General features: G+C 43.2%; 4 protein-coding genes across 7 annotated transcripts; 3 read left to right on the forward strand and 1 right to left on the reverse strand.

Annotated features, from left to right (window-relative positions):
* Window positions 1-13,388: 13,388 nt before the first annotated feature.
* On the forward strand, window positions 13,389-27,728 carry gpr157 (G protein-coupled receptor 157). 2 transcript variants are annotated; one of them, XM_080015030.1, is made up of 5 exons: window positions 13,389-13,921; window positions 19,903-20,116; window positions 21,575-21,769; window positions 23,337-23,603; window positions 27,005-27,728. In XM_080015030.1, exons 1-4 carry the CDS (start codon window positions 13,533-13,535, stop codon window positions 23,556-23,558), a joined length of 1,020 nt encoding a protein of 339 aa, XP_079871156.1. In that variant the 5' UTR covers window positions 13,389-13,532; the 3' UTR covers window positions 23,559-23,603; window positions 27,005-27,728. The 2 variants fall into 2 exon arrangements, with proteins under 2 accessions (XP_079871156.1, XP_079871157.1); XM_080015031.1 differs by lacking the exon at window positions 27,005-27,728 and having other exon boundaries at window positions 23,337-24,711.
* slc2a5 (solute carrier family 2 member 5) lies at window positions 25,683-37,180 on the forward strand. Of its 2 annotated transcripts, none has more exons than XM_080015028.1 (13): window positions 25,683-27,085; window positions 32,547-32,745; window positions 32,884-32,982; window positions 33,110-33,270; window positions 33,357-33,481; window positions 33,566-33,718; window positions 33,845-33,970; window positions 34,073-34,260; window positions 34,500-34,610; window positions 34,704-34,805; window positions 35,277-35,352; window positions 35,559-35,686; window positions 36,774-37,180. In XM_080015028.1, the coding sequence occupies exons 2-13, from the start codon at window positions 32,701-32,703 to the stop codon at window positions 36,999-37,001; spliced, it is 1,542 nt and encodes a 513-aa protein (XP_079871154.1). In that variant the 5' UTR covers window positions 25,683-27,085; window positions 32,547-32,700; the 3' UTR covers window positions 37,002-37,180. The 2 variants fall into 2 exon arrangements, with proteins under 2 accessions (XP_079871154.1, XP_079871155.1); XM_080015029.1 differs by having other exon boundaries at window positions 32,550-32,745.
* A 123-nt stretch (window positions 37,181-37,303) lies between these two features.
* On the reverse strand, window positions 37,304-46,304 carry ca6 (carbonic anhydrase VI). The gene is made up of 10 exons (XM_080015027.1): window positions 46,149-46,304; window positions 43,185-43,364; window positions 42,755-42,903; window positions 42,271-42,366; window positions 41,405-41,471; window positions 41,145-41,302; window positions 40,770-40,896; window positions 39,690-39,773; window positions 38,303-38,335; window positions 37,304-38,177 (listed from the first exon to the last, which is right to left on the reverse strand). The coding sequence occupies exons 1-10, from the start codon at window positions 46,246-46,248 to the stop codon at window positions 37,558-37,560; spliced, it is 1,614 nt and encodes a 537-aa protein (XP_079871153.1). The 5' UTR covers window positions 46,249-46,304; the 3' UTR covers window positions 37,304-37,557.
* Window positions 46,305-51,130: 4,826 nt separating this feature from the next.
* eno1a (enolase 1a, (alpha)) lies at window positions 51,131-68,634 on the forward strand. Of its 2 annotated transcripts, none has more exons than XM_080016043.1 (12): window positions 51,131-51,181; window positions 54,124-54,218; window positions 60,549-60,644; window positions 60,830-60,888; window positions 61,710-61,779; window positions 63,381-63,514; window positions 63,654-63,876; window positions 65,861-66,058; window positions 67,397-67,598; window positions 67,697-67,805; window positions 67,926-67,984; window positions 68,130-68,634. In XM_080016043.1, exons 2-12 carry the CDS (start codon window positions 54,134-54,136, stop codon window positions 68,191-68,193), a joined length of 1,299 nt encoding a protein of 432 aa, XP_079872169.1. In that variant the 5' UTR covers window positions 51,131-51,181; window positions 54,124-54,133; the 3' UTR covers window positions 68,194-68,634. The 2 variants fall into 2 exon arrangements, with proteins under 2 accessions (XP_079872169.1, XP_079872170.1); XM_080016044.1 differs by lacking the exon at window positions 60,830-60,888 and adding an exon at window positions 61,206-61,264.
* Window positions 68,635-71,179: the final 2,545 nt, after the last annotated feature.

Here is a 71,179-nt window from a genome sequence, read left to right on the forward strand (position 1 = left end):
AGTTGAGTCTACAACCTGCTGTCAAAAACAATGCAATACCTCTGCCGGTAGGACCTGCCAACCGATAGATATAATAACTTCAAAGGTATAACAGAGTAGTGGGAATGGCGTGATATTCATACGCGGTTCTCCACTTTAAAATAACATCGTCACTCACCTCAACAGAGAAGGTCTGATGTATCTGGACCAACGGTTAAACAAACTGCACCTGGGCCGGCCTCATTTGCATGTCCGTGGTGTATCTGGACCGGCGGTTAAACCAATCATGCACTGGGACTGTCCATCCTCATTTGTATACTGGATAAGCAGTTCCCATGGACTTATCCACGTAAAGCAGTCCGTAAAATAAGTCTGACACAGGGCATGGTGACGCCCATGACGCTGCCATGCAAGTGTGAAGACATTTGCATGGCACCTCCAAACCGGGCAGTGGATGCCGCCACTCCGCAAGTCAAATGAGCCTCTATGCCCGGTGGCAAGACTTGACCCGTTTCCGTGTAGGCTTGTGGGAAGCCGTCGCATTACCAATAAGAAAGCTGCTGTTTTGACAGTTTTCCTATAGCAACTCCGCTGTGGGAAATAAACATCTGAGTGGTGCTCTTAATTGCCTCTGTGCGCCGGACATATGTATCCAGAGCACGAGTAGGGCATAAGCAATGGCGACGTTCGACCTCATCGTTAGCATGCAGTGGCAGGTAGAAAGAGTTCAGCATGATCTCTCGAACGATAGGAGCTCCAGATGTTCTTTGGTATGAAAGCTGTATTAGGTTCAATGTAGTATTCAGATCGGCATTCATAAAAAAGGCACCTGGGATGCATAGACAGGGGGGCCAGCTCCCCCGCGCATTTAGCAGATGTCACCGCAAGCAGAAGCTCCGTTTTGACAGGCAGCAGTTTCAAGGGGATGGTGTAAATCGGTTCAAAGCGCTCACATGTGAGAATGTACCAATACCATGTCCCACTTCAGGGTGAAAAAGCAAGATGGAGGTCGGATACGTCTTGCTCCCTGTAGGAAGTGTTTAGAGGATGGCTACACGCAGGTTTTTCACCAAAACTCTCATGGCAGGCAGAAATAGCCGATGCATACACCTTAACAGTAGAAGGGGATAAATCAAGGCCCAGTGGAGATGGGAAAGTATGTATTCAACAGGACATGAGGTAGAAGCTGCCCTGGCACTCTGTAATTATCACCGCAGCCAGATGAGCCCTCTCCTCCTCCGAGCGTTAGAGCTGCTCGGTCATCCTGGTGAAGGAGTCCGAAGGGTCCGTCAGCAATGAGCTGCTCATTGATCAGGCTGTTTTTTATGGCTCCGGGAGGGCCGCCAGGTCCATCCACTGCGCACGCTGGGACTGAGTGACCCAAGTCGTGACCCTGCCCGCCGATATCGTCAGGGCCTGGGTCAGATGGAGGATGGCCCGGAGGTCCTTGCCACCTCAGCCACCTCCTCCGGCGACAGCGTCTCTCTGCCCGCCGTCAAGGCGCCCAGGGAAGCATTGAGGAGGGTGATATTATTGGCCGATGCCGCCGATTGTTCCACACACTTGAAACTCTTCTCCACAAACCCAGAGAGGAGCTGGTGGGACTTATTTGGCAGGATGGGCTTCTTGTCCGTCTGACATGCGGCATGAGGGAACAAATTCGCTGCCGACCCGGCCTCCAGACGAGGGACAGACTTCGTCTGGGCATTGACCCTCCCCTCTATGGCCATAAAAGAGAGGTAGGTGGAGACTAGCGCCCGGAAAGCTCCAGGTGTAGTCCAGGCACCGTTGATGTATCGATCAATGGTGGGGAACTGCGGACAGAGGATGTCTCTCCTGGCAGCAGACATAGTTTTACAGACCTCCGCCACCATTTTGTTGACAAAGGGGGATAGGGGATGTCCCTCCTTGTCGCCGCTGAGCGAACGAGTTCCAGGAAATCGTAGCAGAGCCGACGAACCGCGGGCACGCTAACCTCAGGCGCAGACGATGGACCCAAACCTGAACCCACCTCGTACTCATCCACGGGGTAACCCATCTGTCCTACGGTGGATGAGATGGTGGGGGTTTCGCCTGGTGCAGGGAGCACAGAGGGACAGGGCAGGTCCCGCTCCGGTTCCTCCCCCCCTGCTCCTAGCAGGATGAAGGCGTCGTCCAGCGAAACACCTTCATTAAAGAGGAAGTGAGCGAAACGGTGGTCTCGCTCACTCTTTGGCGGGGCCGCTCATGCCGCACATTGGCGTGGAGGGAGCCTGGGCACTTGAAGCAGCAGTCGGGCTGGTGCACCGGCAACAAATATGCAAGGCATCCCTCGCACGCGCAGGGCCGTTGTGGTGGGACGATAGCGTCGCTCTTCTTCGGATCTTTAGGTACTTCTTACCTTCGCTATTCAGTGAATAGTCACTGAAGAAAATGGGGAGCAGATCAGCTGGTGCGGGGCCCTTTTATAGCAGCAGGCCACAGCTGATAGGCTGATGGGTACATTCAAATTTTCAATAAGGCCCACACACGTGCTGGGAAGCCAATAAGGACAAAGCTAGAGGGCAGAGCCTATGTGAAATAGGCTCATGCTCATGTTGCCGTGTGTAGCCGTGTCCCCCCATGACTGAAACAGTAACTTGCTCAGAGTGTAGGATCAAGCTGAGTCACGCTGGTATTTAACATTAAATCCATTGGACCAACGAGTGACTTTTTAAGTACTTACTAAAGTAGTTACTAGTATTGATATATTAGCTACTAGTTGCTTGTCCAACACTTACTAGTAAGTATTTTAGTTTTACTAGTCAAAATGTATTAGGTACTTGTACTTATTTATTTGATAATAGTAATTATTCCAGTTGTTACTGGTAACTATTAGTAACAGCTTTCTAGTAACAATTTGGACAATTTTGTCATTGAATCCTATGGGGCTCCATGTTTTAGATATCTCCTCCGACTAGTATCTATTCCCATTGTTACTAGTATCTATTACAGTTGTACTAGTCACTATTAATTGAGTTCTAGTGTTATTGTTAATGTTCCTAGTAACATTTTTTGTTTTACCAGTAACAATGTGTTTTTCACCCACCATGACATACCTAGTCAAAACAGCCTGTTGATATTATATTTTAAAATGTTACTAGTAAAAAAAAAAAATGCTACTACTAAATGAATACTGTAAGTACTAGTACTATAGTGACTAGCAAAATTTAAATGCATACTGGTTACAATGGGAATAGATACGAGGCGGAGGCAAATATTTGATATCTGAAATACAGAGTACCCTACGATTCAATGATACAATTGTACAAATTGTTACTAGAAACATCGCAATAGTTACTAGTCACAATCAGAATAGTTACTAGTATCGAATAAATACATGCTTGTACCTATACTAGTACTTGTGTAAGTACCAATATGATACATTTTGACTAGTAAAACTAAAATAGTAACTAGCAGTAAAATATAAGTACTAATTTCAAAAGTAACCATTTGGTCCTGTGGATTAAAGGTTAAAACGGCTTGCCATACCCTGGACCACTTCTGGGTTTCCCCCTTTCCTTTTCCTGATCCTCTGCTCCTCCCCCGCCCTCCCTCACTCTCCCTCCCCCTGTGTTGATCCAGGGACAAGCTCCTACAACCGCCCCGCTGCTGGTGGCGTGTTGGAACATGCCTTGACTTGTACAGTGCCTTGGAGACGGAGGGGAACAGGGAGATCAGGGTAAGGACTGTGATCAGCAGGACACATTCTTACATTACACTTCTTACACTAGTTCCACTGGAGCCGCGGTGAACCAGAACCACTGAGGAACCAGAGGAACCAGACCAGACCAGACCAGACCAGACCGGGGGAGGCCAGATCAGATGGAGAGACCTGGATCAAGAGGACTCCAGTCCCAGCCGGTAAGCATCAAAATGAAGGGGTCGAAAAGTATGGATTTGAATTAGATTAATATATTCAAGCACGTAAAGGATTAAAAAAAAAGTCCTCCGTAATTTATGAAAGAAAAATGTCATTCGTAATGAAACTCTTACTTCTCTTTTTTGGGGTTACTGATGCTGGATTATACCCTTAAACTTTGTGGATAGTTGTCCATTTAATATGAAAATAGTATAGAAATAGGTCTTTCAGAGGACACACGCATTTTACTGTTTTCAAGAAGTGAAGTTTAGGACATTTCTACTTTGATTTCAACTTCAGTAACATTGCACTACGGTAAAAATATCCAACATTGAGCTTGATAAACGGTCTGTGGACTACTATGAATTGGACAATACATGGACTTAAATCGATTAACCAATTAATCAATAGATTTAACAAAATACAAGTTAATATGTTGGTTTGTTAAAAGATCATTTTAGTAAAACCATACAATCGACAGTCTGGTCAAAGGGATGCCACCACGATGCCATGGCAACAACCATACTACAGGTCACTGTGTAATCTAAAGCAACCACGCACACACCCACACATACCCACACACACACACACACACACACACACACACACACACACACACACACACACACACACACACACAGACATTCAGTTGTGCATTTCCGTTGTTTCTTTCTTCATATCAGACAGAATTGAAACGTACCTGGCGAGCCTTAAGCAAACAAACAAGGTCAGGGGTCAGAGGTCAGAGGCCGGAGTTCTGTTACAAAACAAAAGGCGCCGATTATTTCAGTCTTGAATCAGCAACAAAAACAACAGTCATTCGTGATTCACATAAAAGGTGGGGGGGGGTTCAAACAGAGGGCAGAGCACGATATTAAAGAGCGTTTAATATCAGAGAATATCATCAATAAGAAATTGTGATTCAAAAAGGCTGCATTAAAGTGAGAGCTATACAAGCATATTATATGTTAAAGAAGTCTTCATTCGGGTCAGTGTGTTAGGAATAGGAAATAGGAAAGATATATGATAGCTCAAAGTCAGATTACTTTATTCTGCAAAGTACATTTACATATGAGTAATTTATCGTGGTGAGGATTGGCGGGTTTCTTTACAGACAATTTGCTTAGAAAAAAGCTTAACACTAAGTCTAAAATGATAAAAAGTCAAAATTTTCCTCCCTACCATTACAAATGTTTAACACTACGGAATATTGTGAATGAATTATATGTCTATTGATTGATCTCAAACTTAAAATATATATATATAACTTCAATTTATCAAAAAAAAGTATATATATATATATACATATACACTGTATATATATATATATATATATATATATATACATATATATATATATATATATAGTCAAAGTACTGCAATGAGTCAGAGCCTGTCAGAGCAAAGGGACAACTAACTCAGCATTGTACGTTCCACACACACACACACACACACACACACACACTATGATCAATGTATTTTCTTTATTTATTTATTTTTGTGTTGGTTGTCATAACATTTTGGAAACAAATCTCCAGATAGTCACTATGACAACTTTGTTTTCTGGTAACCAGGGGTGGTGAACTGAACAGTTCTATTGACAGTTCTATATTATTATAAAAGTACATTATCATTTATTAAATTATATATAATATCATATATAATAATATATTATATTATTAATAATATATAATAATAACAATAATAATAATAATTATTATTAGTAGTAGTAGTACTAGTAGTAGTAGTAGTAGTAGTAATAGTAGTAGTAGCAGTAGTAGTAGTAGTAGTATTTGAAAATATAATGTAAAAATAAAAATAATAACAACCGTATATATACCTTCTTTACACCACTCTTAATAGTTTACAGTATTACACACATAATACACCAGGGATCTGCTGACACTGATATGAGAAAACAGTCAGATCAAAGACTAACAGATTACAATTGGAGACCCCAAAAAAATCTCAAAAATAGTGAGAGCCTTATCAAACAAGTTAGATATTCAAGAAAAGTCATTCGATTTTCTTCCTTTTTTGACACATTAAAAGTCAGGTCAGATTCCCAAATTCGAAAAATGGATGAGATCATTGTGTTCTAATGAGCCCAAACCTCTGGTCTAACGGTTCTATACAATATTTCAAGTTTAGGATTCAGAACCTTTGAGTGGCTTCACTGCATCCCACCAACACACATTTGTTAATATTTGAGGGGCTTTGCAAAGCCAACTGTGATGTCAGAGGCTGACACTAAGAACTGCTTTCTAAACAGCTCATTAATAAAAACATTTTTAATGATTAAATAACTTGGATAATAAAAAAACACTTTAATTAACAACTAAGCATTGTGTGTGTGTGTGTGTGTGTGTGTGTGTGTGTGTGTGTGTGTGTGTGTGTGAGTGTGTGTCTCTGTCTCTAGGCGGTTTAGCCCAGAATAAATATCTTTAACGCGAAATCTCTCATAAAATATACTGTATATATTAATTTTTCCCCATTTTATATTAATAGCTATAGATTTTCTCCAGGAATCCATAGAAAAAGGCCTTTAAAATATTTGAATCTTAATGTGACTAAACATTACAAACAATTTGAAATGATCAGTTCTCTTGTCCATTTTCCTGCCTTCCACTATGTTTTCTAATGTTGTACAAGCAAGCGCCCCACCACTCACAATATGTTGTTTTGGGTTGTTAAAATCTAGATTTATAAGCATTTAAACACATTGTCAATGTTATGATACGTTATGACATTCATGTCTGTACTCCAAACAATGGTAAAGATTCTTAATCAAAATTGCTTGAAAACATACTTAAACTTGCAGCAACAGCCACGCAATGCCTACTTATTCATAAAAATATTCTCAAAAAATATCTATTTTCAAAGTATTTGTTGAAAGAATTAATTAGAAATTTGAATTCATTTTTCTTGTTCAGCAATGCTATCGAGTGAACATAACACTCGCATTACTTTTTGTATACAGTAAGCGTTCTCAGCAGCCTGTCCTGTTTTAGGGCTGGAAATATGAAATATTCCATTATTAATAAAGAGATAAGTCAATAATAATAATAATAATAATAATAATAATAATAATAATAATAATAATAATGACATTAATACTAAACAATATTTATTTTCCTATAAAATATGTATTATTATATTTATTGCCTTAAGTTTAATCAAATGTAAAATCAATAAAATGCCAAACACATCCCCTACGTCCACCTGCACTGCCAGACATAGAATAACAACACAGAAAAATATATATATATATATTTTTTTTCCCCCTCCATGTTGTGTGTTATTGCACTGGGTGTTGTTTTCTCTCGCGTTCTGCGATCCAGTATTAGGGATTACATCAAGCTCTGAGCAGGAAGGAATTCCTGTCATCATGTGCTCACTGCAGCCGGCTTGCGGCTTGTGGCTCCTTCCCCAAGAACACACGTCACGGGTCTGCGTGTGCGTGCGTGTGTGTGTGTGTGTGTGTGTGTGTGTGTGTGTGTGTGTGTGTGTGTGTGTGTGTGTGTGTGGGTGTGTGTTTGTGATTTGGAAATGATATGTATGTGTCTGTGTGTGTGTGTGTATCTGCACGTAGTAGAAGAACACGAGGAGAAGTGGAGGGATACTGCGTGTTTTACGATGGGGACTGATCCACACGAGTGAGGCAGAGGCAACATTTTCCGCTTAAATTCCACTTTTCGACAGTTCCACTTAAAAATTTATGGAAATTAACTTTTGGGTTGCAAGATCAAAATCGCAAGGCTGCACTTATTCATCGAATTCATTGGTCCCAGATAGAATAGCAACTCCAGCAGCGCAAGTTAACACTGGAATTCAGAACCATTGGTATTGATGAAAGGTTTGACTCCTTTTTTGGTGATCCGGTTCTTGAGGAGCAACTCGGTAAAAACGAGTCATTGCAATTTTCAGACTCTTTGTTAATTTGATTCAGTTGGTTTTATGCACGGTGATCGATGGAGGGCTTCCAGAAGACGATGAACGAGGGGTAATTATTTTCAGTTTGCGAATTGAAGATTCACTCCCTCGCCCACTCTTTCCCGACTCCTGAGTCATTTAAAAGAGTTGTTCGCAATGAACGAATCGTTAGCGAGCCTTTCATCACTCACTCTTAGTAGGCCATAGTGATAAGCACAGTTCCACATCTTTCGGACGTTTTAAGTGGTTAACAGGGCGGTGGTTTGGCGCCGTGGGGCTATTTTGTTTTTGAAAAGTGTTTCTGTGGCAGAGAAAAGGCTGGGAAACACTGGTCGAAGAATCTGAACTGGACCGCAAACAGGCTGATGTGTTCCGCAGGCCCCCACCCCCCCCCCTCTCCCTCTCCCTCGCCCCCTCTCTCTCTCTCTCTCCCTCTCCCTCTCTCTTATTACCTCCACTCCTCCCTCTGTTGCGGGTGACTGCTGTAGAGGTGCCGTATCTGTGTTGTCCTGTCAGCACGGCATGTTCCACCAGGGGAGCAGCAGTATGGAATGGTCAGACGGCCCGAAATAGCACTGCAGGGAGACGGTGCAACTGATAGCACCGGGATGCAGCTTCTGTCCTTTACCTATGCACGCACGGAGGCACGCACACGCACACGCACGCGCACGCGCACACAAATATAAATAAACAAAGAAATAAATCTTTCGCCTTTCGCTGCAAAAATCGTGAGTCATGGTAAGTCTATTCTTAGTTTGAGGAGGGAGTGTATGTGTGTTTTTCTTTTCCAGGCTTAAAGTGACTATGTAGGAATAGCGGGCCGACGCTGCTCTCCTCCAAAAGACAATATGGACTCATCACAGTTATATAAATATGGGTAGGCAGCAGAGGGTGCCATTCTTAGTCACATTCTTAATTGAAGGTGTCTCTATCATATCTATATTATTATATTATACTGTTTAGGGCGGTTTTCCCACCAAAACGTTATATTACGCGGCACTTTATTTTTTTGTAGACCCTGAATGAGTTACGTACCATGAGTATAGTGAGGGGTCGAAGGCCAGATTTATCTAAAAAAATAAATAAAAAGGTTAGAGTCCTTGCATACACGTACAAGGAGCTCTGAAGGCTCTAAAACTGAATCTGGGTTTAAATTGAGAGACTTATTAGAGAATTAATTGGGAATTAGGTGAATTCAACACTAGTGTGGCCGTGTCGTGAGAGCTCGTCAGGTGTGAAGTTAAAATGTTTTTCACTTCCAATTATTAGCTTTTGTGTTAGTCTGCGCTAATTCATATAATCCATCACTTCCAGACAGAAAAGTAGCTCCGGCAGAACAAGTTTCACCCTGGAAGTGTCGACAATCAGTCGAGGTGAAAATTTCAACCCTTTTTTGAGGTTTGGTATGGACGAGTCACTCGTTTAAATGAGTCGTTCCATTTAATCCAATATATTTTTTTGTTCGACTTCTTCAGTTGGTTTAATGCGCAGTGGGCGAGGGAGGACTTCCTTACCGATAAACTAAAATGAATTATTTTCAGCTTGTGAATTGAAGATTCCCTCCGCCACCTTTCCTGACTCCCGAGCTCATTTAAAGGAGCTGTTCGCTTCGAACGAATCATTTGCGGGTCATGCAACGCTATTATTAGGCTATAATAAGCAGTTCATTTCATCAGTTCATTTTCCTGTCGTTTTTCATGCTGAGCGGTAGAGTGGTGTGTCGTGGGGTCATTTCACTGTAAAAAGTGCACAGTGTGAGAGAAAAGAGGTTGGGAAACACTGATGTAAAGCACTTTGAGTTGGACATCGTGTATGAAAGGTGCTATTATTATTATTATAATTATTATAATTATTATTATTGTTATTATTATTATAATTCCGGAACTAATTCATGTTTACTCCATCAGACAAACAGCGGTAAGGGTCTGCTATGAAATGATTGTTCCATTATTGTGTTTCAGAGCAGGCTGCCCTTGGCACCGGGCCGTGCGTCCCCTCGGCCTGCCAACCCGCAACCACGCGGCCGGGGCGTGAAGCAGCTCCTCTGCCAGACCCTCGTGTGGACGTGGAGCCGCGCTTCGCGGGGATCTCGCCGGACCAGCCTGCTGTGAGTGTTTCTCTGGCAGTGTCTTAGCTGGTTGTTGTGAGGAGTGAGAACGAAGCAATCAGCAAGTATACTGCCGCAGAAACTCTTTGCGTTAAGAGGCCACGAGGGGGAGAAGGGGGAAGGAGAAACTGAGAGGGCTACGGGGCCCCGAGAAGAAATGAATCGTCTTGCAGAGCTGATGTACTATCAGTAAATTGTGTACTTCATTGGAATGGTGTTTGGAAGACATGAGGAGTTCAGCTGACAGCGTGGCCTCATGTTTACAGCCTCTGAATGGCGAAACGTGTGGTCTGACTGTGACCTGCCATTTTCACGACTCTCTACTGCCACCCAGCAGCTGAAACATATATAACAGAAAATGCATCATTTGCGCAAGCAAGCAAGATAAATACTTAATTAAAACAGAGTAATTGCTGGGATCGTTTTGGCAATTGTGTATGTGTACGCAATGTTGTGGGCAACACTTTCTATTCAGGATCAATGTAGGTGTTGTTTGTGACATTGCATCTCGTTCATCTTTCTAGCTTCCTGTATGCATAACTGTGGTACTTTTTATTTAATTCAATTTTTTTTTAAATCATTATTTATTACTCAAATAAATTGCAAATTCTCTAGACTATAATGTTGTGTCATGAATAATGTGTTAAAATCATTTGGGCTCATTTGGGCCTTGTGTGGATAGCTTTGTTTTAATATGAGAAATATATTATGGATTATACAGGGCCTGCTTCAAACTCCCCGTATATCATCACAGAGCGCATATTCGGGAACCTCGCATTATGGAACCTCGGAAACCTGTAATATGCACCTAACATGACTATACTGGACCCCCGTGTATTGCTGCCTGCTGCTATCTTTATTATTGTTACTATTATTATTACTGGGGGTCCCGCTCCTTCGGGGCAGGAGCCCAATTGCTTTTGTCAAAGAAAAACTGACATCAGTGGTGTGTGGATATCATGAAGATAAATAAAATGTGTATTCAGGGCAGTTACATCATGCCGTTGTCGAACTTTGATCCAGATCGGTCCATTACTGTTGAATAATTGAGTAAAAAAACGGTATTTTTCGTCATCGTCGCAACGCTTGCGCAAGCGCAAATGGCAGTATCCCAGTCTAGTGGTCAACAATCGGGACCCCACCAAGATGGTGACGATGTAACTGACGTGACCACTTTATTGACGTCACGGATCCGACGAACCCGCAGGCATTCTGAACAAGACGTGTATTTGGGGCAGTTCCGGCATGGCGTCGTTCAAGTTTGATCCAGGTCGGTTCGGAGTGGCGGAGGAGGTTTGTCGTCAAAAAGTCGCAACTTCACCAAGATGGCGCCACCAGGCACAGAAGCGTAAATCCTTGCACGCATGCGCAAGGTGACGGCGTACACAGATCGCCCTGCGCGGGTAAAGTCGCGATTGGACTTTCACCATAGGAATACAAGATACAAACTCTTAACCACACAAAGTTACAGGTATTATTTTATTTCCATTAACCTCTATTGTGTTTTGAAAAAATTCAGTTCATTATTATGAGGAGACAATTGGATTAAACAAAGCGCAGCGTATTAAATGTCATCAATATATATATGCCTCTGAGGACAAATGACACGCACTAGAATAAGTTCTACAAAATAAAAACCCGACAACATCACTGTCAGAATTCATGGACATTCCAGAGATCGCAACGAAAACAAACTTCCTGATTTATAATTACTGGTAACAATAACCATAAGAAATTACATAATACAAGGAACATGTATTTATTGTGTATGTGTTTTGAAATATCTTCCCATCTTCCTAGAATTCATTTCATGATATATCCTCAACAATTTAAGTCAGGTAAACCACTTACCTCGGTGTATTTATTCATAGGTTCATTAAATACATTCTTGTGACGGCAGTTTCCTGTTGATTTGCAAAGTACCACAAAAGAATCAGCTTCCCCAAAATGGATGAATAATCGCGATCACAATATTGACGAAAATAATCGTGATCATCATTTTAGCCATAATCACGTAACCTTACGCCGGGGTGATAACGGCTGTCTGTTGCGGGGCGGGAAGGTGGTTCGACGCGCTCAATCCTCTCTTTCCAAAAGACAAGAACCTCTTGGTTTCCATGATGCATTACGCACCCAATGTGACCGAGGGGAAGGTCATTCACAGTCTCAAAGGAAACTCGTCGATGCGGATGAAAATGAAATCGCAGGCATTCCGTCACACGAACACACGCAGCACATACAGTATTTGCATTTGAAGTGGAGTACGTTTAATTCTCAAAAATGTGAAGAAATATATGGTCATCGCCGGGAAATGACGAGCGGGGACTTTGAAATGCCACTCCGATGTACATACATGTTTCCCATGTCAATAAAAAAAAAAACTTCTATTGTGTTGAACTCAGTTGAACGCAGCTGTTTCGCGCGAGCGGGCAACGACCCCCAAAAAACCGTCCTCCCAGGGGCCGCCGCCGTTCGTTAGACGCGTTCGCCGCTACCCGGGGGTCACGGGGCTCCACTTTCGGGGCACTGTCTGTCTTTTAAGAGTCGAACGACCCGTCTTTGAAATCCGGTCCCAACCGCGGGGAGTCGAACCGCGGGGCTTCGACAGGCCGATCATTGCGCAAACAGGTGCTTACAACCGTGACCGTCGGCTGGTCACCAGCCTCCTGTGTGACCGCGTCAAGCGCGCTGACAGCGGGCCGGGGAAGCACCGCGCACACCGGCGGACTCCGGCCGTTGCTCGGGGGCAGTTTTGGGGGGGCGGGGTCAAAGCCAAAAACACCGAGCGGCGATGAAAGGCTCGACTCCTTTACTGGGAGTCGGTTCCCGACGAGTCACTCGGTAATGAGTCGTTCGATCTTCCGACCCGTCGTTCAGTCTGCTCAGTTTGGTGTAACGTGCGCTGGACGAGTTGCGAACGGAATTCTCACAATATATACCCCCCCCCCCCCCCCCCAACTGTTGCGATGAATTTAGAGCAATTGGAACTGAACTGCTTAAAACGACGCAAATAAGAATATAAAAAAGTATATCAAATGACGGAGGTAGTAACATTATCGTTGGGTGTCACCGTATTTACTATCAAAAAATCTTTTCTTATGTGAACTCATTGTGGGGTTGTTGTTGTTGTTGTTGTTGTTGTTGTTGTTTTATTATCTGAGCGCACGTTTCCAAACACGAAATGAAAACACTCAAGTTTTAAATTCTCGCTGGTGGAATTTTTTATTTTATTCATTTCTTATTTTTTTGTAATATTCAGCCCAGAAGAGTGCTCCTGCAACACGCTGCGATGCAAAGCGACTGCGCTGCAGCGCATGTGCTGAGGTTTTAAATCGCGGGGTTGCAACAGTCGGATCCGTCTTTGGATTCGGTTTTGGAAGCGGCTTCGGACTCAGCGCCCCCCGGTGACTCGTTCGCCGCCGACGATCCGTCCGCGCGTCTCGCGTCACGAGTACTACAACAACAGTTCAAAGTAAGCGAAACCGGAGGAGAGAAAAAACCGAATCATGTCGCCGTTTCTCCCGTTTGTAAGAGAGCCCACGGCGCGAGAAACCTCATAACAAGCGGACGATGCCCCTGTCGTCGTTATCACCATCGGCGTCAAACTGAGCGAAACTTTTCCAGCGCCCCGGCATGGCTGGTGCCAACCAGACCGCGGTGTCCGTCACCGTGCCCGTGTGGGAGCAGGCGGTGGTGCTGCTCTCCTGCGCCCTGTCCTTCGTCGGCTCCTCTCTCACCATCTGCTGCTACGTGCTGTGGCCGGACCTGAGGACCACCCCGCGGAGGCTGCTGGTCTTCCTGTCCGTGGCCGACCTGCTCTCCGCCGCCTCCTACGCCTACGGGGTGTGGAGGGAGTTCCAGGCGGACTCCGCGGACTGCGTGGTCCAGGGAGCCGTGTCCACCTTCTCCAACACCAGCTCCTTCTTCTGGACCGTGTCCATCGCGCTGTACCTCTACATCTTCATCGTCAAGTCCAACCAGGGCCTGGCCGACAGGCTGGTGCTGTTCTTCCACGTTGCCAGGTGAGTGCGCTTTGATTGTTTTTTTTGTTTTTGTTTATTACTATGTATATATTATAATTTAATTTGATTGGATTTATTATTTTATTATAAATAACTTGTTCTTATTATTAAAAAACATAATAATAATAACAATAACAATAGTAATAATAATAATCCGCCGCACTCACAGACAAGTAGAATAAAACGTGTATTCGGGGCAGTTCCGACACACCGTCGTCCAAATTTGATCCAGATCAGTCCATTATTGTCGAATAATTTTGTAAAAGACTGTATTTTTCATCATTGCAGCATGAGCAAATGATGGGGAGCGCAGGTCACACGACAGCACTGCAGTCCAGTGATGAATAAGATGTGTATTCGGGTCGGTTCCAACAAGGCATCTTTTGGGTTTCACCCAGATCCGTTCAATATTGTGGAAGAAGTCACGATTGGACTTTAATAAAAGGACTCAGAATTTATAGACATTCCAGAGTTATCAATGTATACAAACCTCCTGAATTATAATTATTGGAAACAATAACCATAAGCAATTATATAATACAAGGAATATGTATTTATTGTGTATGTGTTTTGACATATTTTCATTCTTTTTGTGTTTTTGGGTTCCCCTCCAGATGCCTCTGAGATTTACAAAGAGTAACAGTTACAACAAAGATGTGTAGCACACTACATATTATAGGTTTAGAAAATGCAATGTTATTGTGGAGGCAGTTTTCTGTTGATTTACAAAGTGCAATAAAATAATTCTGTTCCCCAAAATGGATAACCGTGATAAATAAAATCATGATCACAATGGTGACTAAAATAATCGCGATTATCATTTTAGCCACAATACTACACCTACCTCAGAATGATGACTGATGGTTGTGGTGTAGGAAACTCCCCCACAGCCGCATACACCCCCCCAATCATAGAATTACACTGTAACAAGGCCGGAACGAATGAACCTCTGCAGTCAAAAAACACACGGAGAGCAACAGAGAGCCAGAGCATACTTGTCCATTGAACTTTAACGAAGGGCCGACTACCCTGGACCCCGCATATTGCTGCCTGTAGCTATATTTATTGCTGTTTTTCTTGTCGTACTTATTCTATGCAGGCCAAGTATTGTCTCCTTATGATTGTTATGGATAATAACAACTTATAGAAAAGTAAATTACGTTACAATACGTTATTTATCAGTTAGTCGCATTTGTCCAAAGCGACTAACAATAAGTACATTTTGTCGGTAGTATCAAACCAACTGGATATCACATATTGTATTGTAATTATCATAGTTGCTTTTTTTTTTTTTTTTTTTTTGCTTTCCTACGGTTCAGTGATTTAGAACCAAAAAAACAAAACCTGAACTGGTTGTTTTCATTCCTTTTTGGGTGAGTTTCGATGCAGATAGGCTACAGACAGTATATGTAATAATGAATAAGGTAAGTCGTATTGGTCTGGTTATTTTCCAGTGTTTTTTGCCTGTTTGGATTCAAATTACCCCCTGAGATAGCATTCTGTGATAACATTCTGAATTTATTTTTAGAGGATGGATAATTAAGTTCATTCAAATGAACAGCTATATTTATTGGGGCTTGTATAGACTTTACAGAAACAATAACAACAACTAATAATAATAATAATAAGATAAAATGATATGTATTGCTCAGTGTATGCTAGGGTAGATAAGTATGTTTGCATTTTGCATTTTTTTTAAAATAATAAATCCATGTTAATCTGCCATAAAGAGGCCTATTTAAAAACTTAAAGGTGAAGTGTATAGAATTTAGTGGCATCTAGTGGCGAGGTTGCAGATCGCAACCAACTGAATTGGCGGCGCAACATGGCGGCCACCGGTGGTGGAAGAGATGGTGGCCCCGAAACTCATGAAAACAGCAAAAACACCTTTCTAGAGCCAGTGTTTGGTTTGTCCCGTCTGGGCTACTGTAGAGGAAACACAACAGTGCAACATGCCAGGCTCCGTGAAGAGTACCCTATGTAGATCAAGACGGCTCATTTTTTAAAACTTTTTTTTTCACTCAGACTCTGAGGGACATTCAGCAGTCTCACACGATAACACACTCGACAGCTTCCAGTGGGGCCCACCGTGAATGGTTTTGCTGGGAGCAGCAATGCGCGTGGTGCCCCTTCGGTTGCCCGGCCCATTCTGGTGAATGACTTGATCACCTTCCAGGGTCCATCATCAACAAGCTCCTCCAGCCAAGTGCCTCGCCCTTCCTTTAGCCAGGTGCAGGTTGCCGCTGGTGAGCTCCCAACACTCATGCGGCCAGTGGTCGGCCTCATTGGTGATTGTTGCCAACCTCCGGTACAGTACTTTACAGCTCAGCCTCTCCATCAGTGGTGCCATTATTCCTGGTACCCTTGGTTGCTCAGCACCCTAGAGTCAGGGTACAGACTTCAATTCAAATCCAAGCCCCCTCGGTTTCGGGGCATCATTCCCGCCTTACTGAGAGACAGGCTCTGATGGTCTTTCAATAGAGGTCAGGTGTCTTTTGCAAAAGGGAGGAATAACAACCCTGCCCTTGGTGGCAGCCTGACAGGGTTTTTATTCAATCTATTTCCTCGTGCCGAAGAAGGACGGCAGCTTCTGTCCTATCCTAAATCGTCTGCTTCCATAATGGACGCCGACTGGTTCACCACGGTGGACTTAAAGGATGCGTATTTTCACATCTCCATTCACCAGATCCATAGGAAATACCTCCAGCTTTTCTATCAATGCAGAGCATACGTGCTTTGTTCGGCTTGGCGCCGCCCTTTGTGGTCACCTGCGTGAATGCTCTGGGGGCAGTGATCTCCGACCGCGATGCACTCGTGGATTTAAAAAGTTCCCTGGAAGAACAACTTCAGGACATTTTATCCGCAGATTTAAAGTGGCTGGCGGAGATTCTACGCGCCAACACGATCAACAAGGACAATAACTTCAATGCAGTTGCTGTACCTCTACCAAGCATCCTTCTTGCCAATGTCCAGTCCCTGGAGAACAAGATGGATGACCTTCAGGCGAAGGACATTCCTGGGCCTGGACTTCCTCACAGCCAGCCAGGCCCCAGGTGGTTAGGGTGGGGAGGCACACGTCCAGCGCCCTCACACTGAACACAGGATCCCCCCAGAGCTGTGTCCTCAGCCCACTACTGTACTCCCCGTACAGAAATGACTAAGTGGCCAGGTCCAGCTCCAACACCATCATCAAGTTTTCTGACAACACTGTCGTGGTGAGCCTGATCACCAACAACGACAAGAAGGCCTACTGCGAGGAGGTGGCTGATCTGTCACTCTGGTGCCAGGACAACAGCCTCCTCTTGAACGTCAGCAAAACTAAGGAGCTGATTGTGGACTTTAGGAGTGGATCACAACCAAGGACACACGCGCTGCTGGTGATTAATGGGACTTCTGTCGACAGGGTGAGCTGCTTCAAGTACCTGGGAGTCTACATCATGGAGGACTTAACATGGACTTAACACACAGACACTCTTATCTTTGGGTAGTGGGTACACTCGGGAGCAGTGGGCAGCATCCTGGCAGTCAACATCACTGCCTGGTTTGGGAACTGTACTTCTCCGGACAGGCGGGCTCTGCAGAGGGTGGTGCGTTCAGCCCAACGTACCACTGGAACTACCTTCCCCTCCCTGCAGGACTTACACTCCAGGAGGTGTAGTAGCAGAGCCCGCAGGATCATGAAGCATCCTCACCACCCTAACAATGGACTGTTCCAGCTGCTGCGGTCAGGAAAGTAAGAACACAGTCATGCGTTCTTACTGTGTTCTGCAGTCATGCAGTAAGAACAGAGAGACTGAGTGGGAGTTTCTTCCCGCAAGCCATAGGAGCTGTCAATGCTGAACTCACCAGGGTCTCTCACTGAGACACATACATAGGCCCCCACTGCATTACTATAATGTATGTTGCACATTGTACTGCATACTGTACTGTTGCTGTATTGCTGTGTCATACTGTAGTATAATAAATAATGGTGTACACAGGCCATTTTACTGTACATATCTGTATATATACAAAAAGTCTATTTATCTTATTTCAATTTTGCATCCCCGTAAAGTACATTAGAAGAATAACCGTACCCCTTCGAGAACAGCGACTTTTTTCGGATTGGTATTAAATTCAGTCCTGATGCGAGCCTCTCTGACGCCAGAGAGGATCTATGTTTTGAGAGAGAGTTTATCCCATTTCACTGTTGAGAAACAGGTAGCCGTATAGTGCAGCAAAAAAATAGGCTGCTCAGTCTGATGGCTGCAGCTGCCGAGGTGGTGCCATTGCCGTTGCTTCACATGTGGCCTCTGAAGAAGTGGTCCGCAAAACAGAAGGTGAGCCCACAAGAGAATGGGCTGCTTGTTCCATCTTGCCCACTCTCTTCAATAAACTGGAACGTTTCTACACAGTCACCTTTGTCCCTGTGTGGGAGGGCACTGAAAAAGCCACTCGATTGGCATGTGGCATGTGGAACTACCACAGTCATGTGTCGTCACGGTGGTGCTTTCTTCAGCCCCTCTTCGAGACGGGGCTCGCTGAGTCAACATTGAGGAGCTATTTGGCAGTCATATCTTACTGCCATGATCATATTGGTGACTGGACAATTGGCTCACACCCTCTTGCTAGCTGATTCCTCAGAGGGGTAAGGAGGCTTCGCCAATCGCCTGCATGCTTCCCTCTTTGGGCTTGCACCTTGTCCTGAACGCTGTTGAGGGATCTCCGTTTGAGCCGGTCTGAGTCTGAATCTCCTCTCACTCAAGACTGCCTTTTTGCTTGACATTGCCTCTGCAAGGCGTGTGAGTGAATTACGTGCACTGTCTATACACCCGTCATGTTTGTGGCTCGGGGAAGAAGGCTCTGTGGTTTCTCTCCTTCCAAATCCTGCTTTTCAACCCAAACTCCTACCTCGGTCCTTTGATTCTCGCCAGTTAGTTTTGGAGGCTTTTCATCCTCCACCTCATGTTTCTCCTGAATCACTGTGCCCTGTTCAGGCCCTGAGAAGCTATGTGGCCCACACCAGCTCAATTAGGCTTTTTGTTTGCTCTGGAGATTCAGTGTGAGGCCAAGCCTTGTCCAAGCAGCGTCTGGCCCAGTGATTGACGCAATAGCTAGGGCCTACAGCATTCCAGGTGTGCCCCCTCCCATCAGTGTGGTGGCCCACTCAACCATGGGTATGGCTGCCTCATGGGCTTAATTTCGGGCTGCTTCGCTGGATGATATTTGTACAGCAGCTGGCTGGGCTTCATCCCTATAATTGTTTTCACTATTTTGCCGGAGTTACTCCAGACTCCAGATTCACTTGAAAGAGTCGTTCGCTCCGAACAAATCCTTTGTGAATCTTGCATCACTAAATATTAGTAGGCCATAATAATAAGCATAATTATCCAAATGTTTGTGACATTTTTAGTGATTAGCAGGATAGTAGTGTGCTGGCGTGGGGTTATTTCATTTCTGAAAAGTGTTACCCTGGGAGAATGAAGGTTTTGAAAACACTGCTGTATATAGGATAAGATAAGATAGTACTTTATTGATCCCTTGTCGGCGAAATTCAGGCGTTGCAGCAGCTCAATGGGGAAGCATAAAGTACAGAGTAACAATAGGAGAATGTACACTAAATTCACAATGTATACATACTTATAAGCAGTCCACCTGTTAAAAATAAATTAAGTAGTAATTAAATAATAATAAATGGCTCAAGAATGTACAGCATAATTATTTCAATGAAATGCAGGAAATGCGCATGGTTACTCGTAGTTATGAATCCCTGCATTATGGATATTGCAGCTCTAAAACCTGAGTATCTCCCTGCCCCGGCCATTACATTTCCTCCAAATTGCCAATCAAACCAGCGTTGAGTGTTTTTTGTTTTGACATTAGCAACACCTTCCAAGGAGCCACTGCCTACATCATGTTGGGATGTTCAGATGCAAGAAACGAGAAATAGTGATGAGAGACAGTTTGATTGTGACTTAATTCCTCTGACCCTGTTTCCCCAGCTGGGGTGTTCCTTTCGCCATCACAGTAGCGGCCGTGTGCCTCCACAAGATCGGCTTTGATGCCTCTGAGGTGTCGGTGGGCTGGTGCTGGGTCAGCATCCAGGCTCCGGACCACGTGCTGTGGATGCTGCTCACTGGGAAGATCTGGGAGGTCCTGGCCTACCTCACCTTACCCGTCCTCTACATCCTGATCAAAAGACACATCCACAGAGCGGTACGGAAAAGATGAGATAGGATAAGAGTAGATGAGATGAGAGAAGAGGAGGTTAGATGAGATAAGCTGACACTCTATTAATCCCCATGGGGAAAAATTCTGTTGTCACAGTTACTAATAATTATAAAATGATGGTTAAGAATATACTAAATTAAAGCAAAGTATATACTATTTATAATGATTTTTAATGTAGGTTGATATTATAATGACCAAAGTATAATAACTAGTAGTATAGCACAGTGTTTTTCATACCCCTAGGGGTACTGTGGGGTACTGCAGGGGGTACTCAGAAATGTTCTAAAAATGTGTTACTTTTAGGAATATTGGTTATAAATAATCTATAAAAAATTCCCGGTTCGGAAAATCTGCATACCAACACAAGTTTGATGGCCTACCTCCTTGCTCTACCACAGCAACCTTTTTTTTAATGAGCATATCTTCAATTTAAAGTCTCTGCACCACTCTTTTAATGTTTATGTTCACACTGCCACATACCACTTACATACAGTACATCCATTTATGTTCTTTTTTTTTTCCTCCCAAAAATTTTTTGTGCCAGTGAATGGCGTACTCCCTCAAAAATATCATAGAGGGAGTACACGACTAAAAAAAACAAATTATAGCCTAGTAAAATAGCATATTATAATGATATGATATAGTAAAACATAGTATCGTAAAAAACATAAAATAGCATATAAGTATATAAAACAAACATAGTATAGCCCAGTAAAATAACATAGTGTGATGATATTGTAATAATATAGTATACTAGTATAGTACAATATACTATTATACGGGTTATTGTCCCATAGGTATTATAAATGTCCATTGGCAAGAAATAACCCGGTGTAAAGTGAGTTTAAATATCTAGTATAGGATTGTAGAATAGTGAAAGTATAATCCTGGTGAAATCTTCATTAAAACATATGCATATTTCTTTTACTAAAACCAATATATCATGCAGCACATTTGTTTTTTTAATTTTAGGTCTGTTATGTAAATCCATATTCTAACTACTACATAAAAAGTGTATTACGTGCAATAACATTGGTATCACTGTACCACACTGTACAACCGTAACAAGTTAGTTAGTACATAGCAAAAATTTATATTTATAATTTATACATTATAAATCCATATCAATAACTTATCATGTGCATATCACATTTTGTATATTCTATATATTATTATTTATTTGACTATTTCTGGTTTGTATTTTTGGCCATTTGTATTTGTTTTTCTTTTTTTGTCTGTTTCTATTTGATTTTATTGTATTATCATTATTTTATTTTCCATTTTTTCAGACTGTTACGGTTAAAAAAAAATCGTCTATAGAGAAACGCACCAAACCTCACCACGAAAAATAAATTGGAACCACGGAAATGAACTGATTCTGATTCTGATTAATATTTTCATTCATGATAAAAGTTTCCTAACTGTGTTATGTGTCCGGTGTAGCACGCAGCCTTGTCGGAGTATCGCCCCATCTTGGCCAGCAGCCGCCTTTCCCACTCCTTCTCCGTCATGGCCGACAGGAAGCTCACCCTCATCCCCGTCATCTTCATCGCGCTGCGCGTGTGGAGCACCGTGCGTTTCGTGCTGATGCTCGCCGGCTCCCCGGCCAGGCACAACCCCGTCCTGGTCACCCTGCACGTGAGTCCGGGAGATTTGAACCTCAATGTGGATGTAACATGTAAAAAAAAACCCTTTTATTTTTCCGTCTTGAAAGTATATAAAGTGTCCTATACCCATTTGTACTGTTTGTGAGTATAGTTGAAGTGTATTTTTTTGTACTTCTTATTTGTTTTCTGACCTACAATGTTGTTGTATTTTTTATTTTTTATTTTTTATTTATTTGAATTATTTTATTACTATTATTATCAATTATTTTGAATTAATTTATATTATTTTTCAGGCTTATCCATTTTTAGGATTTTTTTTTTTTTTTTGCTGTGTAACGTCATCTATCTAGGTCAAGAATTGTCACCTTATGATTATTGTGGACAGTAATATGTCCCAATATTTTCCATCGTGAAAGTACATTTTTTGGATATAAAGCGTCCAATTTGTACTGTTTTGTGGGTATACTTGTAGTGGATTTTCTTTGTTGCTCCTTATTTACTTCATGTACCATGATGTGTCTTTTTAATTATTTATTTATTTATTAGAATTATTGTATTTTTATTACTCAATCGTGGAGTAAGTTAAAGCGCCTGGTGCAGGGCACACGACCGGGCCCTTCAACGAGACGTTACATAGCTTAACAACAAACGCATGAACATGCCCGCCTGCTTAACTGCCGTTTACAAGCCTTGTTACATTTTTCTCACACAAATTCAAAGCATTTGAGACATCACCACAAAACACACAGATGGCCACTGCACAGCAGTGGGGCTTACAGGACTAAATGGTCTGAACTAAATCTAGACCATTTTGGTTTGTCTATTTTTCTGTCTGTTTGTTGGTCTTATTTAATGTTGTTTGATTAGTTAAAATGGACTTATAAGGGAAACAAAATAGCACTACAATACGTGCCCGCCTGCACAGCACAAATCCTGTGTGTGCACGACAGTGTGCACACACAACCTAAGAGTTCAGCACTACTGACAGGCTGCGATCGCTGTGACAGCGATTGTGTGAGTAGTTAGTGATAGTTTTTAATTATTTTTAGTTTGGAGAATGAGAGCTCAGCAGTCACAAGGTTGACAGGAAGTGTGGTTGGTGGTGACGCATTTCTCTGGCATTTGTTGATGACACAGCATGTATTACCCGGCATACGTTTGGAGGCGATTCGCTCGTGTGTTGTAATGTCAAATGTGAGTGTGCAAATTAAACAGCTACTCATGCAACACAACATTTTGAATTATTCTATTAATTTAATGGTTTTATTTGAGCCATGCTGCACAGTCCAAACAAAAATTCAAAATGTCACGTCACCCAGTCCCTCCCAGAGCTCCCGCTCCACTGTTGTTGATCTTGAACAAATTACATTATTCATAGTGATGAAATCTTCGACTTTTTTTTGAGATTCGACTCTTGACCTTTGAGTTCTAAGTCACTCAGTAAAAAGAGTCGTTCAGCATTCCGGCCTTTTTTCGCCTTGGACTTCAGACCTCAGTATTCATTCGGAGTGTTTCTACATGTTTCTGATGTTTAGCGCATTATGCAGCACCGAGCGCTATTTTCCTTTCTTTTCTTTCTGTTCTTTCCGGGCCAGCAGGGCATCGGCAACACCTTCCAAGGAGCCGCCAACTGCATCATGTTCGTGCTGTTCACCCGTCCCATTCGCGGCCGGCTCCATGCAGCACTGTGCTGCTGCTCCAAAGACCCAGACGCCACCGGGGCCGCCGGGGCCGCCTCCCATTCCCACCCCAACCCTCCCTCCGGCAAAGCGCCGTCGGGGGCAGAGACGCCGGCCCAAGCAGAGAATGGCTCCAGCTGAGCTGGGAGCGATTTGTGAGGACAAGGCGCACAACGTCCGGCGAAGGTAAAGGGAGGCAATGGGGGAAGGTGGAGGGGAGGGAGAGGGGGTGTTGGACGGCCTCTCCCTTCTGCCGCCTCGGGCCCCCGCGAAGACTGGTTTGTGCCTCTGCGACGCTACGCGCGAAATTCCTTTTTTTTTTCCCTTCCACGTTTTCCGTACGATGTGGTTTAACTGAATGTGACACTGCCACACCAGCGGACACGTAACGTTATACACGAATCGTACGAGTACAAACGCAGACAGCCACGCAGACGTCCGCCCAATGACGCTCGTGTATGTTCGCTTGTGTGAGAAGAAGGAGAAGAAGGATCCAGTCTTTAGGATAGTGGCCTTCAAATTTCTCTAGTGGACGACAGAGCAATTACAAGCTTGAGAAAATGTATATATGTGTGTATGTATGTGTGTGTGTGTATGTGTGTGTGTGTGTGTGTGTGTGTGTATGTATATATATATATATATATATATATATATATATAAAAGTGTATAAAGTGACAACAAAAAAAGTGAGCTGTGATCGGGGGAATGGTCAGAGGTGTAAGCTAAAATGTAAAATGTGCTGACCAGTAAGGCAATTTGAGCCCAGCTTCTTTTAGGCTGCTGGGAGTTGAACGTATTGATTATGTTCATTTTTTTTTTTGTCCTTTTTAAACATATCTCGGTGAGAATCTCTATACATCTTAAATTATATCGGAATACGGTAGAAAAACGGTACTTGTTGTACCGCTTAGAAACCATCATGGCGTGTGTACAGTATGCGTTTTGTAACATTGGGATGTGATCTGAAAGAATTGTTTTCTAACTTTTGTACTTTTATTTTTTACATTGAGCCTGGATTTTTATCACACATTTTATCACTTATTACACACCTATTACCAAACAATAGCTAAAAAATCATTCATACGTTGATTATTTTGTCTTATATTTAAATATAATATGAATGCAGTTTACTTCTCCTTGACAATAATCTTTGTTTTATTATTATTATTATTATTATTATTATTATTATTATTATTATTATTATTATTATTATTATTATTATTATTATTATTATTATAAGGGGTCCAGCCTGCAATATTGTTACCGCAATGTAAAAATTGTTTTTTATCTCTTATCTCATTTTTCGGGCTAAATCTGTAAGTATCTGAAACACGACAACACCAGTGCGCAGAGACATGGTTTGGGTCTCATGAGAACCGTGACGTTTCAAATGTCTTTCGAGATGTCGTTCCAGTTTTATCAATATCGTTCGACATTCGGAGCAAAGATTTGTGAAAAACTGTCGGAATTTTATTCGTTTCAGGAGCGGGCCGCTTTGTGACATCATCATCCAAAGATATATAGTCCAAGCTTGGTCTCTCGGGAGTCATTCCCCTCCAGCCACAGCCACTTGCAATTACGACATCTGGACAGACAGGTTGAGCCAGGGCTGCATTTAATGGAAACTCGGAAAACCGTAACTCGTGCTGTGTTTTACAAAACCGCGGAAACTATAGTCGCTCAAAGAAGACGTTTCGGCACTGCAGGAAGTTCTCAGAACCGTTGGAAGAACCGTCCTTTTCTTTTGTGTCCACTGCGTCTTCCAGCAACGATTGTAATTCTTAAAATACACCGTTCCAACTTCACAGAACCCGGAAAAACTGTAAGACGTACCTAAAACCTAAAACTGGACCCCGTGTATTGCTGCCTGCAGCTACATTTATTATTATTATTACAATGACTTGTTGTCTGAACTTTGCCTCGTGTTTAGAAAATGATTTCTTTACACATGGCTCTCTCAAATGAATGAATAATTAAATAAAAAAAACAAAAACATTTAAAAAAAAACGATTTAAGTGCCCAAGTGCTCATTAAATTATTACTCAAGATTTAATCACACTCAATTTATTCTCTGTTTGTTATTGATTGACATTTTTTTATAAACTCAATACCAGTGTATTTCACTAGTGTGCAGTGAGAGCTTTCTTTCAAATTCCACTTTTTTTTTTATGATGGAAATAACTTGTGCTTAGGCTGCACTAATTCATCCGTTCCAGCTGTGCAATGACAATTAGTTGAATCTAATAATAACAGCTCTGAGTTTATCAGAACAAGATCGAGTTTCACTCTTCATAGTGATGAAAGGTTTCGACTGTTTTGGCAATTGGGTCTTTTTCGACTCTTGGTTTGCTCGCACACGGACGCGCGGCGGGCGAGGGAGGCCTTCCGAAGCGTCAGAAGAGCCAGTTTGGCTCTGGGTTGTGAATGGAATTCCCCCAGGAATCTTTTCATTCAGAAGTGAACTCAAGTCACATCCAGTACGAAATGAGCCAAACATTTATGCCTTGGACTTTAAATCTGTCCTCAGTGATTATTTCAGTTTGTGAATTGAAGGTTCACTCTTTTACTTTTTGTGAGTTGTTCGCTACGAACAAACTGTTTGAGTGTCACTATTATGAAGTCATAATCATAAGCACAGTTCTATGTTTCTGACGTTTGTAGCGGTTAACAGGATTGTGGTGTCGTGCCTTGGGATTATTTCATTTGGGAAACACTGGTGGGTATGTTGACTTATTTATCTATTTTGCTATGAATGCTGAGCCACGGAGCGTGGTTGTATCAAACCAAAGAGCGTTTTAACTTGACATCAAAACAAAGCTCCCATTTATTGACGTTGCGGTCTGGTCACATGCTGGACCTCATGGTGCCACCCTCTGGCGGTTGAACGCCGTTCACCCAGCTGAGCTACAGATCAAAATAAATACAAATAAATAGCGCGGGCGTCCCTCTCCCCCAACGTCCTGCCGGAAGGTCTTTCGTAACGACCTCAACTCCTCTGCGCTGCATCTGCTTTGAAGCTCTACCAAATTCTTCATGAGCCTGTCATTAAGCTGATAAGCTACGATCAACATGATTGATTGCTGTGGTGGGCGCCTGAGGAGCGGGAGGAGCGGGAGGAGCCGGAGCGCCGGAGGAGCCGGAGGAGCCGGAGGAGCCGGAGGAGCGCTCCTTTGTGCTGCGACGTGGCTGTCATTCCGCTTTATCCACGAGCTGTTATTTTGCTTACGTGACCCCTCTCCGGAGGTCATGTGTTGCGCTCGCCGAAATATATGTATCTTTTATGGTCTCAGTTGTCACTAGGTTAAATTGAATTCGGCAAAATTTAATTCAACAACCTTTGGGGAGGGTGCGATTTTCACTTAATTGCCTTTCTCTCTCGCCTGTCAAACGCTGTGCTTGCAGAATTGGGCTCGCCACATCACTGCAGAGCGCTTTTTAAACGGCCGGTCACGAGTTAAATGTTATTGTTTATCACCTGTTAGTGGTATTGTATTGTGATGAGACAACACATGATTATGGCCGGTTGGGTAGTGTCAATCAATGATGCTTTAATATGTTGATCAAATGGCGCACTCTGTTTTCTCCAGGTGGAGTTCATCATTCTATTGGTTTGGAGAGTTGGCTGAAGCGTACACAGCTGCAGCCCAGCGAATGAAAAATGTCTCCAGGTATGATGTTGGCGGCTGTTAATGGAGGCGTTTTATGCCCAGCAGGCTTTTTGGAACTGATGTCGGAACACATTTACCCCAAAATGTATAGTAGGTGTGTTCTAAATTAGGCAAGACAGACGACAGACAGACAGACAGACAGATAGATAGCTATCGTATTGTTGATCAGCTCATATCAAAGCAGTAGCAAAATAATGATGAAGCAATACAATAATAATATGAAAAAGTATGGCAATATACACTATACCTAGTGATAAAACAACAAATATTACCTAGAAATAACAGAAAAACACTGCAGATAAAATATACAAATTAAAAAGACCTTTTTAAATATAATAAGCCTTAAACAGGAACTAAACAAGATATTGGCAATGAGCCTATAAACCAAAGATTTGACACTAAACATACACTTTTGTTTTAACAAAGTCACATTCAAATGTGACTTTGATTGGTTGTGCAAATGCTTTTTTTGTATTTTGTTTTGTTAGTGGGATGGAGTGAGTAGTGATGTAGAAGTATACAACATTGTACATAGCAATAATATATCATTTATATCCTATAGACCCGTGCCATTTATTTATCCTGTGCATAGGATCACATTATCTCTATATTTTTATATATTTGCCTTTTTCTGTTTGGTATTTTCAGCTATTTGGTTATACTGTATTTAGCTATTACCATTTTATTATGATTTACGTTTTTATTCTGTTATTTTATTATTATTATATTTAAAAACAAAAAAAATTCAAACTGTTAAGCTTTTTTTTTTTTTATGCTAATTGTCGCACCAACTCTCACAATGACAAATTCCTTGTATATGTAAATGTCCTGGTGGAATAAACACATACCGATTCTGATGTATCAGGGAGAGATTAATGGTAGCTTTGTGAATAATTATCTGGTGTGTCTCTGCGGTGACATATTCAGTAAAACATCATAAGGGAGTCAATAAGGTCCTTTAATAATGCACAAATTTTCCATCAATCACCGGCCTTTCACTGGAAGGCCAGGGCCCTCACTGTGCCTTTGGCAGCTCCGTGGCTCCATCTTCTGGGCTGAACATCATTACACTGCCCCGTGTTTTTCCCACAAGCCCGTGTTCAAAGTCTGAATAAAGTAAAGTCAAGAATCTCTTGTGGTTGTTGTCGCTGTGGCCATTGGTGTCATTGTTGTTGCTGTTGCTGTTAGAATGTTAAAGTAAAGTCAAGAAACTTGTCGTCATTGTCGTCACTGTCATCGTCGCTGTTGTTGTTGTCATTATTGTTGCAGTTTATGTCATTATTGTCATTGTCGTGGTTGTCGCCATCGGTGTCATCGTTTCTGTTGTCATCGCCGCTTTGTTGTTGTCTTGTCACCGTCGTTGTTGTCATAATTGTCGTTGCTGTTGCCGTTGTTTTTGTTGTTGACGTGGTTGTTATTGTCGTCCTCGTCGTTGTTGTCATTGTTATTGCTGTTCTTGTTGGAATGTTAAAGTAAAATCAAGACCCTCGTCGTCGTCGCCGTTGTCATCGTCGTTGTCATCATTTTCATCTTTGTCACCTTTGTCATCATTTTTGTTGCTGTCGTCATTGTTGTCATCATTTTTGTTGTCATCGCCGCTTTGTTGTTGTCTTGTTGTCACCGTCGTTGTTGTCATTATTGTCGTTGCTGTTGTCGTTGTTTTTGTTGTTGACGTGGTTGTTGTCGTCGTCCTCGTCGTTGTTGTCATTGTTCTTGCTGTTCTTGTTGGAATGTTAAAGTAAAATCAAGACCCTCGTCGTCGTCGCCGTTGTCATCGTCGTTGTCATCATTGTCGTTATTGTCATTTTCATCTTTGTCACCTTTGTCATCATTTTTGTTGTTGTCGTCATTGTCATAATTTTTTTGTCGTCATCACTTTGTTGTTGTCATCGCCATTGCTGTTGTCATCGTTGTCGCTGTCAATGTTGTCCTTGTTGTTGTTGTCATTGTCGTTGTCGTCATTGTTGTTATTGCTGTTGTTGTTAGAATATTAAAGTAAAATCAAGAAAGTCATTGTCGTCATAGTGATTGTCATCATTGCTTTCATTGTTGTCATTGTTGTTGCCATCACTGTTGTCATCGCTGCTGTCGTTTTTGTCGTCGTTGTTGTCGTTGTTGTTAGAATAACTAGTGCATGCTAGTTCAAAATTTAAGACTGTCTAAGACATTTTAATGGCAGTTCAACAAAATGTCAATGGTTCAGTCTGTCAGTCATCCACCAGAGAGAGAGAGAGAGAGAGAGATCTGCATACCAACACAAGTTTGATGGCCTACCTCCTTGCTCTACCACAGCAACCTTTTTTTTAATGAGCAAAACTTCAATTTGAAGTCTCTGCACCACTATTTTAATGTTTATGTTCACACTGCCACATACCACATACATACAGTACATCCATTTATGTTCTTTTTTTTCCCCCCAAAAAATATTTTGTGCCAGTGAAGGGGGTACTCCCTCATAAATATCTTAGAGGGAGTACACCACTGAAAAAAGAAGTATATAGTATAGCCTAGTAAAATAATATATTATAATGATATGATATGGCAATAATATAGTTTAGTAAAATAACATAAAATAGTAATGTATATAATATAAATATAATATAGCCTAGAAAAATAACATAGTATGATGATATGGTAATAATATAGTATACTACTATAGTATAATATTCTATTATAGAATATAATGCAACCCCGGGTTATTGTCCAACCGGTATTATAAATGTCCCTTGGCAAGAAGTAACCCGGTGAAATGTCAGTTAAAATATACAGTATAGTAGAATAGTGAAAGTATAACCCAGGTTAATCATACACTGACTGCTTCATCTAAGGGAGCGAGAGAGAGAGAGAGAGAATTCTAAGTGCTTTACATAAAATAGATAAAAAAGAAAAAGAAAAAAAGAAAAAGAAAAAATATATATATATATCAAAGACATTAAAACACTAAAAAGTCAGTGTTTTATGTGATGTTTGCAATTAGAACAATAAATCATTTTGGGGACTATAAAGTACACTATTTACTTATGTTAATTATTATGCCTATAATAAATGACAAATATTAAAACATATACATAAAGCATTTAAATGTAAATTGTAAATGTAACTTTTTTAACTGATCGACAGACTAATGTCTTTGTGGCCGGAAAATGCATTGTGTGTTTAAGACATCAGCATTGTGTTTTTAGAACAGCAGCATTGTGTGTTTAGAACATCAGCATTGTGTTTTTAGAACAGTAGCATTGTGTGTTTAGAACAGCAGCATTGTGTGTTTACAACATCAGCATTGTGTTTTTAGAACATCAGCAATGTGTGTTAAGAACAGCAGCAATGAGTTTTTAGAACAGCAGCATTGTGTGTTAAGAACAGCAGCAATGTGTGTTTAGAACATCAGCATTGTGTGTTAAGAACAGCAGCAATGTGTGTTTAGAACATCAGCATTGTGTTTTTAGAACAGCAGTGGAAGTGGCAGATTTCCTGTGTTCCCGTCTACAGAGACGTATGAGTTTCAGGTCCCAGAAGACCAGAAGCTGAATGAGAAGATAGGTTCTCTGACTCTGCAGAACTGAGTGGAGTGCATTACTAACTTGTGGGCTATGTATTTCTTCCTCTAGGGAAGAATATTTGTTTCACAGTTTGAGCGTGATGTTTTTTCGATGGTTAGGTTAAACAAAGTGCATCCAGACAAATGTATTATCAACAGCTTAGTTATCTAAGAGAGGGAAAAAAGACGGTATTGGATTGGTGTCGCTATCGGTAGAAACTCAAGGTTGCGGTATCGCTATCAGCCAACCGCTGGCTCGCTGTTCAGTTTTTTGGACGTTTATTAAGTTTACACGTCACGTGTCGAAATTGTAACACATTTGACAGTGCACGTCCTCGGGTCCCCAGCAATACACCTGCCAAGTGTGAAGTAGATCAGATGAACAGTTGTCAAGATAAAGAAGGATATACAGACATAGATAGAATCCTGCCTATACAGTTAGATAATTTGTTATAATATTTATGTTATATATTATATATCAATTATATTATATGTCATATAATATTATATGTTAGAATAAAGTAAAAGAAAAAATCAAGAATTTACGTTATTGTCATTATTGTCATCATTATTGTCTTCAACGCTTTGTTATTGCTGTCGTCGTTGTCGTCATTGTAGTCGTTGTTGTCAACGTTGCCGTCGTCGTCGCCGACGTTATTTTCATTGGCGTTGTAGTCGTTGTCATTGTTGTCTTCGCCAGCTTCACCCGCTCCGTTAATCATCTGATGTATTAGAACGATAAATGTGGCGCTTGGCTTGTGTTCTGCTCCCAGGCGGGGAGTGTCCCGCCCTGCCCAGTCGGTGCTGTGGCATCGTGGCATCGTGACCATGGTATGACATCGGGACACTGGCATATAAGATAGCCAGACAGAAACAGGCGCGATCAATCTGATCCCGCCTCAGACTTGGACCACCATCTCTTTCCGTCACACACTTAATAACAGTGATTTAATAGTACCTACCGTTAAAGATCGGAACAATGTTTTCTTTCTTGTTTTGGAAATGAATAAATTGAAAGTTCAAAGGTTGAAAATACTAAACAAAAAGCATAGCCTCTTAACAATACTATGAACATTGTTATTGCAATTACATGACAGTTTCAACATTGAAGAAGATCTGACTGAAGGACACGAGTGTATTTTAAGGGATGATAATCTAAAAATGATGCATTTATAGCCTGGAGCTTGGTGTGATATACCAAGCTACAGTTTTTCATTTGGCCTTATCATGTGATGTTTTGCTGCAGGAGAACATCCAACTCCTTCATGTTCCTCTTGGGGAGGCAGCAAAGCACAAAGCATCCCATATTCTTTTGGAATACATAGCCTCGGGAATTATATTATTATACAGCTATTGCATTCAAGACGAGTTGAAGAAGAAAAACATTGCAACACATGACACATCCACCAGGCAGTTTGAAGCTCTGAAATATATCAAAACCCGGTCAATAGGCTGGCTCGTATTTGAGTGTTTCAGTTCCCATTTGTAAACAAAATTGTCTTGGAAATGAGAAGTGATAAAGATACACAGGTGTCTTTTACATGTAAGGGTGGAGTTTATTGTCACGTGCAGAAGATTAAAGCAAGTGTCACGTTTGCTCCTCGTGCTGCCTCAACTGCTGTATGCAGAGGAATGAATAATAGGTGAGAATATTTCGGGTCATGAAATAGTAAGAAGAGTGGGAATTTACAAAACAGAAAATCAAGCAGTATACAGTATAGGGCAATTGAAAAAATTAAATAAATAGACATAAAACAAAGTTATTTTAACAGCTGTTATCATAATGCCAGTCTTGTCTCAACCCAGTCCTGATGATCAGCTCGATCTGACAATCTTCCTTAAGATCAAATCCATGATATTGCACGCGAAGAGAACATTACTTACAAACTACTTCATGCACGAGGAATAAATATCTTCTCTCAGCAGCAATGGGAAGTGCCATGACAACCCTCGCCCCCAGAGCCCCCGCAAAGCTGTAAATGCCGCTGTGCTCTCTGAACCCGTGGCCAAAGGTCACCTGGAGCCCGGCGTTGCACTGTGATCACAACAAAAGACAAAAGGAGTCCAAAGCAGAGCCATGGCAGAGGAGAAGGACTGGGGGAGAACGTCGGAGAGGAGAGGGGTGAGACAGAGACTCTCTCATTATGTGACCCTATGCAGTCCTGAAATTCTGCCTTGTGATTTGTGTCGGTTGACACACAGTGAACGTCAGGACGACATGATTTGAAGTTGGATTTCTTTCCTCTGATGTCCCCGGCAGAGGCTCACTGCTGTCCTTGCGTTGGCGACGCTCGTTTCGGCCTTTGGTTCTTCCTTTCAGTACGGTTACAACGTGGCAGTTGTCAACTCTCCATCACCGGTAACCCTGGAGTTGCACCGCTGAGGCTGTGACCGCAATAACAATAGCAACAACAAGGAGCGTAACAGTTGTTGCGTAACGGCCTCCGGGTCTCATGCTGTCATGGTTTCCCTCGCTCTCTCTGCAGTTCATGCAGCAGTTCTACAACGCCACCCACCTGGAGCGCTACGGCCGAGCAATGGAGGAGAACTTCCTGACGCTGCTGTGGTCTCTGTCCGTGTCCATGTACCCTCTGGGCGGGCTCTTCGGCTCCCTCATGGTGGGCCCTCTGGTTAACAAACTGGGGAGGTAAGGCAGGAAATACACCAAGCCCCTCTGTTCACTATCATACACCCTTTCCCGAGAGGTAACATGAATCGATAATCATACGACAGGAAGGGCACGCTCCTCTTCAACAACGTCTTCTCCATCGTTCCTGCAGTCATGATGGGAGTCAGTGAGATTGCCAAATCCTATGAGATCATCATCCTGGCCAGAGTGTTGGTGGGCATCTGTGCAGGTTCAGAGAAACTGTATTGTTTCGTAAAAGAGGGAGTGGAAATTAAATTGACCTTAGCTCTGATGCGGGGTCTTGTGTCTGCAGGTCTGTCGTCCAACGTGGTGCCCATGTATCTGGGTGAACTGTCTCCCAAGAACCTAAGGGGAGCGATTGGCATCGTACCGCAGCTATTCATCACCATCGGCATCCTTAGTGCCCAGGTGCTGGGCCTCAGAAGCATCCTGGGCAACAGCACAGGTACTGGGCCTAGGAAGCTGTCTAGTATTCAGATACATAAAGCTTGAAGGGAAGATTTTCTCTGTATTTTCTTTTTGTTTCACTTTTTCCGCTTGTGAAACCGGTGTCTTTGCACTCTGTGTCCAGGTTGGCCCCTGATGCTGGGTCTGACAGGAATCCCGGCCCTGATAGAGCTGCTGCTGCTGCCCCTCTTCCCAGAGAGCCCCAGGTACATGCTCATCCAGAAAGGGGACGAGGAGACGGCGAGGAAAGGTGAAAACGCAAGACCCGTATCTGAAATCTGTCCCTTTTGCGATTAACTGTGATGTAACAGCAGAAATATGGAGCTTGGTATTTGAGTATTTTGACCCTCAGCCCTGCAGCGGCTGCGCGGCTGGAAGGACGTGGAAGAGGAGCTGTCGGAGATGCGTCTGGAGGACCAGTCTGAACGGGCTGAGGGCCGACTGTCGGTGCTCATGCTGCTGGCCCAGCGCTCCCTTCGCTGGCAGCTGGTCTCCGTCATCGCCATGAACATGGGCCAGCAGCTGTCAGGCGTCAACGCGGTGAGCCACACGGCGTTGCCACACCGTCCTAAATTAGCTCCTTGCCCGTTTCAGTCACACTATCAGCGTGTTTCCTTCTTCAACACATTGTTATCAGTGCCTGTTATCAGTGGTTGAAGAGATAGAGCCCAAGGTTCAAAATGAAAAAATGATGAAGACTCATGAGATAATGCATTAAAAGCTTAGTTATATATACTCCCCCATTAGTTAAACCACAATGTAAAATCTGTGTCTCTAAGATCTACTACTATGCAGACAGCATCTACGCCTCTGCAGGAGTTGAGAAGGACCACATCCAGTTCGTCACAGTGGGAACTGGGGCGGTCAACGTCTTCATGACCATTGCCGCAGTAAGTAACGGCACATATTAAAAAATAAAACAAAAAAAAAAAGTGAAATATTCGGTTCCTGGTTCTTTCACAACCTTGAGTCCATGCCCCCAGGTGTTCATCGTGGAGGCCTCAGGCAGAAGGTTGCTGCTCCTCATCGGCTTTGCGATCTGCTGCGGTGCCTGTGTCCTGCTCAGCATCGCCCTCAACTTCCAAGTAACTTCTCCAATCTGCAGTGTGGATCACATACTGTACACGCAAATTACTCTGCTTCCCTCTAGTGGCTCGTTGTTCCTACGGCTCAAAAATGTTTGCGTGTTTGATAGAGGAAATATTTGACAGGTACATAAAACCAGTGGTGCGTTTATGCTCTCAACCTTCCGTCTGGTAATTGCAGTGCCCTGCGGTCCAACCTGCGAAACCATAGTGCCTTTACCACGGCAATTAACTTTAAATGCCACATGTATTTGTTAAGTCACCGATAGACAAATAATTACCTTGAAAAGGGGAAAAGAAGCGAGGATAGATATATAGCACATCCATTATCTATATGAGACACCTCGATGGCAGCTGCGTAAGCGTAAACCCCCGTGACTAGATTTGATTTTATGTTTGTTACCGTTTGAGACAAAAGCCATAACCATGGCAGCTGTCGTGTTCCCAGCTGTTGTTGTTCTGTTTTCACAGGAGAGTGTGTCCTGGATTCCCTATGTCAGCATAGCCTGTGTCATCATCTATGTCATAGGACATGCCATAGGACCCAGTAAGTCTGAGCAGCCCAATAGCTGTTTACACAAACTAACCAAACCCATGCGTCAACCTGAGTGTTGTTTAGATGCAAGCGGAAATGTATAAATATATGTTAAGATGCTGAGCTCGGTAATTGCATACCTTGTGTTTGCGAGAGCCTGCGATGACGCACCCAGAGGTGTGAGTCACGGCTGACCACCCTACCCCACCCTCCCCCAGGTCCCATCCCTTACGTGGTGACCACCGAGATGTTCAGGCAGTCGTCCCGGCCCGCCGCCTTCATGGTGGCGGGCTCCGTCCACTGGCTGTGCAACTTCACTGTGGGCCTGCTTTTTCCCTTCCTGGAGGTCAGTGCCACTGACCTCACTTCTGAGAGCTCCTCAACGGGTTACAAAAGGGTGGATAGTCCCTCATAAAGTATAGGAGAGTAACGCAATTTAACACAATAGGGTATTTAGGTAGTTCAGAAACTGCATTTTGAGGGGTCTCTATTCATTTTAATTCACTACATCCTAATCGTGTTTCTACTCCACTATAACTTTTGACTCCATTTCTTACTCCACTCCACCCATCTGCTGCACTGTTAATTTTTCAGGAACATTTACATTTTTTTATTATTTAAATTGGAGCCTTTCAAGAAGAGTGAGTTAATGCATTAAAGATAGAATACTTACTCTCCTCACAGGGACTGCAGTTTTAAAATAAAAATAAAAAAGTACTTTCATTAATTTTCCTGAGAAGAACAAAGGTTGGAGGACTTCTGCTTTCACCGAGTTCTGTTTTCTTTTGGATTTTGAAATAAGTTCCACTTTTTTCACCAGGGGTCAAAGTTTCATTTCACAATTAAACTTTCTGCGTGTTTTCAAGCAATACATTCAAGTGCTTATATTCTGCAAGGAGCCCCATTTTGGCGTCTGAAAGACAATAACAACATTTTCACGGACGACAACAATCTGTTTTAAAGCTTTAAAGATGAGCATCTTTGTGCAAAATGTCATGTCTGTCGTCACTCGGCACTTCCTCTGTCTATAACTGAGCAGCGGGCTAGATTAATAAATAATAAGTCACTTCTCATAAGTCTGAGAAGTTGTAAAACCGTACTTGGGTTGGTTTTTGGCTCAGAAGCCAAGAATACAGGGATCCTGGAAAGAGGTGTAAACACAACAACTCATCCTCCTCTCCCCATGTTTACTCCTCCATTGATTAATTCCTCCATTAATGCTGCATTTATCATCCGGAAAGTCAAACCGGGAGGGTGTGAGTGACGGAAAAGCCAAAATGTTTGATTAACAACAACCACAAGCCGGGAAAAAGAACAACCCCCCCCCCCCCAAAAAAAAAAACCCCAACATACCGATCGGAACACAGTCAATCATCCCTGGGAGCGTTCATTCCGAAAAGCAAAAACATCCCTATTTGTGTCCCCGTCCCCAGAGAGGCCTGGGCCCCTACAGTTTCATCATCTTCTCCGTGATCTGCCTGGTGACGCTGATTTACATCTGGATTGTCGTCCCGGAGACCAAGAGCAAGACCTTCCTGGAGGTGAGCCAGATGTTTGCCAGAAATAACAAAGTGCAGCTCAAGCTGGGCGACGGCGGGGACTCGCCGCCGAAAGGGAGCAAAGACGGCGCAGAGGATGCAGGAAAGGTCACGTCGTTTTGAGGGGAAAAATGGATGCATTGAGAGAGGAGGAAGTCTCCCCCCCGTTGTGGGAAAAATCGCATTTTGATGAAATGGAACTTGTTTAATTCAGCCGAGAGCTTTCATGACTTCAAATGGACACAAAATCTTTTTTATGGTCGTCTCGGTTCCTGCCTGTCGGAAAAACATGAAAGAGCTTTGTACTGTATACATTCCCGTCCGGGTTGGATTTCCTGTGCAGCGGAACCATTGTGATATTTACGGTACCGCTGCTAAGGGCAATTCAACTACACCCATGTCTGAAGTCATTACATGAGCCAACATTCGTTTATGGATGTTTATTGGTGATACAAAGATAATGTTTGTATAAAATATATATCCGATGCTGTAATAGATATACTCTGGCTTAACTCATACTGCACATTAAATATTATATGTGTCTAAAATGACCTCCATTTTATGAGAACAAGTTTCATGATATTTTGGCACAGAACAATCCATGGCCTTGTCTCATCCACATTTCCACCAAAGAGCTCTCGTAAAGGCTCAGGCGAACAGCGCGAGCACACCACACCGCTCAGGCACATCTGGAGTCATTGTCGAGCTGCACCCCTCCGTACAGACTGAGCGGGGTGACCCCCCAGCTGAACACGTTGCCCGTCGCCGTGCCGTTCATCTCACACGACAGCTGCTGGCGGATCTCGCCGGCGCTCAGCACGTAGTCCCACACGTTGACATCCGTCATCTTGCCGATGAAGGCATCCGAGTCGGAGATGCCCAGGAAGCCGTCCTGGTCCTTGCCCAGGATGAACACGCCGCCGGGGCTGATGGAGTAGCCGCCCCTGATGAACTGCTCCTCGCCCTCCAGGCCGTTGATCCACAGGTCGGCTCCCCCCGTTTGGGAGGACCAGGTGACGCAGTAGTTGACCCAGTCGTGCGGCTGGACGGTGTGCGGCAGGTTGACGAACTCATTGCCGATCCAGAGGCCCACTTCGTAGCCGATGTTGACCATCAGCTCGTTGTCGATGCCGGCGCTGGAGTAGGAGAGGACGGTGTGTATGCCGCCGGGCTGCGGCTGCACATGCATGCAGGCGGTGAAGGAGTGAAGGTCCATGGGGTGGTCGAGGCGCGCCAGGGCATAGCTGCCGGCGTTCCTCTCTGGGAAGTTGAGCACGAGGGCAGACAAACCCCGATGTGCTGAGGATAAGACGGGGACGTACGGTCAGGCTGCGGCACCACATTCCCTGCTGCAAACAGCACTTCTACAAACATGATGTTTAGGAGCTTTTCAGGTGAAGTGACGATGGAAACCGAGTACTCACCGTTTCTGTAAGCGATAGAGTCCTGCATTCCGCCTAAAGGGGACAAGAAAGAAAATAGTACATACGGTACAGGTACTCCTCACTTAGCGACCTACCTGTTCGTACTTACAACCAGCTCTCCGACCGGCCTGTATTGGGCGCTGTGTGCAAAACGGCAGCGTGAAGCGTCAAGCATCTCATCTCATCACTATATATAGTGTATATGCACTGTATATACACTGTATATACACTGTATACATCTCATCTCATCACTATATACACTGTATATACACTGTATACATCTCATCACTATATACACTGTATATACACTGTATATACAGTGTATATACACTGTATACATCTCATCACAATATATACTCTATATACACTGTATATACACTGTATACATTTCATCTCATCACCGTTCTCAGTCTCGTTCCCGCAGTCTTTCAGTATTCACTACACTAACGTTCGCAATGGCCACGCCCCCTTACCGTGAAATAACACTATATACACTATATGTACCAGCCACGCCCCCTTACTGTGAAATAACGCTATATACACTATATATACCAGCCACGCCCCCTTACCGTGAAATAACGCTATATACACTATATATACCAGCCACGCCCCCTTACCGTGAAATAACGCTATATACACTATATATACCAGCCACGCCCCCTTACCATGAAATAACACTATATACACTATATATACCAGCCACGCCCCCTTACCGTGAAATAACACTATATACACTATATATACCAGCCACGCCCCCTTACCGTGAAATAACGCTATATACACTATATATACCAGCCACGCCCCCTTACCGTGAAATAACACTTTATACACTATATATACCAGCCACGCCCCTTTACCGTGAAATAACACTATATACACTATATATACCAGCCACGCCCCCTTACCGTGAAATAACACTATATATACCAGCCACGCCCCCTACTGTGAAATAACACTATATACACTATATATACCAGCCACGCCCCCTTACTGTGAAATAACACTATATACACTATATATACCAGCCATGCCCCCTACTGTGAAATAACACTATGTACACTATATATACCAGCCACGCCCCCTTTCTGTGAAATGGAAAGGGGGCGTGGGGACACTACATACATTACATATACTACTACATATACTATATACAATGGCCACGCCCCCTTACCGTGAGATAACACGGGTCCTCGCTTATCGACCAATTCGCTTAACCACCTGGTCCTAGGAATGAAACTCGGTCGTTAAGTGAGGAGAACCTGTACAATCAAACATGAAACACCAGAGCTCTCTGTGGCCGTGGTGACACTCTGGTTCTGTTGACTTGACGTCCAGGTGCTGGCAGTGGTTTTAAGAGCGGGTTGTTGACAGTTCACAGACCACTCACTTGAATGGATGTGCTTTCCAAGAGATGTGAGTATGCTCTCGATCCTCAGGAGCTTGGACTCGATTTCTTCTTGCCGACAAAATGCTGCGTGGAAACGGGGCGGAGGAAAAAAATCAAATAAACGTTTAATGAAACCTCAGAACCTCAGATGATTAAATGCTTCGGTAACAGACATTGGCTCGGGCTTGTCGAGGTCTGGACGGAGCTCAGTTACAAAGGCAGCGAAACTTTTGTGGGTTCCTTGTGCACAGCTGTGCTTATTTCAAGGTTCACATCGAGTGATTGCAAAGTTACGTGATAAATATTTATTATACCATCATATTAAACCAAGCTCTCCCATATTTTAACATACCACTCGCCACTAGTACTCCCAATATATGTTATTACCACAGACTATATACTTATGTAACATACTATACTTACTTTAGCGTGTCAACCGTTTTATCTTCTCAAGTAATTACAGTGTTAGTTATGCCAGTGTTTTTCAACCTTTTTTCTGCCATGGGACACTTTTTACAATAAAATAATCCCACACCACTGCCGTGTTAACCACAAAAAAACGTCCCAAACATGTGTATCTGCTTGTTTTTAAGGCCGACCAATAGCGATGCATGACTCGCGAACGATTTGTTCATAGCAAACAACTCTTGAAAATGACTCGGGAGTCTGGAGTCACTCTGACAAAAGTGAATCTTCCACTCAAACTGAAAACAATTTGACTCTCGTTCATCGTTCCGGAAGCCCTCCCTCACTGACCGTGTATTAGACCGACTGAATCGAATGAACAAAGATGTCAGAAAATGGACTTGCTTCACCGTGTGACTCGTTGAAGGACCGAAATCCCAACAAGTGGGCCAAACCTTCCATCCCTACGACTAGTCGTCACTTTCAGAGTGAAACTGGTTCTGCTGGAGCTGCTGTTCTGACCGGAATTGGTGACTTAGGTCAGTTAGCGGAGCCTTGCGATTTTGGATCTTGCAACACAAAAGCTAATTTCCATTTTTTGTTTCAATTCTGTGGAATTTGAAAAAAATGTTCCCGGCACAGGGTGGTTGAAAAACGCTGAGTTGGGCTACGTACTGCCTTTCCCCAGGCGTGGCAGGAAGGAAGACTCCACCACGCGGTCGTTGAGGGGCTGCGCCATGCGGTAGTCATTCCATAGGGTCTTGTTGTCGAGGTCCATGAGAGTGCTCTCCAACTTCCTGATCTAGACATGGGAAGATCAGAAAGACCGCATAAGAGTCCGATGATCCTGCATGAACAGAGGCCTTTTATTCATCGCCAACACTTGGTGGCATTCCCTAAGGTCACCTGAAAAGCTGCAACTTGACAGATAACCCTGCAAGACTCTTAATGAGGTATGAGACGCTGGGACAAAAAAAAAAAAGGAGCCCGCAAGGCGAGAGGGCGGTCACTGACGACCTCTAAAATCATCCGTTACTGGAGCAATTGTACCTGGTTGTGGGACAGAGTGATGGGTGTGTCAAACACCGTCCAGAGGATGCTCTCGTAGCAGGGCGGGGTGGTCAGGGAGCCCTGGTACCTGAAGAAGTGGTTCAGGTTCTCAGGGAGCATGGAGCGCACGTCGATGTTGGAAATGTTCATGGACTGACCTGCGGAGATGAGATTGGGATTTACAAAAGACGCCGAGGCCGACAAAGGAGGGGGGAGTCAGGCTATGATGATCGTGCTTTCGCCACAACAAACTAACTCACCCGCATACTTGATTTTCTCCAGGTTGGAAATGAAATCGCTGTAGTAGGTGTTCTCAAAATGACCATCCTGAAAGACATTCCAAACTATGTTAACAAACATTAGAATCAGAATCAGTTCATCCCTCCAGGGGCATTAAAATATGAGGAATTTTCAATTTGAATAAATAAACAAACAAACAAACAAACAAACAAACTAACTAACTAATTAATTCATAAAAAAACACAAACAAATGGATAAATTACTTAATTAATAAACAAATAAATAAACAAACAAACAAACTAATTAATTGATTTATTAATTAATTCATTTGTTTTAATGAATACATAAATAAATTAACAAACAAATAAATAAATAAACAAACAAATAATAATCTTATTTTACATTAAGCTTAGCTTTTATTTTGTATAAGACAAAAAAAGGAAAAAAATATATTTGGTAGGGAATATGGGATGAGAAACTTTGAACCAACCAAAGGGTCACAAATGTGAACTGGACCATTAGCTGAGAAAAAGCAGCACGGTAACTCTGCTTCAAGCACTTTACTCTGCTATCAAGGCAGATGCCTGTGGCCGGGTTGCCACGGCGATGGCCTCCCAACAAACAGTGCCAACGACTAACGGAGGCCGGGGTTCATTCTTTCTGGGCCACAAACTCTTGATACTCAGCATCATCCGGTGGGATGGGCAACAGGTCATCTGGCAACCGATCCCATTTCGCCAAAAGGCTTATTGTAATATCTACTTGTGATATTTTACACATGCAGCAGAGGTTGGGAAAGGTCATATTTATCGGATATATCTTTCCCTTTCCATTGGAGATTCTTCATGAAAGTCGGTGAAATGAATGAATTCACGGAGCACGTTACCTCGTAGAAGAAGGCGAGCACGGCCAGCCCGTCCGGCTTATCTCTGGCTTCCATGAAGCTCTTGTACTTCTGAGAGTTGTAATGGACAACGTGGAGCTGCGGCACAGTGAGAAAGTTCTAAACTGGTGGAAGCCAACTACTTTTCTTCTAAGAAATTGAAAGGAAAAACTCCAGAGAATCACCCCAAATCCCCCCAAAAAATGGTTCATTTCTATTTCTTTCTTCTTTTCTATTTATACTTTCAGTGGAGTACATTCAGCTGTGTTATAGGGAAGGAGAAGGTATGAGGTCTGTTCTAAAACATACAGTTTACCAGTTCATCACCTCCAACCTAAAATAGGGAAGCAATATTGAATGATACTTTTTTTTCTGCGTTTCTTTATTCCGCTTGAGAGCACTCCGTATCTTTGGATTGGCACGTTTGGTATCTTAACTGTATTTTCACGATCTTATTGGTTATTTTTCGGCCCGGTTATTTCTCCACCTCTGCCATGTAGCGGATGCCGTCCAGGGTGTGCTCGGCCCCGCTGGCCTCCAGGTCCCAGCCGCCCCAGTGCAGGTGCATCTGCACAGCCGTGTAGCGCCCTGGGAGGCCCCCGGTGATCGCCATGGTGCTAGGCAGGTTGATTTGCACTGAAGGCGAAGCAGAAGGAAAAAACGGGCACGACAGTGAACACAAAACCAGAGCTCCAATTAGAAAAACAATAATAGTATTAAGGTAAGAATAAAAAGTCCAAAATAAAACAGCCGTCGACGAAACTACAATTATCTCACAGCATGTGTATTTTGGAATTGTAACAGTATGGCACGGCACCTTTTCACTGCTGTCATTACCGTACGCCACATTTCTTTTACTATTGTCAGACAGACAGACAGACGGATAGAATTATCCAGTGCCTGCAACCCGGGCTTACCTGAGTGTCCGTTGTTGGTCATGAGGAAGTTCCCTCTCAGAGTCTCGTAGCCCGTGAGCTCCAGCTGCAGCATGTGGGGGTTGTGTTGCACGCTGCGTCTCTGGATGTCAATGGGCGACTGTTTCTTACCGCCGCACTCCGGGTATCTGAGCGGCCAGTGTGCCTGGTCCAAGGACCCCTCTGTGCGCACGTCACAAACAAGGCAAGGCAACTGGATTTATGCAGCACATTTCATACAAGTAGGCAAAAAACGGATCAAAAGACACAAAGGAAAGAGATAAATACGTCAAAATCTAAAACAATACATGGCATAAAGCATTTTTTTTAAATGTAGAATAAGTTAAAAAAAAAAAGACATAACAAAGGATACAAATTACAAAAAAAAGGATAAAAAATAATTTGGAAAAAGAATATAAATCAAACACACAATAATATGACGAGGAAAGGGCAAAACAAAAATGCTCTCACTCTCTCTGACAGGCTGAACATTGTGTGGGCAATGTGTTCTGCTACTCTGTTTTCACAGTACTTTGACAAATCCACAGTGTGTGTGTGTGTGTGTGTGCCTCCATGTGTTACTTTCACTTTTTAACTACATATAAAGTCTTAGGACAACCCCATTTTTCCAGTGAATAACCTGAAATGGCACAAAGGTAAGCGATAAACTTCCAGAAGTTCCAAAAAAAAGTTTAGGTGAACAAAAACTGAACGATTACGGGAATTTCAGAGTTATAGAAAAAGGCCCTTTTAAAAGGAACAAGTAATGGGTTAACAACTTACAGCTGTTCTGCAGCAACTGAATGAAGCCTTGGAAGTTGATGCAAACATTTCCTACAGGTGGCCCAACTTTTGTTGATGACCTACAAAGCGTCCGTCTGTCCAAAAACAGTGTTGCAACAGACTGTGGGATTACACCCTCTGAAGCATTGGTTGGACGATACTGCACTGCCATAAGTAGTATATTACTATCATAATGAAGAGAAAAAGGCAATTAACAGGGAGTACAGACGGACCATTGTCACGCTTAAACGTGTACGTCCGTCCTTCAGAGAAACTGCAAAGAGCGCCGGGGTTGTCAGCGAGTGCAGTTTTCCTACAGCGTCAAAAGGCACTTGGAAACTGGAGGAAACTCCGACATGAAGAGGTCTGGCAGACCCAAAGCCACAACAGAGTCCGAACACAAGAGCCTCAGAGTCAACAGCTGACGCGACAGGCGGCTCACGTTGCAACCGCTTCAAGCGCAGCTCAACACTTGTCGAGGTCGGCAAGTCGCCGCTTCAATGCGAAGAGAGGACTCGGAGCTGCAAGAGTGGTGGTAAGAAAGTGAGAAAAAGAGGCTCGCCCGAGCCGCGATGCACCGCCAGCGCACCACTGAAGACTGGAAGAAGGTCTTATGGAGCAAGGAATCCAAAATTTAAAATCTGGGTGTGGTGTGGGGGTGGTGCGATTTAAGCAGCCACACCTGCCTTGGGTCTAGTTAATTGGGCCCGGGATCAGGGGTAGCTCTGCGCCTGTTGATCGTCAAGAGTTCGCCGTCACAGCCAGCACGGGTTAAATCACCCATCCCCACGCCACACTTGAGTTCATCGCACAATGTTTTTGTACGCCGCGGGGTAGGCGAAAGGGTGGTTGCCCAGTGTGTGACACCAACTGTCAACGCTGGAGGAGGAAGCGTAATAATCTGGGGCTCTTTTGCTGGCTCCAGAATCGGCGACTTGCACTGAGTGACCGACGCCCTGAACAAAATGGGCCACCGCAGCATTTTGCAGCTCCATGCAATACCCTCTGGTCCACGCCCAGTTGGTCAGGTATTCATCCTAAAGCAAGATAATGACTGAATACCTCTAAGGCTATGACACAACTACCTTAGAAGAAAAGAACAAGACGGTCGGCTTGAAATCGTGGAATGGCCGGCACAGTTTCCAGACCTAAAGCCTCGTGGAGCTGGTTTTGGGATGAACTGGACAGAAGGGTGAAAGCAAAGCAAACTACAAGTGCAACACATTTGTGTGAACTTCTGCTACAGTGTTGGGAGGAACTTTCCCAACAATATTTGATTTCCATTGTAGAAAGAATGCCACTAGTGTGTTCGACTGTTATATCGGCAAAAGGTGGGTATTTTGATTATTCTAAAATTCTGATAAAGTTTTGCGAAACAATGATTCCGTGACGTTATTTTTGTTATAATTTGTTCTATGTTCTAATTTCAGAGTACATTGGGACATTAAACTCCATACATTTCATATATATATATATATATATATATATACACACACATATTAAGATGTATTTTTAAGAGCATTTTTTGTCAGGGCATTTGTACTTTTACTTAAGTACATAGAAAAATAGGTGTAGGTTTGTTAATGTTAACATTAGCATTCAAGCAGAGGAGCCTAAAAAAACACTGTTATACCACCACAGACACTGTTATAATTTAGTACAGAGTAATTTATACACCCTACATATCCAAACCAATAATTAACACTGTGGATAGAATTGCATATTTTTTATACATTTGACTATTTCTGATTTTGGCTCTTTCGGTATATTTGACGATATTTATATATATATATATATTTTTTTTTTATTTATTTATTTTTTTTATGCCAATTGTCTGTAGAAAAAACGCACCAATCCTCACCGGGACAAACTCCTCTTATATGAAAATGTACCTGGCGGAACAAATTGATTCTGATTCTGAAATGTCCATGTGCTTGCTATATAGCCTACTCTCACTTTTTAACTAATGTAAAAAAAATGTATTTTTTAGCTTACTAAAGGAAAAGACCTCCGTTTTTAAATGTAAACACAAGCATTCAAGCACAGAGAATTAAAAATCGCTGTTGCAGGTTTTGTATTTTACTTGTAGTTTTGTGAGGGCATTGATAGTGAAATCAACAATTAATTACCAATATATTAAAAAAAAAAAAAAAAGTGAAACCCGGTGAGTAGCAGTGTGCCTACCTGTGTACGTCCAGTGAATCCCAGTGTGTGGCATTTCTGCAGATAGTGGTGACCAGCAAGTGGCCAGAAGGACCAGAGATGAGAGTGGGAGTAGCTCCATGGCGGCGCGGGTCCCTCAGTGCGTCTCCCTCAGTGCGTCTCCCTCAGCGCCTCTGCGTCTCCAGCGGAATGAGCGCTCAGGGCTGAGGAGGAGGCGCTCAAATACCCCGGACGCCCACGGGGGGGAGAAAAATAAATAAATTAAACTACCGACTCTTCCCAGAAAGTACTTTGGGACCCTACTTAAGCACATTTCCCCAAGTTTGATGTGTGCTTTTGCTTTTAGTATGAGTGTGTTTCGCCTCGGGGACTTTTGCATCGACTTTTTACAGCATATTTCAGAGCAACTATCGAGAACTACTTTTTAATGTAGGCTTACTGGTATTTCTAACACAGGCACGTTACTGTAGTAAAACAAAAAAAGCTGAATCAGAATTACATTTGCATTACAGGGGTTTTTTTTCTGAGTTTCTCCGACAATTACCATTAGAAAAAGCTCAACAGTCGGGAAAAAAATAATAATAAAAGAAAATAGAATAAAAATGGCAAAATATACACAAATAGCTAAAAAAAATACAAAACAGACACAGTCAAATATATAAAAATATAAAAAATATACAGAATATACAAAAATGTTATTCTATGCACAGGATAAATTATTTGTATGTATATATAGGCTATACATACTGAATGATTGCTATGTACTTATTAGGTTTTTACAGATTATTATTCTACAGCGTTATTTCAGGGACCGGATCTATCAACGATTCACCAGGTCCATATTCTTGTAAATGACTATGACAGCAAAAAGCTACAGTAGTACTTTATGAAGTATTAATGTTATGTTAAAGTGGTACTTTCACTTATAGAGTCAGTTTGTGTCAGGATATTTGTACTTTTACTTAACAGGTGAAAGGTCAAGGACTACTTATCCCACCACTGCTCACATAAAATAATCATTTTAAATAAATGTGTGATGTTGGTATTGTCTAATGAGATAAGGGACACGTTGATAAAGTTCTCTGTAGGAGGCAGGTCAAGTCCACACATCCACATCTTTACCGGTGCATGGCGTGTGTAGTAAATCAGCATTGTATTGTGTCCGTGTTGTTTTAAGACATTGTGCTGCTTTGTCCTCCGCTTGCGCAATTGCAGAATATTTCCACATTTGCTGTGTCACTGATCAGCGAAAGTGAGCTTATCTGCATCCTCAGGAAATCCTGATGCAAGTGTGGTCATGCCATCTGGCACCGGGGCTGGGCCGACCGAGGAACAGGAACATTTCAGAGAGGGTGGTTTTTCTTAAGGCTTAAGATGTTTGACGGTGGATGACATGACACACATCGCAGAGCATATGATACAATACTGGGAGTTACCTGCTGAGTTGCTCCAGCCCTGACATGTCATGGGTATAACTTTGAATACCAGAGAAAAACAAATATGTGTGTGTGTGTGTGTGTGTGTGTGTGCGTGTGTGTGTCTGTGTGTATGTGTGTGTGTGTGTTAGATAGATAGATCTATAGATCTATCTAGATCTAGATAGAAGTAGAAAGGATAAATAGATTGAATACACACAATAAAAAAATGGCAGGATAATAATGAAGTAGTGTTGGTTTACACAGCACTGACCTGGAGGATGTGACAGGTGACGAGTCTGGGTTTAATCCCTGGGACTCCAACTTGCATCAACCAGCATTTAGGAATGGATAGAAGTTCTTTCCTTCCACACCAAATCACTGGTTTGGATGTTGCCCTGAGGTCAGAGATATTATCTGGAGGGTATTTAATGCCTGGTGTAGTGTTACCTCAGGCCTATGATTTAAAAGTTGTTGGTTTTAAATTGCAGTCAATGGATTCAGGTCGGGCTGTAATTATGGTGTGCAGCAGAGTTTGCGACTTGGTGAAACATGGGACAAAAGTCTTAATAAAACACGGACACAAATGATTAACTCGATTCCGTCCTTCCTTGATTCTCGCTTCTTTCGAAGCATTCCCTGCGCACAGCACTGCATCGAAAGTCCTTGTTTTTTGATTGGTGACTTTCCCTGAATATGAATGTCATTTCTAGACAACAACTCATTTTGTTACTTGTGGGTTTTTTTTCTGCTGAATTTGGCAATTCTGTTTTTTTGAAGTCCAAGTCAAATTTTGCAGTAGACTGTAGCCTATGGAAATGTGAAGATTGTATAGATTTCAAATGATACAAATTATGATATATATCTATTCATCCTACAGAATATCCATCTATATATATATATATATGTGTGCGTGTGTGTGTATGTGTGAGTATATATATATATATATATATATATATATATATATATATATATATATATATATATATATATGTGTGTGTGTGTGTGTGTGCGTGCGTGTGTGTGTATATATGTGTATATATATAGAACCACAGCCATATTAGCAACCATACTGCCACTTAGCCCCGTAATGGTCCCCCACTCGTTTTCATTGGGACTTTGGCAAAGCGGGGTCCCGTCAATTTTTTCTTATTTTACAACAGTTTTGTTTCAATACATCTTCCCACTGCTCGCTGCAGCGGTGGGCCTCCAGTTCGGGGGCAGCAGGAACAACGCGGGCGGCACTGTTAAGCCGTATGCCACCTCCACGGCTTTACCGTGGGTCGGACAAAACACGACTCGGTTCGCGGGTCTTCATCCGTGCTGTCGCGGCGTCTGCCCCGTGGAGTCTCACGGCAGACGCGTCCACCAAACACCAGGATCTACTTCCCAGAACAACGTCGACACACGCAAGAACGAGGAAACACGGGGCGGACGTCATAGTCATTCGGGTTCCCGCTCGTACAGGTGTCGTGCGGAGAGGGAGAGCGGGCGAACGAGCCGAGCAAGCCGTTCAAAAAAGAAAAGGAAAGGAAAGGAAAGGAAAGGAAAGGAAAGGAAAGGAAAGGAAAGGAAAGGAAAGGAAAGGGAAAACACACGCACGTGTTAGTCACTCAAAACCGCGAGAAGAGGGCGTGGCGCGGAGGGAAATCCATAACGAGCGGCGGCGGCACCGGCACCGGCACCGGCACCGAAGCGGGTGCAGCGAGAAAGGGAGGCGATGCAAGAAACGGAAAGATCGGGGCAGGAGGAGGTGGAGGAGGTGGAGGTGGAGGTGCAGGTGGAGTGCAGAGCGCGCTGCGGCGCGGCGGGGGCGGACCGGGCAGAAGACGCGTGCTCGGCTTCCACGCCAGACGGGCCTGACGCACTGGGCCCAGGAGGAGTTCACCGACCCCGGGAGGTGGCGCTGGCGCGACGTTTAGAGCGCAAAGCTGCCGTTCAACCCCGAAGAAGAAGAAGAAGACGCGGAAGAGGAGGAGGAGGAGGGGGAGGAGAAGGAGGCGGCGGCGGCGGCGGCGGCGGCGGCGGCGGCGTCCGGCCGACACTTCCATGCGCAGATGATCTCTTCTGTCGCTCACGTTTGGCATTGACACCCAGCGGACATGTTCCACCACAGCGGCAGGCCGCCACCAATACGTTTGGCGGTCAAACAAGCTGATTCTGACTCTGTTTAGCCCACAGTATTTTACACTTACAGGTCAATGAGACAAACGCGTTGATGTTTTTGATATGCGATGCACTTTGAAGACATCACGCACATTTCATGTAGTATATCAGTATCATTTTATATACAAATATATATATGTATATACTATATGGCGATCCCCATGTCCTGCTCCAATGCTGTTGATAATGGGTGATTGCGGTGGAGAACCAGGGGGCGCACTCTGCTCTATGACAGCTAATGTGTCCCAAGGACACTGCGCCAAGCTGCGGCGGCTCTGGGTGACACTTCCCTGGGACGCGGATGCTGCTTCACTGTGTAGCTGCACGTAGTCATCCACGTGTCCTAACTTGGAGTTCATTGTGTGTGTGTGTGTGTGTGTGTGTGTGTGTGTGTGTGTGTTTGGGGAATTGTAATTGAAGGTGCAAACAAGTGTGAGTTGACCCCAGTCCGTGTAATTATAAGCTTTTTTTGTGTGTGTTATCGCCAAAGGTAGTCGATATAATATGATTGAAATATAATGTCTGAAGGTGGGAGTTAAATCAAAGTAACCCCGGCGCAACACCACGAAGGAACACCTCCAGTAGTGACGTCAATGACATGACTAATAATGGCCGCCGTATGAAAGGTTCTTCTCTTTTTTTTTTTTTTAAGGTTCGGTTCCAGGCGAGTCACTCGGTGGAAAAAAAAAGGGAGGCGTTATATTTTCCGACTCGTTTTATTGAGCAGGAATGCAGCGAGGGAAGACTGAGCGGAGTCTAAAGAGTCGGTTCCTGTGAGAATTTAATTCTCACAGGAAACATTAAATCCTGTCTGTTTACTATGGTGGAATGCAACGTGTTAAATCAGTCGCGAGCAGTAGGATGTATCAGATGCCGTAAGCATCGGCCTTTTTCGCTTTGGACTTTAACATAGTCCTCGGGCATTATTTCCAGTTCGTGAGTCGAAGACGAACCCCACTTCAGCGAATCATTTCTCCGGTATTGCGTCACGCCACCGCTGCGCGGTAGACGTCCACCGCTGCACGTACGCACAGCTGCGTCTCCTCCTCGTCGTCGGCACGCCTGTTCCTAAAACCCTGAACGTGTTCACAAATGGCAGACAGCTTGTGAAAATGCAGATAAGGAAATAATAATACAAATGTATATAATAACAATGACGAAATGACAACAATAAAATAATAACAATAAAATAATAAGAAATAATTGTTTATATCATTATTAATAATAATAATAATAATAATAATACTAATAACAATAATAATAATAATAATAATAACAATTAAATCGTTGTGCACGGCGTCGCTCGGGGCGTGACGTTGCCCGCCTGGACGGGGAGCGCGCGGTCGAGCTCAGCCAATCACGTCGCGGGGAGCGCGCGCTGCCGCGCACCTCACGAGCGCCCGCTCCGCTGCCCGCGCCAGACCCGCACACAGCGCGCCCCCCCCCCCCCCCCCGCACGGTGAGGCCACGCAGGTAAGACGCGCTCGTTTTCATGCGATTATTTGGTATTTGTTCGACCTTAGACGAGCCTCCGAGAAATACCACGAGTCGAATTTCCCGAGCGAGAACTTTCCCCCCTTTTTTTTTTTTTTTTTTTTTTTTTGTTTCTTTTAATCCATCCGCACTCGGTGATGATGTTTCTCATCCTCGGTGATGACCTTAGTTTGTCCTTGTGATTCTTTCCTGTTGTTCGCCGTTTTGGTTTTTTTTTTTCCTCCCCGGGACAAGGCGTGAGTGAGTCCAACGCTTGATACGATGGCGGCGGCAGGCGAGGCTGCTGTCTATTTTTAACAGGGCCGTCAGCTGGCGACATGTCACTGCATTTAGAACTGCAGTGACATGGAGGCAGGGGCGTCAAGTTGCAGCCCGGCGACGAAATAGTTGCTTCCAGCACCGAATGCAGCTCATTCGGTAATAACGGTCATAATAATGACGGTGTTTGGTGTATTTCTTGCGCGCCCATGTCCTGTGTGGTACTAGTTGCTTGCAGCGGTCACGGCGCTGGGTCTGGATGGGGAGTGTTGTGTGGCAAACTGTTGCGTTGTCTACACCGTTTCCTCTCCATTCGCTGATGTGTTCATCCGCGCCTTTTTTTTATTATTTTTTCTTTCCTTTATTGTCGATAGAATTACCTTCTTTACTTCTCCTCCACCAATTGAGCCACCATGCTATTCAAAATATTGTTCTGTGTTCTAAAGTTCTGGTTTGATTTTCAACACACAAAATATACAAAAGTAGAGCTTATTGTGTTTCAAGTGGTTATTTATTTATTATTTTTATTATTATCATCATCATCATCATCATCATTTCCTCCCATAGTAGTGATTATTTTCCTCAAAATCCTTCAGCCTAAAACCATCTGGAGCAGAACAGCTGCAGAAGCTACGAACACGGTTTACGTCTCTCGTGAGAACCGAGGCGTCGCAAACATCTCGCGGTTCAGGTTTCGTCCAAATCGATCCGGATAAGGAGCAGAGATTAGTGGAAAACCAGAGAAATCGGACCCCAAGTGACCGGACGGTGGTGCGTGACCAAAGTGCCGGCGTTCGAAAAATAATGGAACAAGATGAGATTTCGAGTAAGACGCTTTGTTACGTCATCATACTATGTACTATAAATGTGCAGGTTCTGGCCGGAACGTCCATTTGCACCGTGGCCACAGTGTAGGCTCCCTCGCTCCGTAGTGGTTAGAGATTACAAACTAGGCGTGTGTGTTTATGTACTTGGTGACCTGTTTGATGTCTGTGGATCTGTTCGATTTATATTTTATTTCTTTGGTCCTCCTTATTTTGGCGGATTCATGAAAAAACACAAAAACATTCATCCACAAAAACTCATCACGACGTTGAGTTGAGTCCACCAGTCCAGCTGTGGGAATGAGTGATGTGTTAATCTACGAGGAACGCGTCGGAAAAATAGAACCCGGGAAATTGTAATGAGTCACAGAAATACGCCAACGTTTATCGTATTTTATGGAAACATAACCTATCAAAAATTGTATCCATGGAAAGAAGTCGCCACTTAAATTACTCAAGTGTAATTACCTTCGTGAACCTCTGTAAATTCGTCACTTCAAACATGTGACACAAACAGCCAATCGTACAGCAGGAGCGCCGGTGCTCCCCCCGGTGCTCTCCGGCTGGGCAGCACGCAGCTGGGATGGGGCCCCCCGGAGCTGACACGGCGGGTCTACCTAAAACGGCAATTCAAACTCGGAACTCGTGCTCCTCCCAACCCGAGCCCTGCGTGGCTCCCGTCCCCGCAAAAGTAGAGCGATTAAAGAAAGAATCTGCAGGAGGGGAGGGTCCCTCGGTCCGCTCCAAACCAATCAAAGCGTGCAGATTCAGGAACCTCCAAAACCTGTACTACGTATCTAACATGACTAAACTAAACCCAGTGTATTGCTGCCTGCGGCTATATTTATTATTATTATTTATGGTCTGCACTGAAACGGCACCAAACCTCACCGAAATGAATGCCTTGTTTATGTAAATGTGCCTGGCAAATTAAGCAGATTCTGATTCTGGTTGCCATTAAATGCAGCGGTTGACCTGGAAACTCATAGTCAACACAAAGTGAATATAACTTTGCTTTATTCCAAGCCGCGCCGCCTCGCCCCTGTTCTGTTATGCTGTAAACATGTGAAGGACTGTGTTTTCACAGCTAACGTCAGAGTATTGTGGCCAGCGGCCATTTTCCACACAGACATTTAGGGGCATAGATTTTTCCATTGTTCCATGGGGGTTTTATTAGTCAGTGCCACTCTCTGGTCCAATAAAACCAATGAAAACCCCCCCAGGGTGCTGGAGTCTAACTAACCCCATTTCAGGTTTAAAACCTGACCCCCACAGTGCCTCGAATTTGGGTGAGATAGTGAAGGCTTCCAGAGATTAGACCACGACTCGGCCCTGTATCATATCACTAAAATGATACCAGGACAAAGAAAGGAAAAAGAAACAAAGCTCCATTGCTCAATGTTACTTCTTGGAAGCCATTGTTACGCCATCGCTGATTAATCTCTGGACCCTTCCTGTGCGGCTTGCTCACGTGATAAACAAGGGGACAAAAGCTTTGTGATACATTTATTTGATTTTTATTAAGTAAACTCAGAATTTGGTTAAAAGATTTGTCGGCTGGGCGAGCCGCACCTCAGTGCAAGCAGCCACCTCCAGCGTCCTGACTAGCACCTCGTCCCATCAGCTGCCATGCACAGGTAGATCATCATATGGGTTATTACTCGCTACTTATATCAGATTTTCAAAGAGTCAAAACTAGGTCTTGGTTTTGTGCGAGCGCCTTGTCTTTGAGCGTTCCAAAATGTGCCGACTCATGGCTCATTTTGCAGGATGACACAGCAGCACACCGCCATCTGTCGCCTGACTCTCTGTTCCCGACTTCCCCCCCTCCCCTGCTAGATCCAGAAGCATGTCTATCCTGAAGGTCCACGCTAGGGAGATTTTCGACTCCCGTGGAAACCCCACCGTGGAGGTCGACCTGTACACCAAGAAAGGTACGGCTTCTTTGTACGACGCTATTTTCCTGTTTTTGCGTTTGTGTCTAAAATAATCACTGCATGTAATGTGTTAACGTCATATTCAATGCAGTTTAGAATAATTAACATCCTGGTATTGGATTGAATGTTGACATTGATTTACGTTACTATTCTTGCTGCAAAATTTGGAAATAATAGTAATTATACATACATTTAGACATTTAACTGCATTTATGTATGAACGTATGTATATGTATGTGACAAATTAACCTCTTGAGTCTACATTACATCAGGTAATTTAGAAGTCATTGAATTTACAACAAGTACATTTTCTCATAGTATCAAACCACTGTGTGTCACAGCTAAACCTTCTCTAGGAATAATAATAATAATAATAATAATAATAATAATAATAATAATTGAGCTGCAGGCAGCAATACACAGGCTCCAGTTTAGTCATGTTAGGTACAAATTACAGTTTTCAGAGTTTCCATAATGCCGGGATCAGACGACACAAATTCAGCCTGATTTTGATCTGATTTAGTCAGGTTTTGTCGATTTTGTCTGTGATGAGAAATGCTGTGGTATTTTTGGACATGACTCCATATAATTACTTACACTTTGAGTAGAATATATTAATACTAATGTCAAGATTCAAGAGGTTTATTCGTCACATACATATACATTCGTTCATACATATATGCAGTGAAATGTCTTTGCAACACACCCGGAGGTTATGCACAATAGTTACTAAACCAAACATAATAGATAACCTAATTCCTACCTAGCTAACTAACTGAAACTAACTGATTCCTAAAACGTGATGCAGTTAGTGAATAGAATTATATTAATACAATTAAATAAGACTCAAAAAGATAATACAAAGCGGCGATACAAAATAGAAGTGAAGGGAAAAGAGTTATGTAGGAGGGATAGGCCATTTGTATATACATATATATGCAGTAAAGTGCATGTGACTAAAGTGAGTATGGAGATATGCAGTACAGTAAACAACAGTACGACACAGCAATACAGTAACACCTAACACAACATCAATACAGCGCAGTATGGAGGAACCCAGACGGTGATACAGTATGCAGTACAGTATGGTACATACAGTACAGCAAGGCAGTGGGGCCTGTGTGAGTGACTCAGTGCTTTTTGTTTGGACCCCTGGTGAGTTCAGCATTGACTGTCCTTATGGCTTGAGGGAAGAAACTCGGTCTCAGTCTCTCTGTCCTCTCTGTGTGACTGCAGAGGCGTTTGCCTGACCGCAGCAGCTGGAACAGTCCGTTGTTGGGGTGGTGAGGATCCTTCATGATCCTGCAGGCTCTGCTGCTACACCTCCTGGTGTGTAAGTCCTGCAGGGAGGGGAGGGTAGTTCCAGTGGTACCTTCAGCTGAACGCACCACCCTCTGCAGGGCCCGCCTGTCCTGAGCAGAACAGTTCTCAAACAAGGCAGTGGTGCTGCCTGTCAGGACGCTCTCCACCGCTCCACAGTAGAAGGACTTGAGGGTCCTCACCGAGACCCTGAATTTCTTCAGCTGCCTGAGGTGGTAAAGACGCTGCCTCGCCTTTCTCACCAGAGTGTCTGTTTGTAAAGTCCATGTTAAATCCTCGGTCATGTGGACTCCCAGGTACTTGAAGCTGCTCACCCTGTTGACAGAAGCCCCATTAATCACCAACGACGCGTGCATCCTTGGTTGTTACCCCCTCCTAAAGTCCACAATCAGGTCCTTAGTTCTGCTGACGTTGGGGAGGAGGCTGTTGTCCTGCCACCAGGGTGACAGGTCAGCCACCTCCTCACGGTAGGCCTTCTCATCATCGTCGATGACAGGCTCACCACAACGGTGTCGTCAGCAAACTTGATGATGGTGTTGGAGCTGGACCTGGCCACACAGTCAAGTGTGTACAGGGAGTACAGTAGGGGGCTGAGGACGCAGCCGTGGGGGGGATCCTGTGTTCAGGGTGAGGGAGCTGGACATGGGCCTCCCAACCCGAAGTCCAGGATCCAGACACAGAGCAGAGTGTTCAGTCCTAGCTAGTTAGCTTGACAGCCGGTCTGCTGGGGACTGGTATTGAAAGCTAAACTATAGTCGATGAACAGCAATCTTACATAGGCCCCCTTCCGGCCATCCAGGTGCGTGAGCGTGGTGTGCAGTACCTGGGAGACTGTCCGTGGATCTGTTCGGCCGGTACCCAAACTGCAACGGGTCCAGGGTGCGGGGGAGGGAGGCGCAGATGTAGTCTTTAATTAACCTCTCGAAGCACTTCATGACCACCGAGGTGAGGGCCACCGCACGGTAGCCATTCAAGCAGGCTGGAGAGGTGATCTTCGGGACAGGAATGACGGTGGACCTCTTGAAGGACAAGACTGGACCATCGACTCGGCCAGGGAAGCATTGAATATTATAGTGAACACCAGGGCTAGCTGGTTAGCACAGGTCTTCAGTACTCGCCCAGATATGCCATCTGGGCCCGCAGCTTTCCTGGCGTTCACCCACATCAGAGCCCTCCTGACGTCATGCTCAGACACTGAGAGTGCGTGCTCATCCCCAGAGGTGTAACTCCAATTAGCTGGCGAGCTAGCGGTGTTGTTGCTAGACTCAAACCGTGCAAAAAAGGAGTCCAGTTCGTTGGCTGGGGAGGCGTCCACACTCGTGGCCGGGGAGGAGCTGCTGTTGTAGTTCGTAATAGTCCGCAGCCCCTGCCACAAGCGTCTGGTGTCCCGTTGCTCCATCTGTCGCTCCACTCGGTCCCTATACATCCGTTTAGCGTCCTTTACCGCCCCCCGCAGATTGTACAACGCCGCTTTGTAACTGTCCATATTTCCGGACACAAGACCCTCGTTGTAAGCGGCAGTGCGGCACCGCGGATGGATTTATCGACCCGCGGTTTCTGGTTCGGAAATATCTGAACTTTTACCGTGGGAACGATGCTATCCGCTAACATAGCTATGAAGCACGTAGCTACTTCCGTAAACTTGCTGACGTCACTGGAACTTGATTGGAACATGTCCCAGTCTACGTCAGTAAGAGCGTCCTGAAGCGCGGCCTCTGATTGGTCTGACCACCGCTCTACGTCCCTCCTCACTACCGTTCCATGTGCGATGCACGGCTTGTAAACAGGGATCGCCGCTGTGGTCCCCACGGTGCGATCCCCACGGTGCGATCCCCACAGTAACAGGATTTCACGGTCCCCCATGCAGAAAAAAGTGATTAACTGCTGATTTTTGGATTCTAAATGGAATGTGAAATTCCTGTTTAATAATGTGCTGGCGTCCGAAATTTCAACCCGCGTCGCATCTCGCAAGGGAAGGGGCCAAAACTTGCGGGTCAACTTTCCCACTGGTGACAAATGCCGATTGTTAGCGGGTGTTACTGGGTTTTTGGTGCAGTTGGGAAAGGGGTATAAGATTATAATTTCTGTAACGCGGCACGAATTACAGTTTTCCAAGTTTCCATTAAACGCAGCATCGTCTCGGGTTGCCTGTCTACGCGTAGCAAACGGTTTGCAGTCCACAAGGCGCAAGTCGCTGGATGTGAGAGGTGAAGCTCGGACATATAACTTCGGATGATGATGTCACAAATGATGTCCGCTCCTCAAACTAATCAGGTAGCGCCAACGCTCTTCAACTTCCGATAAATTTGCAACAGTTTTTCACCTTAGTTCTGCTCCAAATGTACATCAATATTTATAAACAACAAGACATCTGAAACGTCCCTGTTCCTACGAGGCCTCAACCATATCAGCGACATAAAACTGTAAAACTATGCGATCGCCGTGCCCCGTTCCTCTAAATGAAACAACTGAAAACAAACAAGTTCAAATGTTTTCAGCCGACACTTTAAGGAATTAATTGTCTGCTTGGTAGCGAGATCCATCATTTTGGGGCATATTTGCCGGATGTTTTATTTTTTTTATTGCTGGGAGTTGGGTAACAGTCAATGAGCTGCAAAATATTACTTAAATAATAACAATTTTAAAAAGGAAGACACGAAGGAAATTAATTAAAAAGAAAAAAGAACCCAGTTTAAGATACGGAGTGACAAGTCTTTAAAGTAAATCCTCTATTTCTAATTCTAATTCAGTGGCATTCAGCAGCGTTCCGTTAGAAGTTTGGAGTTTGCAGAACTCCCTTACTCGAAAAAATTACAAGTGTTTAAACGAAAGAAGAAAAAATTGGTTTGGGGGGGGGGGCGGGCAGAAAATAATCCCACGTGGGAACTCTTTTAAGGTCAACTGGTCTCTAATCACATTGATGAGTCTCAGGTTTGGATTGATTTACAGTACTCAACCAATCAGCTAATGGCTTCGGCTGGTATTTGGCTTTCTTTGTTGTTTATTTGGGAGGGGCTTCTGCTCTGTGGACTGAAACAAAGGGAGTGCTCGAGCCCAAATGAATGTCCTGAGAATGTTAATGAAGCACACACAATGAGGATGAGTAGGAGGAGGAGGAGGAGGAGGAGGAAGGAGATTTAATTACTTTAAAATGTTTTTGTTTTGGAAAGTGGTGTTTATCTACATTTTCTTCATTCCGCTCCTGGGAAATGGGGTTTAAGTGCTGCAGTTTGTCGTCAATGTCACTTAGGTTTACTAGGAGTTTTGAATTATTATTTTTTTAGTTTTTGAATCATTTAAAGTATAGACAGGAAATGCAATACCCAGAAGTGAGAATTTGTTATTCAGGTTTATTTTCCATTTTCCTGCCATATGTTATACTATTTTATTGTTGAAATTACATTTTTCAGGTTTACACTGCTTAAAAATGTCAGGTTTATCTTCTTATTTTATCCTGCTTGGTTTTTATTGTGTACAGTTAACTATTAGGTTCATTGTACATTTCACTTTTCCCATATGTTGCCTTTTATATACATACAGTATATGTATTCTTGTGTTATAAAATATTTTTTACAATTCAAATTTTTTATGTGAGCTACTAGGACATTACAATCTCTTTATCTATCCATCATTCTATCCATCTATCTATCTCTCTGTCTATCTATCCAGAGCAATAAGCGACTGCTGATTATCAAGTATTGTTATGACTTCTTATTTTTTTCTCTTATTTTACAAATGTCTTCCAAATGTATTGTTCATGTATATAATTTCACAATAAATATTTTATACTATATATTTATATATATTTTTTTATAAAATTGTAGTTAGTTAAATCCGGCCTTTGTAATTCAGTTAGGCCTCTGCATAGCTGAGGTCTTGATGGGCATGATGTGGTGATCCTCAACCCGCGCCCTAGATAACCGCCCTGTGCTTTGGGCTTAGCCTTAAATCCCCCGACCCAGAGCGGCGGTCGCACCATCGCTTCCGGAACAGTGAACAAACTCAATAGATGGATTTTATACATCCCCAACCTCTCCTCACATAGAGAGAGAGTGAGATCCAAAATGGCCAGCCTCTCATAGCATTCTTCCACAGGTCAGCCGCCGCACATGCTCAGTGGGCAGCTTGTCTGTCCCTGTTACATCACAGCAGAGTCTGTCTGTCTGTCTGTCTGGATGGATGGAGGGCTTGTTCTGCATTCTCTGCCTCCCTCGTTCAAAAAAAAGCCTTTGGCAGTGCACGGTGCTGCTGCTCCCTGATTGGATGGCATTGCACTCACTGCGGCTGCTTGAATACCAAGCGACTGCTGCTGCGCCCACTGCCGTGACTAACACCGCACTTTGTCTTACAAATTTTGTGTCCAAACAAATCACTGATTTCGACAGGATCGTTCATTTGTGATAAGATAACACTTTATTAATCCCCAGAGGGAAATTCAGGAATTACATTCAGCAAAAAAACAGTGCATTCGAGAAAGAGATAAATCAAAAAGAGATAAGAAATAAAATATATGTACACATCTGTCTATACAAGTTAACATGAAATAGGAGGATGCCATCTAGTGGCACTGTGCTAACTAGTAATAATAATAACCTTTATTTGTATAGCACCCTTCATATAGCACATTTAACTTTCAGTTCTTTCTGTCTCATGCAACTCAAAGTGCTTTATGTTCAAAGAAGGCAATCAAATAGTAACAATAAAAGAAAAGCACTTAGTACTGTGTCAACTAGTAGCACTATCCTGACTAGTGACTTGTCAGCCCAACATAGCGGGTGGTAGTCAGTCTACTGTAAGTACAGGTTACAATATTGCAGCATTACTAATAGAGGTAGCGTACAGTCATCAGAAAACAGTAAAAACAGCAGTTAAAAGTAGCAGCAGTCAGAGTGTAGTGTCCAGTATGAGCAACATATGAATTTCCACATCCATCCACCTGCAGTGATCCCTTTCAGTCCTTTATTAACTCTGCAGTGTTTTAAGACCAAATTCTGTCTGTCCCCCAAGGCCTTTTCAGAGCTGCAGTCCCCAGCGGCGCCTCCACCGGCATCTACGAGGCCTTGGAGCTCCGTGACAATGACAAGACCCGCTACATGGGCAAAGGTAAAGGACACCCACCCCCGAACAGTTTCATGTTATGACCAAACTTACTCGCCTTTTCTGGTAAAACTACACCACTGGAGGAAGAAAATAAAAACTCAACATTGTACTTTCAGTCCTTTCTGTGTCCCTTTGCGCTCTCCCTCCCAACGTTGACCCCTTTGTCTTGATCTTTCCTCTCCTGTCAGGGGTGAAAAGAGCTGTTAAATATGTAAATGAGTTCTTGGCCCCAGCTCTGTGTAACCAGGTACATAAAGAGAGTGACATAACAGGAATGTTGATGAAATTCACCACCTCACCGCCCTGTGGCTTTGGAGTGGCTTTGGATTTGGATACTAACCTTGGGATGCACTACCAAATGATCACAGATATGCAAAGGACAAAATATATATATATATATACACACATTTGTTTTGAGTCACTTTGATCCTGGGAGCGTATTCTAAAAACGTTCTCAATGTAGTTTGTGGTTCCTCCTGAGTTGCTCTGTGATCGTCTGGTGCTGCCTGCTCTGCACGCTCCTCCGTCCTCCTGCCTCAGTGACGGTCTGCTTGTCCCTTGCAGGTGTCTCAAAAGCCGTTGAGCATATCAATAAAACTATTGCACCTGCACTGGTTAGCCAGGTAGGACCATTTATTGTTCGACTGTTGTTGTTTTTTTGATAGTGTCAAAGGCCATTTTATTTTTTTTATTTATTTATTTTATTTATTTTAAATATGCTTAGGACTCGAGCAGAACGATTAAAACAGTTGGTGTAATTTCAACAGGTGTGGCAGTTGATCTTGCAAATGAGTTTAACTGTAAAGGTTTAAGTCGTTGGGTAAGATATTATCTAAAGAAAAAAAAAAGTTCAAATAGAATTTGCTGTTTTGCATGTTACTCTAGCAGTGTTTAGTATTTATATTTTGGACTAGCTGTTATTCTGTCTTTACTGTTGTTACCTCTAACATTATTGAAGTGGGGTGTTTTGGAACTAACGTGCTACATGTAAAGCTAATGATCATATTGGTAAATATAAGCAATCACTTGATCTTATGTATGACTATGTTTATGTTACGATCCGTCCAGAATCTGAACGTCTTGGAGCAGGAGAAGATCGACAAGCTGATGCTGGACATGGACGGAACAGACAACAAGTGTAAGACGCTGCTTTGATGTCACTCGGACCCCCGAGAGAGGGCATTGTGACGTCGCAAAGTATTTAAATATATTTATAAAAAAATTGTGATGGATTTCCCTTCAATCATAAACAGTTGCGGAATGGACTCAAAACTACCAACATAGTTCATGACAGTCGAGTACAAAGTGTCCACGTGATTGATTTTTCAGATTATTGAGGGATTTTCAGACTGAACTATTGAGGTCTCTGTTAGATTAGATTGTAACCATTGTATTCATATCGATATAATAATAATAATAATAATAATAATAATAATAATAATAATAATAATAATAATAATAATAATAATAATAATAATTAATACATTTAGCTGCAGGCAGCAATACACGGGGTCCAGTGTATTAATTTGAGGCAAGTATTACAGTTCTCTTCAGTTTTTGTGAAATGCATCGCAATTTACTTAACGTGTAAACATCAAGCATCTTGGAGTTACGTCGGGTAGTTAGGTACATAGAATATCATTTTAAAACGTTGTAACTGACTTCAGATTGACATGGACATGTAAACATGACGTAATTCCGCTCATGTGATTTCATGAATCTAACGTTCATGGCATTACTTATGAAACAGTCAGTTCAACGAAACTTCAAAAATTGATTTTTAATTTAGGATTTTGACATAGGTGTGTGAGTTGTATCAGGTGTTATAAATGGTTGGACCGAATTGCTGAGTTCATAGTATTGATATTGTTTGTAAGTGCAAATTAGATTAATTTGTAAATTAGCACAACAAAAGACAAAACAAGTCTGATAATTGTTTTATTTAACAATTGTCCAAAACAGCTGGACAAAACAAGTTAACAAATATCACAGTATTTATAAAGATCACATGTCAAATAAACAATACACAAGGTCTTTGTGACAGCGTGAACAGAAAACAAACAAGACATAAACAGAGTTTGTGTGTTGTGCCCAAGTTAGTTTTCCAGATATTTTTAAGCTTCAAAATTCTAATAATTATTTTTCTCAAACAATAAGGGGCTGCCGAACAATTATAATAGGGGTGAAACGCTAATAATAATAATAATAAATATAGCTGCAGGCAGCAATATACCTGGTCCAGTTCAGTGATGTTTGGTACGTATTACAGTTTCCCCGGGTTCTCTGAAACGCAGCACGATTTTTCGAGTTGACGTTGAATGCCGCCAAGCAGAGCGAAATGCATTTACAATGTCGAATAATAAAATAATTAAATGCATTGAAAACAGGGTAGGAATAAGCTAATAAAAGTAGATATAAAAAATGGCATTAAAAGAAGAAAGAAAAGATCAAACACGTAAATATTAAAATTACAAGTAAATATTATGCTCACTTTTAGATTTGGGGATTTCATCAATTGCGACCATGAAGGATCAGGATCGTTCCTCAGCGAATCATGTTCTCATTTCAATGGGGTCTTGGATATTACTGTCATGACCACAACAGCGAGCTTGTTAAATACAACAATTGAGATTAACACCTTCAATTTCCTACCAGTCGTCAGTGCATACAAACAACAATTATTATTATTGTAATCTAAAGATTTTGAACCATTGTATTTGTATCGCCCTTCTCCCTCAGCTAAGTTTGGTGCTAATGCGATCCTGGGCGTCTCCCTGGCTGTGTGCAAGGCCGGTGCAGCCGAGAAGGGCGTACCGCTCTACCGCCACATTGCCGACCTCGCCGGCAATCCCCAAGTCATCCTCCCCGTCCCTGTGAGCTCACACATGCACCGCAGCCATAGCCCAGCGTGGTATTCACCAAAAAAAAAAAAGAATAAAAGCGCTGCTTGAGGTTTGGCTTGCCGCGGCATCACAAGAATTTATGCGAATCCCTTCTGCTTCTCACTTTTAGGCTTTCAATGTCATCAATGGCGGCTCCCACGCTGGCAACAAGCTGGCCATGCAGGAGTTCATGATCCTGCCCGTGGGAGCCAGCAGCTTCAAGGACGCCATGCGCATTGGAGCTGAGGTCTACCACAACCTGAAGAACGTCATCAAGCAGAAGTACGGCCAGGACGCCACCAATGTCGGGGATGAGGGTGGCTTTGCACCCAACATTCTGGAGAACAAGGAAGGTGAGAGGAACCGGGAAGCCGTCCAGAGAGACCCCACTGGGTTAAGATGTGTATGGCAAGCCGGTTTAACATTTGATCCACAGGACCAACTAGTCACTTTTTAATAGTTACTAGTACTTATATTTTAATTACTCGTTGCTATCTCAACAGTTACTAGTAGCTATTTTAGTTTTACTCGTCAACATGTATTATACTAGAACTTATTTATTAGATGCTAGTAACTAATCCAATTGGAACTATTTCAATTGTCACTAGTAACAATTTGAACCATTTTGTCATTGAGTCCTATGGGGCTCCCTGTTTGAGACACCAGTAACAATGTGTTTTTTTTACCAGTCATGAGACGGTAAAAACAGCTTGTTGATCGCTTGATTTAAAATATTACTAGTAAAAATGTTAATGTTACTGGTAACAACAAGAAAAGGCACTAGTCACTAATAAATAATTACCTGTACTCAATTAATAGTGACTAGATGCTAGTAACAATGGGAATAGATACTAATTGGAGGCAAATATTTAATATCTCAAACATAGAGCCGCATAGGAGTCACCTATGGAATAGCAACTAGTAACTAAAATACAAGTACTAGTAACTTTAAAAAAATGACTAGTTTGTCCTATGGATTAAATGTTAAAATGGATTGCCATTGATGATTATATTTTTCCCCCAAATGAAACCTCAATAGCTTGTGCGTCTGGATTTTTCAGGGAAAAGCTGAGTTTTTCAGGTTGGACGGTTGGTACCCTCTTGCTTCCTTGTCTGGTTTCTACCTCACCAACTGGAAACGCGAGCATACATTCCCAGTCCCCCATAAGCCCCGCCCCCTCCCATCATTAGACCGCCGTGCCCCCTGTTGACCCTCATTCTGTGCTGCTCAAGCCAAGAATGTTACTCCTGGGAAACCGACAGATGGTTTCCAAATTAAGGCCTCAACTCAATGCTGAATAATGCATTGAATGCCAGCTACGGACTCCACCGCTCACTGTCTTGGTGTCGGATCAAGGTGCTGATATGGCAAATGCCTCAGTGGGAAGCCTGGTCAAGTGGTGATTAGAAGGTGTGTGTGTGTGGAAAACAAAAAAAAAAAAAAAAACACTTGCGGCTCCGCAGTTACAGTTTCAAGTCCAAAACACTGAAAGCGTCCCTTCAAAGTTATTATATTTACCTAGCTGCTCCCAATTCAGGTCAAGTATCTTAATCTAGATAGGCATCAGAGAAGCAATATGCAAACACTCCTTAGTGCTTGACTATTTATGAATGAACACGTCTTAGTTCTTTCCGTGCTTTAAGCTCTTTTTACGCTGAATCCGTAATCACACCGGAACTAAACTTGTCGGATGAGTTGACAAATCTCTAGCAGGGCGTCACAGCTTTTCAACTGCAGACTCTGCATAAGAATGAACGCACTTTTGAGTGGAGGTTTGTTGTTTGTTTTTCGATTTAGGTGTGAAGTGGGCTTTACTGTGTATATACCAAAGTCAATTTAAAGGTTTTTGGGGGGAAATAGCTTTATAGTAGTTATGGTTGTTAGTAGTTCCGAATGTAGCTGCATTTTAAAATAAGAACTAATTTCTTTGTTTTTATTTTTCACCTGTTATAAAGATGCGAGGTGTATGGCTTTAATAACTCCGCTTTTGAGACGCTGGGAGGCATTTCGAAAGCTGGAGCTAGGCTAGTTGATCCCCTTTGCAGCCTTGCATTTAGCTAACACAATGAGCATGCAGAAGTGAAGTATCCCTTTTTTGGGAAACAATGCTTCTCGACCTAACAATGCTTTCTACACATGCCGCACCCATCACCCCGTGAAAGAATGCAACCGGGACATTCAAGATAAGCGCGATTGGTAGATTTTTGCCCTCTTGTGCCGTTGGTGCCGCCGTCACTCGTGTCATCAGATTTCTCAATCGAAAACCTATGGAGTTGCTCTCTCTATGGTCAATAAAACTATCTCTGGGCCATACCCCCTTTCCTGCCTGCCTTTAGCTCTGGAGTTGCTGAAGAATGCCATCGCCAAGGCCGGGTACACCGACAAGATCGTCATCGGCATGGACGTGGCCGCCTCCGAGTTCTACAAGGGAGGAAAGTACGACCTGGACTTCAAGTCTCCGGACGACCCCAGCCGCTACATCAGCCCCGACCAGCTGGCCGACCTCTACAAGGGCTTCGTGAAGGACTACCCAGGTGCGGCTCCTCAGAAAACACGGGTCTCGATAGCTTGTGAAAGTGTATATCTATCTATCATCTATCTATAATTCTAGGAATCTGTCTGTCTGTCCATCTGCCTGCCTGTTTTCTTGCCTGCCTGTATGTATGTCCTTCCATAATCCAGGCAACCGGTTCATCCTACTTTGCACTCGTCGGGGGGTTATGCTTGAGACCCGCGGACGTGCCGTGTCGAGTTCGGTGCGACACGCGTAACATTGATAAACTTTGAAAAGGCAACGGACAGCGGCGCCTGGTGCGGCTGGGGGGCGCTTTGTGACATCGTCCAATTCCACTAAGCGGCGCGATTTTTGACATCATCATCCAACACGTGAAGCGCGAGACGCACGAGAGGAAGCGCCGGAGACGCGAGCGCCGGGCGCGTGACTTTCGGCATCGCACGCACACGCAAGGGGAGGAGACCCCTGGTAGCGAACAGAGCGCCTGGCAGTCCACATCAGCGTGATGCTCCTGAAGTTCATGATGCCTATATTTTCACGTTTTGGTACAATTTTTTTTTTTTATTGCAGAGATGTCCTACGTTTTGCTTCAACTGTGCCATTTTGAGCGAGGCATGCAGGACACAGGACTGAATCATTGACATTTTGTTAAACTGTGGCATTAAAATGTCTTACTGAGTCTTACATTTTGAACGGGCATGCACTAGTAATTAGAAAATAAAAACAGAAAGTAGTAAGGAGGTGCTAAACTTGTAGTGAAGGAAAACGCTGATTAAATGACTGAGCAGCCATTTTGAGTGCCCTTGGATAGTCCTCCCATTCTTGTTCACCCTTATCTTTGTTCTCTCTCTTTGTTCCCTGTGGGAAAATGTCCAACTTTCTATGAGGATTGATTTGGTTTCGGCCTTTGATGACAATGATGATGCGTTGAACAGGAAGGATTGGAGCATAAACACACATTGTGATCTTCATCCGGTTGATTTGTCATCCCTACATCCTGTAGAAGCTGCAGCAGTGTTTAGGTTTAAGAAACATATTTCATCCTATCGAGGCAGATATGTCGTTTTTTTATTTTTTTATGATAGTTCTTTAATTATTTGCATTTCAAATCATGCAGCAGTACAAATATAGTTGTGCGTACCGCTATATTATAATGTTATGAAACAATGTGAGTGATGTTTATATTATAAAGTCTTTATTTCTATTAAATGAACAATGCGTCATGGTACTTCAAACCATGCAGTCAGTTTTAACACATTGCTCATTGCGGGAACCTAAACTTGTCTCAATCTGTTCCTTGTGCTGACGTGGTGCTTTGAGAAAAGGCTCTAACAGTCTCTCCCCCCACCCCCTCCAGTGGTCTCCATTGAGGACCCCTTCGACCAGGACGACTGGGAGGCCTGGGCCAAGTTCACGGCCAGCACCAGCATCCAGGTGGTGGGAGACGACCTCACGGTCACCAACCCCAAGCGCATCGCCAAGGGTGTGGCCGAGAAGTCCTGCAACTGCCTGCTGCTCAAGGTCAACCAGATTGGCTCCGTCACCGAGTCCCTGCAGGCGTGAGTGTTCACAGGGCGGCCATCTTGCCTCCAGTGGGTCACAACGTGTACCGGCTTATTCCGCGTCTTATTTGCGTTTTGTTTGGTTTGTTTATCAGCTGCAAGATGGCCCAAAGCAACGGCTGGGGAGTGATGGTCAGCCATCGCTCTGGGGAGACTGAGGACACATTCATCGCTGACCTGGTGGTCGGACTCTGCACCGGACAGGTGAGTCTTCCCACGAAATAGAATATACATTCGTATTCATTTCTAGCTTCAGATGCCGAGTGTATTTTTGAGATAATTCATACACAGTGTGATTAACTTTCTGTTTGGATCCTCTACTAGATCAAGACCGGTGCCCCTTGCCGATCTGAGCGTCTGGCCAAGTACAACCAGCTTCTTAGGTCAGAACACGGAATCATCACAAACTCCACTAATCACACCTCGAAACAAACACAGGACCAATGAACTGAATGTCTGTGCCTAATATTGCAGTAGCTCATGTACAGTTTGAGGAGTTTTAACAAACTGTTGTGACTCTTCCCGCAGGATTGAAGAGGAGCTCGGTGACAAGGCCCGGTTTGCCGGCCAGAACTTCAGGCACCCCATCTGAGCCACCTGAGCCACCTGAGCCCGCCTCCTGCCTTGGGCCTCTGTGTTTCATCACGCATAACTAACCCACACACGTATACGCCACGCTAGGTTGCCTCCCCCGTTCCGAGAGGAGTTGGAGTAACATCAAAATGCAAGGTCCAAGTCTGTGTTTTGTGGCTCAGAACAGAATGTGTCCTGCCGTGACACATTGTAGCCCACCCTCCAACCGCGCTTTGGCTCCTGAGTAGTTTCTGTCTTTATGTTTGTGTCCAACTCACTGTGTGAAAGGTCTTTGTACTGCTTCGTGCAAGTTGTAGTGGTGTTTCAGCAGAGCTCTTGTAAGAACTACTGTAAGTGTAGAGTGAGAGTGTGAGACTACTGTGAGCGCAACATGTCTCTGGAGAGTTCTAGTGTCGCTGTAAACGTTGGCAGAAATATATAATAAACTATATAATTTGAAGTGTTTTGTTCTTTATTGGAATAAATTCACATGTATAGGTCATTTACAAATAGGTTTATTTCAAAGAGGCGTGGTGGTCACAGAAGAACCCTCCCAAAGCATTTCAAATCAATTGGTCACTCAGAAACTGACTTTAGACCAGGCCTGGATAAAAATAGATTTATAAAAATGTAAACCCAAGACAAGAATAACACCACAACAGTAGTTGTATGTAGTTGGGTGAATAAGGAGGAAGCTCAAATCGCTATACAGACACTAAATTAATAACGGGTCTCCTTAGGACCTGCTTCTGTGGATCCAAAGTGTGTCTAGTAATCTGAGTGCCACTGAGAGGCAGAAACATGAGCTTGCTGCAGAGAGACGCCATTTCTGGCCCTGAGGGTAAATGATCCAGAGCTTTCTTAATGGGCTCTGCACTGAGCCTTGCCACTATTAATGTAAGTCTCGCTGCGAGCCAGCGGTTCTGTACTGTATCTAGGAACTGGCCAGCTGGACTGGACTGTCCCACAGCTCCAGTCCCAGCGTTTTCAGGACCTGACTTTATGTTGTCTTCAAGGTACACTGAGGAGTTTATTGCCCATTATATAATAATATGCATACAATACCAAGTTAAGTTGAGTGGAGAGGGAAAAAAAGACACGTCGGAAAAAGTGATTATATTGAAGCTCCTGCAGTGTCGACTACAGAATTCAAGTTGCATTGTCGTTTTCTTTGAGACATTCTACCATCTAGTGGTGAATATTGTGTATTGCTCCAGCACCAGGCTCCATGCACAGGCCTGCATGTCATTAACATTAGTTTTTCAGCCAGATTATGTTAAAATATCTATCCGTTGTATTTGTTTGATATCTTCTTTTCTTTTCTGTACATATTGTAGCTTGCGAGACGATATGAAACTTTTTTTCTAATCACAATAATCTTAAAGAAGTATGTGGCACCAATATACGTCCTGCTAAGGTATAGGCCTAGTAACATATTCAAAATCCCACGTTGAAGAATCAAGTACATCATAAGCTTATGATTCAACAAAACTTTAATCCATCAATTATTTATATCTGTCATCTATTTTCCTCCCATGATTTCAGAACCTCATAACTTCATATCATATTTCATACTTGGCATCTTTGAATACTAAATAATACTGAATATAATATGAATAAACTATAATAGCCCCACTGAATTATGTCGAGGCCATGCACAAATAAGTGAAATATTCTTCTTAGGCCTATATATATATAAAATATATATATATATATTATACACAGTATATATAAAATCTCTCTCTCTCTCTATATATATATATATATATATATAAATAAATATATATAATGTTATGCATGTATACATATATTTATATATATATAAAGAAATATATACAAATTAACAAACAAACAAATAAATAAATAAATACATATATGTTATTACTAGTGTGAATAGAAGCATTTCACCTCCTGTATGGTTTTTGGGTGTTCTGATCTTTAATGTGTCCACGGGGTGCAGTTACATCTGACTTTTATGTGCTTTCAGGCAAATTCTATCTGGTCAAACAAGACGCATGTTTACACCAGATGGGTTCACATGTGATCAAGCAACCGGTCCTGAATACACAGTAAATACTCAGAATGAATTAGAAAGTAAAATATACAGAGTGATTTACAGAGCAGCCTCATTAGAGACAAACGTCTGTCTAATGAGTTCAATTTGTTTTACCTTGAGTGGTTAAAAATAAAAAAAAAAGCACTAGAGCAGAATCCTGGGATTCCTGGATGTAAGGATGTTTTTTTCCTGCGTCCTTTACTTATTTTCCGTTCTGTTCTTAAAATGTTCCGATTTTTACTTACTTACATTGATTGTAAAATAAATTAAAATGCTTCAATGTGGTAACTCCGCAGCCTGTTTTTAGATTTCCCTATTTAAAAATGAGGAATGAAGCCGCGACGTTGAAAACATCTCAACAAAAAACACACGCGCGCGTGTGTGTGTGTTGAACACATTGACAGTTGCCCGAACGACAATTGTTTAATGAACGCTATGTTTGATTACGATGGTTTTTTTTTTGTTTTTTTTTTTAAATAACCGGTTATCCAACCGATTATTGAAAGTCGACGACACTTTACCACTGAGGTAATAATTGAACCGAATATTAAATACACAAGCCTCTCCACTCCCAGCGCTTCTCACCCCGGGGGGGGGGGGGGGGTCGAGCGGCTGCGGTTCCGCTCGCCACCGGCCGGTGTCGCTGTTTTCCCAGTCAGAGCCGCTTCGGGGAACCTGCTCTCACCCCGAAGACGAAGCTGCTGTCACGCTGAGTGTCTCACACACACACACACACACACACACGCACGTACACACACACACACGCACATACACACACACACACACACACACACACCAGTCAGAGCATCCCGACAGCGATCACTCCCTCTGTGTCCACAACTCCACCATCCATCACAACACTTCCAAAACCCCGATCCGCTTCCCGCCGCAGCTCCGCCCGGCCCCGGCCACATCAGGCGTAAGAGCGGGGATAGAAGTGCCCACACCG

The sequence above is a fragment of the Zeus faber genome (assembly GCF_960531495.2).
Source record: "Zeus faber genome assembly, chromosome: 15".
In the NCBI taxonomy this organism is placed as follows: domain Eukaryota; kingdom Metazoa; phylum Chordata; class Actinopteri; order Zeiformes; family Zeidae; genus Zeus; species Zeus faber.

Excerpts from the sequence above, each read along its gene's own strand:
- slc2a5 (XM_080015028.1), top strand. The coding sequence starts at position 32,701 with ATGGCAGAGGAGAAGGACTGGGGGAGAACGTCGGAGAGGAGAGGG. Across the intron at positions 34,261-34,499 it reads AGCTGTCAGGCGTCAACGCG|ATCTACTACTATGCAGACAG; the intron begins GTGAGCCACACG and ends TGTGTCTCTAAG. Across the intron at positions 34,806-35,276 it reads GCATCGCCCTCAACTTCCAA|GAGAGTGTGTCCTGGATTCC; the intron begins GTAACTTCTCCA and ends CTGTTTTCACAG.
- gpr157 (XM_080015030.1), top strand. The coding sequence starts at position 13,533 with ATGGCTGGTGCCAACCAGACCGCGGTGTCCGTCACCGTGCCCGTGTGG. Across the intron at positions 13,922-19,902 it reads CTGTTCTTCCACGTTGCCAG|CTGGGGTGTTCCTTTCGCCA; the intron begins GTGAGTGCGCTT and ends CTGTTTCCCCAG. Across the intron at positions 21,770-23,336 it reads CCGTCCTGGTCACCCTGCAC|GGCATCGGCAACACCTTCCA; the intron begins GTGAGTCCGGGA and ends CCGGGCCAGCAG.
- eno1a (XM_080016043.1), top strand. The coding sequence starts at position 54,134 with ATGTCTATCCTGAAGGTCCACGCTAGGGAGATTTTCGACTCCCGTGGA. Across the intron at positions 63,515-63,653 it reads AAGTCATCCTCCCCGTCCCT|GCTTTCAATGTCATCAATGG; the intron begins GTGAGCTCACAC and ends TCTCACTTTTAG. Across the intron at positions 63,877-65,860 it reads CATTCTGGAGAACAAGGAAG|CTCTGGAGTTGCTGAAGAAT; the intron begins GTGAGAGGAACC and ends GCCTGCCTTTAG.
- ca6 (XM_080015027.1), bottom strand. The coding sequence starts at position 46,248 with ATGGAGCTACTCCCACTCTCATCTCTGGTCCTTCTGGCCACTTGCTGG. Across the intron at positions 38,336-39,689 it reads TGGAAAGCACATCCATTCAA|GCGGAATGCAGGACTCTATC; the intron begins GTGAGTGGTCTG and ends TGTCCCCTTTAG. Across the intron at positions 38,178-38,302 it reads CTCTATCGCTTACAGAAACG|CACATCGGGGTTTGTCTGCC; the intron begins GTGAGTACTCGG and ends TCTTATCCTCAG.